Consider the following 72,089-nt stretch of genomic DNA (forward strand, 5'->3'; position numbering starts at 1 on the left):
TTGGGCCTCGGCCTGATCAACCCGTGTCTCGGATCCGAGGGGTATCACAAGAAGCCATAGACAGCCTAATTCTGCATAAATGAGTCATACAAGGTAAGCTAAATGAATGTTATGGGGTATCCATGTGTCCATGTGTCAAGATCACCATGAGTCAAATGTGTGACCATGATAAATGACCAAAATATCCCCACATCTTCACTTAACTACCAAAATGCCATTACAATCCTCAAATGGCCATTCTACCCTCATGAATAAAACGAATGACATCCAAGATAATTATTTTTCAATTAAGAAAATAACTCCAAAACCCAAAAATCCTGGCGTGGGACCCACACGAGTCGCTTGGCCCAAAAATCCAAAAACTGTCTAAATGATTCCCGAAGCACATCGATGTATCCCGGACTCAACAAAACATTCTAGATCATTGTAAAACATTTATGACACTCAATCACAAGCATGACACGTAACCCGAGGTAATGAAATAATCACTTATGCCAAAACGAGAAATGCCCGGGAAAAATTGAAAAAGTAATGGACATCACAATACTTAAATAAAAAAATACATTTTTACGCAATATATTCATTAAAAATTAAGAAATTAAATTGTTTTAAAATGTTCTACTTAAGATTTTTATTTAAAAAATTAATTAAAAAAATTAAAGAACAAGTTATGCAAATTTAATGAAAAATATGCCATCAAATTGATATGAATTTTTTATCATAATTTATTTCAATAAGAAAAATAGATTAAGTGTAATTCAATAAAAGGGCATTATGGTCATTTAATGAAATACAGTCAAGACATTAGGGGATTTTGTAACAAAATGTGATAGTTCAGAGGGTTTTATGCACAAAATATACTTCAAAAAGGTTATTTACAAGTTTTGACATAATTCAGAGTTTTTTTTTTTGCATTTTATCCTATTAATTATATTAGTTTTCAACTAATTAAAGGAGCTATTGCAAATATACATGTCCTAGAGGAAGCAGATCAAGTGCCACATTTGATAGTATATTATGTTATGTCTCATACAAATTACATATTATATTAAAGGGTTAGAGCAACTCCAATGCTCTCTTATTTGGGATCTCAAACTCAAAAAATGAGAGGTGGGTAAAAAGTGGGCTCTCCAATGGGCTCTCAAAATTTGGGATTCTCAAATCTCCTCTCAAATCTAGTAGCTGCTAATTTTTTTTGCAAGTCTCTTAATTGCTCTATACGACGTTGTTTCTTTTCTATTTCCCCCAATCCTATCAGTCTCTCCTCTACCTTTCGTTGCATTCTATCTCTATCCCTTTTGTTGCGTTGCGCTATCGTCTCTCTCTCTCTCATTCTCATTTGCAATGACTGACGATTATTGACGGCAACTGGCGCGCGCTTAAAGGCGACGAACACCGACCGGGTAAATTCTCTCTTCTCAAATCTGTATTTTCTCTTCCCCTCTCATCCTCATATATGTATATATATTGTGATGGCCCTGATTTTACAAACCTGGTGCATCCTGTGATGACCTAAAAGATGACCCGAAATGCGGAAGCAAAAGAAAGAACATGACCTCTAGAGATGTACATCATCCCTAAGACACCAAAATAACTCCCCATGAAACCATGAAACTCAAATGAGTCAAGTGTTGAAGCCAGGGTTTCAAACCTGACAAGAAATAAACCAAGGCTAAAGTGGTAATTTCAAATATAAATGGATGCTACCAAACATACCATTAGAAATACAACAAAAAATGAATGAAGTTGGACTTAAGAATCGCCTGATTCGGAGTCCGGACGGAAAAGCTGTGAAGATAGAACAAAACGGCATCCTCCGTTTAAAAGATACCACGACCCTATCTCACCAAAACTGTTATAACTCTCACTACGCTTGGAGTTTTTATGTTTGGTTGATATCATTGGAAATATGTCTTCAAGCTCTTGAATTTAGACTCAAGAATGACCTAATTTGGATAAGAAATGAGTGAGATAAAGCTGTTCAAAGTCGGTGCAACAGAATTATCTAAGAAAACAAAAAGGATGCTGAGTCAAGGAGGATCAGCCGACCGAACCTCCATCATCAGCCGATCAAAACTGAATGTTCAACTGGCCAAAATGACTTGCGTGAGAAGCAAACTCACTCGAATGCCCAGAGGAAGCTTGTCAGCCGACTGATGGTCTTCATCAGCAGACCGATACACCAGATAGTAGTAGAAAATGCTGCAAAGCATGGAAAACTTGGTTCGGTCCAAAAACAAAACTTGTACTTGTGTCCCGTACACCCCAAAATAGAAATGAAGGCATCCCAAGGTGCCAAACAACCTTGCTCAATGTAGAAAACCAATGTAAGTGTGTGTATTATATTATAGTGTACAATTTGCCCCAAATGAAGTCAAAATGAGAAAATGGCCCCGAAGCCTTGTTTTAAACATGTTTGCAAACATATTTTACATACAGAAATGTGTTACAGTGGCCTATGGCCTCATGACATGTCAAACGCTAAAAATCATATCCCAAACCTTAATTTTCAACACTTTTATAATAAAAACATGACATCAAAGTGCACAAATGTAATCTTTGAGTTACATGGCCCTTGGCCTCATTTCATATGTGACACCCCACATTTTTCACGCATAAGTTGATCAGGCTTATACACAAAAAATGAGAGATATCAAAAACAATTGTTAATATACAAGCATGGAATACAAAATGATAATAATAGAAGAACTCAGACAGGAAAAGAAAACTAAATAATAAAACATCCATCCATCCTTTATTAAATACCATACCCCTTTATACAACTTGGAAATCCTATGTCAAGGATCCCTAAATATAAACCTGAAAGTTTAACGACGGAAGTAAATAAAACTGAAATCAAAGTAATACATAAAACTTTTACCCTGAACAAGACCGTAAGAGTAGATAAGTTCGGATGGTGGTCCCACACTGCTAAGCCTTAACCTTGAAACGGGTACTAACCGTGTCCTGAGATAACAACAATGGTGGGTCAACCCCACGAGCAAGTCCTCTCAACTATGACCCAATCAGAGAATCAAATAAATTGATCATTAATAATCGGAAGTATACTATACCTATATACACCCTAATGAACTATACAATGTATAATATGACCTCAATCAGAATAGACGGTGATCACTTAGACTCACACGAGGTGGTTAAGTGTCTCCTTTCCCTACCTGGGAAATCAGCTATTAATACATGGTGCACGGTACAGACAACACAGACTATAAGTCCTACACAGTGGTAACATATCTCAAGGTACTAATGAATATACTGAGCATATCACTTAGGCAACACATGCCAATAATATTAAACCACATACCCCGACAGCCACACATCTGTCTATGGCAACAAATGCATAAGGTACAAATGAGTCTAAACTTATTAGTCAGCTTACATAATTTTATATGGCAACACATCCATATAATATAAATGCGACCTAATTTATTAAACAGTCCACTTACTACCTGAAATGCACACAGCATAATAATAATGATCTATATGTCATTAACAACATAAATAATCCTGTAATGTATAACGGAAAATTTATAGGAATCACATCATGTAATCATTTCATTTAACATTAAATAATAATACAATTTATATTCAAATATGTTATTACATTAATTACATCTGTTTTATAGCGATCCATACTGTAAATGATACAATTAATGTTTAAAAATATTAATCGGACCTAATAATAATTAACGAGTAAATAATAATAATTTAAAGTCCCGTTAATCCCGAAAATATAAACCCGAGGCCCAAAAATGCAAGTTAAAGGTTCTGGAAATTACAAATCAGTCCCTAGGGGTATTCTGGACTTTTCCAGCTGCTGCAGAGACCCCACACGCGCCCTCACGTGCCTCCCAGAGCTTCCCACACGCGCCACTACCTTCCTCACACGCGCACACGCTTACACGCACCCTCACGCGCGTCTGGCATTAGCCATGCGCGCGCAAGCGCTGCCACGCGCGCACTAATGGTTCTTGCTGACATGGCGCGTGCTGTTTGGTTGGTTGTAACAGACTCCTATGGACGCGCTGCACTGAATCAATCTACCTTATCTTCACCTAATCCAAAGGTTCTTGATCCGGGTGTACTGCAGTAACATGGACTGTGATGCATCGGATCAATCAGATTCAACTAATGGCTAGGATACGGGTTTACAGTGTGCCGCATCACACCGGATCACTCCGGTCACCTTCCTCATTGCCGGTGGCCGGAAATCTCGCCGGAAATTTCAGAAAAATCCCGGAAAATTCCAGAAAATTCTAAAAAAACCCTAAAGCATTAAATAATTATTTTTAGCTATATTTGAATTACATAGACTAATAAATAAATATCTAACACCCTAATAATTAAAATTTCATTATTTTAATAAACTAAAAATAATAATTTATTAAAATCCTAGCATGCTTTCTATGCTCCAAAATAATCTAAATAAATTAAATAATTAATTTATGGATTCAAAGGGGAAAAGTAGATAATAACTTACCTTATGGATTTGAAACAAATCCGCCGGTTGCGCGTAGTCGGATTAAATTCTCCTTCACCGGTCCAAGGCTACCTCTCTCACTCTTCTAAAATAACTCTCTGCTATTTTAATTTTTTTCTAACTTCCGTTCTCATCAACCAAAGCTAACTAATATTTATATAAACTAATATAATATAAATATTACAAATATCTAACTTTATATTAACTATCAAAACATTATTACCTAATCTAGTTGAATAAAATGCAACTTAAGTCAAGCTAAGTTTTAATGCAATACAATTTTAAGTCAATCTAGTTGACATAACATTATATAACCGTAAATGCAATCCTATCTTTCAACCTAACATCTAATGGAAGTTATATCATGTTTTCTTTATTTTATTATATATATATTTTTATATGTAATAATACACTACAATACAAATGTACTACTTTAATTAATTAATATAAAACATAACCAATAAAATATATAACCTAACATTATAATATAAAGAACATACAATTAATAGTACATGCACAAGTAAATAAAATAAATTTAATAATTTAACATACACAATTAATAGGTGAACAAATCTACACATTAAATAATTAACCCAATACAGAAATAATTTAAGTAAACTCTTTAAAAATACGGGGTATTACAACATACATGCCAAATAAGTCTCAAAAGGTGTACTTAAGTACACATTACATACCCAAGGCAAATATTACAAAATTTGACATATTAAATCAAATGAAAGCTAACATGCAAACATGTGCATGTTTTCAAAATACGTAAAATACTCCAAGCAACTAAGTAAACCTAGGAATGTTGTGCATCCCAGAATAAGGTTTCTTTACTTGCAAAATAACCCAAACAATTAGGATGAGTAAACAAGTTACTCGTAGGAAGAAGTGCATGCGTATACCCTATGGTTTCAAATATCATGCAAGCTTAATATAGATCATTACAAAGGAGCATTCCACCTAACGTCTATATTTTCAAGGTGAACTAAGGGATCATTTCAAGCTACACAAGTAATTAAAATGATAAATTACAAGGCTTACAAGTATACATGCACAAGTATACTAAACCATATTAAAACTTTAAACACCAATCACAAACTACAAGTAATCCATGATTAACAACTTAGAATTGAATGCGAAATCAAGTAGTTGGAAAGACTAGGATATGTGGTCTCAAGACCACACAAGTTGTTTCGGGCAATTACGACCCACAAGGTACTACCTAATGCGCACTAATGACATAGGAAGATTCTTATCCCCCGTATTAGAACCAAACCCTAGCCATCACATATTTCATATCCTTATAAGTCTCCAAAAATTAATAAGTTCATGACATATACCCAACAACAATGCATGAAACTACTTACCAAGTACAAGTAGGGTGAAACCACACAAATCATGTCCTAAGGTTTCATGTCTAAAATGACATACACCATGTCGAATCTTCAATGTGCGATTCGTTACACTCACAATGAACGTCAAATGTCGAATCTTCAATGTGTAATTCGTTACATGCAAGTTAATGACACTAAACATTACACTAAGCCAATTTACCATCAATGCAAGTCACAATTACTAATCCACACAATATGGTAATAGACTAACAAGGTAAATACAAGTGCAATTTATCAAGATTTTCATAATATACCCATAATGAAATCTCTAGTATTAAGCAAGTCATTAAACAATAATCTCTCTACACAATATAAATATAAATATACATGCTTTAATCACAGACTTTATGTTATGCATATAAAATCTCTATTTATATGCGAATACAAGAATTAAAAAACATGTAATTAATATATACAAAGCCTCAAATATATATAAAACCTCACGAAAATAAACATACAACCACCCCTACCTCACTAGAGAATTGAATCTCTATAATCCAAGTATAAGTAAGGAAATGAAAATTCCAAGAACAAGGTAAGCAAAAGAAAGGTGAGGGAAAGGTTTGATCTTCAAGATGGAAGACCAAACCTTCAAGGGAAAGGGCTAAAAAATGAGATGTGGAGGCTAGGGTTTCAAGAGCAACAATGGTGGTGGCTAGGGTAAGAGAGAGAGGAAGAAGAATTGTTAGTGGAGAATGGTGTATTCCTCCACTAACTAAGCACTATGTGTGCTTACACCACCTCTCACACACATACAACCCATCTTACCCTTCCACTTGTCAACCAACTAAGCCTATTCACAAGATCAGATCCTAAGCCTACACTTGTCACCATCTTAAGTCTCCTCCCAATGCTTATATAATCCAAGCCTTACACTTGCCCTCATCCAAGACCAATAAGTGTACCAACCATAGGCCAACAAGTGGGTGAATCCTCACCCTCCACATGTCATCATCTAAGGCATCTAAGTGTTGTTACCACATAATTGCCTACAAGTGGACCAATGAGAGTGTGACACTTGTCATACTTTTCAGAAATTGTAAAAAGATCATTTTCCAAAATATTTTGCAAATAAAATTACAAAATGGTATCTAAGATGGAAAATAATTACAAAAGATAATTACACAATTGCCCCAAAAAGTGAAAATATTTTCGAAAAAACTATACATCCATACCCTTTTCATGAAAAATAAACAAGTAGCATACTTTTCTACAAAAGTAAAACTACACATTTCATAGAAATCAAATGTAATGGACGCATGCAAAGCCGAGATCAAATCCTAATACAAAAAATAAGGTTACGTGAAAGGAAACGACAATTGGGAAAAAGACGAAAAAAGAAAAAAAAAATGCTAGAAAAAGAAAAGAAGGAAATGACCGGGTCATTTTATATATATATATATATATATATATATATATATATATATATATCTATGTCTCTCTTCTCAGATCTGTAATTTTGTTGAAAAAACTCAAATCTGTAATTATACATGTCATGTCTTATAGTAGCCAAACATATTACATAGCACAAACCCCTCTTCTCCTCCTTTACCACGCTTCTTCTGTGCTTCCTTTCTTTCACTTTTCTCTCTTTTTATAAAACTCTCTCTCTCTCTACCAGTTAGCATTGCCTCGTCTCTACGCCATTAATTTTGACGCACGCGGTTTCAAAACCCAGTCTCTCACTTGAGTATCAATATGTATGTCTTTTTCTAACTCTTTATACATGTATGTCTCTGTTTTTCTCTTTAGATCTTTGTGCTTATTTTCTGAACGATTGAGGAAGAAAGTTTTGATTTTGTTCAAGGAAAAAAAGAGAGAAGAGTATGGATCTCAGATAATCTCAGTGTGTTCATCTTTTGTAGATATTAGTAATTCTTGTGTTATATACGTATAGTATGGATATGTCATATGTGTGTGTACATATATAAAGATTTTTTTGTTCTTTTCTTTGCTTTTGGGTTTCTTGTTATTCTTTTTAAACTGTTGGTATATGAATATCGGAGACTAATAGTGAAAGAAACCTAATTGTTATTGACATTCGCAGAATTTTTCTCTGTTTCTACTTTAATTCTTTCTTATTTCTTTGTAAGAATGGAATTTTACTTTCAATTTGCAATGACAAGGCTTTATGCAATGTATTGAGCATATATATATATATATATATATATATATATATATATATATATATATTACGTCTTTCTAATTGCTATTTGGTGCTCCAGTTCCATTGTACCAAAAAATTACCTTTCATGGGCTGAAGTAAGAATAACCTCACAACCACTTAACTTGCCAACCATACTGAGTTTTTCGCTCTTCAAAACCCCTCAATGACCAATTCTTGAATGAGTAGCTAAGGATCCATTAAGTCCAACATTAATTCCTTTAGAAGCATCAATTGGGCACAAACACCTCTAGTGAAAACAACCGGTGTGACTTAAATAAAGCAATTTTCTCCCGTTGGCCATTGAGTTCATAGATTAGAGATAATGGGAGTAAGCTTGCATCATGGAATCAACATAATCAATTCACTAACCAACTTGTAGGTGTAGCAGAGATCATCTGAACCAACTTCTTCCTTGAATCAATAAATTTCTTGATACACCTTTGTGATAGTCAATCAGTAACTAACCCTTTTAAGTAACAATATGTATTCATTATTTTTCCAATTTTATCTAGTGTGGTTGCTATCTTCCAATTAAATTTAGGATCTTGCTATAGTAAATAGGTATCATTGAGAAGGTCTGATGGATAAACTGTAGTGAACGTGCAAGTTTTAAAAACTTTTCGAGGGATTTTGATTCATAGATCTTGATTCATTACATAGAGACAAGTTTTATGCAAAAATAAAATATGATGTATCATTCAATTAACAGATTGAATACTTACATCAAGCTTTGAGTAAACCTTAGATCTCTCCTCTAAAGTGAATGTTCTCACTTATTGTAGATCCCTTAGCAAGATGCATTCTCCTTGGATCTCCATCTTCTTGATAATTGTTTTGCCTTTAGGAATCACTCATATGCCTCCATGAATGACCTTGGAAAACTAGGCTTGTGGGAGTCTCCATTAGATGAGAACATAAACCCTAATTTTCTAGAGAGAGAAAATATATTCCTTTTTTTTCTTCTACTCAAAATCACCCCTAAAATATACATAGACCATGTATATTTATAGGTAACATAAAGGTAAAGAAAAGGAAACAACAAATCCTTCTCCATCTCTAATTCATATGTCTCAAATCTAATATAATTCCAATATCAAGTTGGGCCATGAGTGAGAATCCATTGGGCCTATTATTTTATTGGCTACAATGAATTAATAATTGGCCCGGTCCATGGACCCAATTCAATTAATTCATAAATTAATTTCTACTCCACTAAAAGAAATTAATTGAACTCCAATTAAATAATAAATAACCTCTAAGTCAATATTGCACTTTGACCCCTCTATGCATAATTAGTTATCGGATAAATAATGCCATCAATCCGACTACTTAATTAATATATTTATTTTGGTACCTTTGATTATTTCTGGCTCGATCACAATAAAACATTTGTTCGACAAAAATAATAATTTAATAAATAAATATATAATAAATCATTTTGTCTAAAATCATACGAAGGCCTTCGAATTTACTTTGTGATCAACCATAATCAATACAAAATAAATACAAGTAGCAATGATGCAAATATTGAAAATATAACCCTCTAACTATTAATTACATAACTACCCGAAGTGTCGGTCTAAGGATCCCGAAGAATCCGCCGAACAAATCAAAGTAATTATTAATTAATAAAAGAGTCTATACTTTTCTCATGCTTAAGAGTCAAATGCCATGACGGTGATAGGGAGTAATTGCATACGACAACTCTCGCAATATATCTCAACCTAACGCGGATCCAGTTCAAGTCTTAATTAATTATGAGTCCATCCATAATTACCGACTATGAACAATTTATAATTACTATTTATATATCATGCATTGATTGCCATCACATACATATATATAAATATTTCTTATAATTACATGGACACTATCAATTTCATAGTGAATCGAAACATAATACATTGAATTCACCAATTATATAAATCATAAGTATTTCAGATATGTCAGGAACATATGTCACTATAATCCAGATAGGAATTTGCTATGCCAGAGTATATAAATCCCAATATGTATTCATTATTTTTCCAATTTTATCTAGTGTGGTTGCTATCTTTCAATTAAATTTAGGATCTTACTATAGTAAATAGGTATCATTGAGAAGGTCTGATGGATAAACCTCATAGAGGGTCGTACAAGGTTTTGTTACTGGTTAAGAATATTATATCATTGAGTATCTATGGAGGAATGGAATATAACATCTAACATATAAACTTATTAATCTTGAAATTTAGGGATACTTTTATTGGAAGAGTCAAACATTGAATACCACATAATAGCAATTGTTGAAGAGTTTGGATTTCATAACTCAGTGTTTATAAGTTTAACTTCTCTTATTTAAATGATAAGGCTCCCGTCTCTTCATTAATACACATAACTAGAGTAGTAAATTGGAATACATGTTTACTCTTATCAAAACTATGCAACTCTTTATCACTTTAAATACTGTTATGCATGGATGTTCTTATCCATCTTCTTCTTGTTTTCTTTAGCTTTTCTTGTATAACACACAGAACTATATATGTGTTTTGTGGTTTTTCCTTAGTCTTGCAATGCTCGGTTGAGCATCAATGGAAGTCCCTCAACAATCAACAAAAGGCGGGGAAAGACATTCACGCCAGATCAAGATGTAGCATTTTGCAATGCTTGGTTGATCAAGATCTTTGGACCTTAGGGATGATTCACTACTACTGTTTGGTGTAATTTCATGTGAATATCCACTTATAATCATCTTAATTTGTTTATATATGTATATCATAAAGTGATAAAAAGGCATCTGAATAAATTTGTTTGCTTGTTTTAGTGTTGATTCAATTCTCTATTTGTGATCAATGGATTCATTTTTTTTTTATAATTTATATAATGTTTTTATGATCATATATATAAAGCAGAAAATAGATTATTTGTCCTTCAATTTGAAAATGGTAGTTGAAAAGGGTGGTTGTGTTAAAAAATAACATTTTGGATTAAATGCACTATTGGAGTAAAATTGCTAAAATATAACATTAGCTTCGGCATGCAACAATAGTATTTTGCATTGGCGATGCTCTTAAGTGTAAAAAACACCTCACTATACAGAAAATGTGCAAGAAACACCCTTACTATATATTTATTATGTGCATATAATTCCCTATATTTTAAACATTTGGAGCAAAATGCCCCCCAGTCAACAATTTTGACCAATTTTTTTTATGAAAATCCCAAAAATACCCTAGATGTCGTAAGCAAAAATAAATAAAAAATAAAATTCAAATATACAAATATAAAAAGTTATACACACATATATATGTATGGAAGAAAAAAAATCCACTTCCAGGTTCATCATCCCAAAACCCATAATCCATTGCTGATAATATTGGCTACCCATTGAGTCCTTCAATTTTTTTTTTTCCATCCTGTCTAAAGAGATGAAAAATATTGAAAATCTGATAAATCAAGAGGGAGTGCGAATATTTCCTCCCTTTTATTTATTTATTTTTATTATTTCGAAATATTTAACCATTCAACTACTTAATTGAACTTTTAATAGATGAATCAAATAATTAAATAGTAAGAAAAAAATGGATAAATAGTAACCATTTAACTACTTAATTGATATGTATCATGTGTATATGTACAATATCTAGTAAGAGAATGAAACACCTATCGGAGTATATTGGATATACTTCAGCTAGTAGATAATATGGCAAAAAAATAAATAATAATAAAAATTAAAAAGAAAAAATTAAAAAAACCTAACATACTAAATATATATATTTTTTACCTGTCAAATAGTAATAGAGTTAGAAGTTAATGGAGGTTAGGGAAAAGAGAATTCGAACATATGAACATAAGGTAAGAGTATTTAATTAAGATCTTACTCTTTACTACTTGAGCAATACCGCTTCATCTCCTAACATACTAATTTAGCATTCAAATTTTAATAATAAAACCTATCATGTTGATTTTTCGGAACACTTTATATGATACATAATTATATACCACTGAAACCATAGGTACCTGCATGTCCTCCTTATTTGTGATGGCAACATGGCATGATAATAGACCAACTCTATCGACGTAACATCCAAATGAAGATGAAAAAGAAGGTAAGCATTCATTCATGCATGTTCATTTAGTGGCCCTCCATTAATCATACAAATTATCTGCTGTCGTGCTACTATGTAATGCACTACCTTATCTATTATATATCAACAAATAGATGGCATATAATATTTTAATAAAAACAAATTTGAATAATGAATACAACAATTCAAGAGAGATTGATATAATCTTTTTATAAAAAAGGTATGGAAGTAACAGCTAGCACCCATCAGACCATTCCAATCACCCCCAAGACAACAGATCGAGCGTAGAAATCAAATGGCTTTCAGAGCATTATCACTTGCAATCTCTGTGCTTCTTTTGTCACTGGCTGTTAACGTTGTTGCTTCTTCTGCAAGTGGTTACGATTATAGTCCGAAACCCGAGCTTTATCATAAACCCAAGACAGAAGATAATAACCCGTTCATCCCCAAAACCATAGGCATCCAAGGGCTTGTCTATTGTAAATCGGGCGTTAAAGTCATCCCACTTCAAGGTAATCATAATTTCTACACAACTAATCATCTTTCTTTAATTTCTCTCACCAAATCCTACTTAATATCATGTACTAGTAGTACTTAATTAGTAAGATCTTTTATCAAACGAGAAGTACGTTCACTACCACCATGTGCAATAAGACCATCACATGCAAATATGCAATGTATTACTAATGGTACGTGAATGCATGCATGTGGAGGCCAGTGTCTGATCATTATGATCTGCTTGAATTTGGTGTCAAATCAAACACACACACACACATATATAGTTAATGAAATACTTAATTTAATTATGGGATAGAATTAATATTATTGTTCTTAGACGTACTGTTGATTTTTGGAACCTGAGTGTACGTAGGAGCTGTGGCTAGAATAACATGTCTTGCGGTGGACCAAAACAGATATGAATCGGCTCCTTTCTCCTTCTTGAGTGACCCTGCCGACGCAAAGGGTTACTTCTTTGGTACACTGTCTCCTTCAGAGATTGAAGATGAATGGAAGCTGATAGAGTGCAAGGCCTTCCTCGAAAACTCTCCATTACAGACTTGTAAAGTTCCAACTGATGTCAACAATGGGATTAGTGGTGCTGTTCTTTCTTCTTACACTCTCCTTAATGACAACCATATGAAGCTCTACTCTGTGGGTCCTTTTGTATACACCTCAGAATCAAACCCTGGATTCTAACAGTTACTAGCTAGTTTAATTAATTTGATCATCTATGTATAGTATCTTACGTATATATATGATCAAATAAATGATTCTTTAATTTGTGTTGAGATTTGTTTGCCATGTTAATAAGTTGAGAGCAAGCAATCAATATGCATGGCATGCCCTCTTTTTAAAATTGTTAGAAATTTGGCGTAAATGGAAATTGTTTATCAAGGAGTCTATAACTAGAGTGGTGCCATCATATCTTTTGCGATATTAATAACCCATGAATATGGTTATTGATGCAGAATGTTTCTGTAATACAGAATTTCCAAATTACAACGAATCCTTGACACATTATTCAACGTGGTTAAGGATGGGTTGGAAAGTAAGGGTAGTATGATTGAGAATCACATTGAATCATAATCATATTTGTGAGTTTTGGGTTACAGACGTTAAAGAACGTAACGTTGTTGACAGTTAAGAATCGGTTGAAGGTGACCAAACTATGAAAGGATACGTTCTTTCCAAACAAATACACCCATACTCCAAGAGGTATCCCAAACAGACATACCTATACACCAAAAGACATCTCTAAGTCTATAAATACCCCACTGGCTACCATAATTTATCGTTCAATTAAATTTATTCTCTCCCCCTCTCAAGATGAACCCAGCCCAAGTGGATGTGGGTTCAAGCCATGGTCAAGTGGTCTGAGCCACTTAGGCCCAAAACCAATTTCATTGAGCTATATTAAATTTGGTCCGAGCCATTTGGTTCGGATTGCACCCAATTCATTATTTAAATAGCATAGATGCATTTTTGAGTCAGAGAGAGTATTACACGGAGGAAGTTCGCCGTATCCACGAGTTTGTAGTGCTGCTACTGGTGGATATAAACCGTTGTATCTTGGGAGATAGACGCCACTGAGTCCGTTAGCACCATTGCGAGACGAATTTGTCTTAAGGACATAGTATCCAATACTAACCTCGGTCCAGATTCTTTATTTATTATTTATTAATTTATTACTTTATTTTGCATATTTAATTAAATACATAGTTGCATATTTAATTAATCATTTCTTAGCATATTATTAATTATCTCATATCATATTAGTATAAGGGTTGTTATATCTTAAAAGCCACATAAAGTATATATTTTATCAACAAAAATTATATTGTAACTCTTTGATCTTGAAACTGAAGTTTGTGATGACGTACCTGAATTTTTTGAAGTTGATGGTGTTAGAACTAAATAAAAAAGGTCGTTACTTAGTAATTATTCTGTATACACGAGATGTTGAAATTATTATTACTATTATTTTTGCATAAAGTGATTGCGTTCACAAAATCGAGTACAAGTCCTCATCTTTGTCTGTCCATATATATATATATATCAAGTTATAAAATGGTTAAGGCCTTAGAAATTTAAGGGCTCAATTTGGATTAAGCCAGTCTTCATCAATTTCGTGACATTTAAGCATTTTTTAATATCGGGCTTCAATTTCGTGACATTAAGCATTTTCTGATATCGGGCTTCTTGGTGTCATGAAGCCCAAGTTGCCCAACCAAATTTGAGAAAAATACGCTGGTCTTATAGTTTTAGTTAGGAGGGACTTGAACAGTTCGCAGTGTTGTCCGCCGCGATAAGATATGGAAAATCATTGCAACCGAATTGAAGAAAATGCGCGTGACAGTGATAAAAGATGAAATATATATATATATATATATATATATATATATCTTTGATTCTCAAGTGTATAGTCGTCATATCACTGATACCACAATTAAATTTTAAGTGTAATTTATGTATTTAATTTTGTTTAACCCGGCAAGCAAGGTAGGATATTTTAAATCAAAGTCAGTACATTTTAGTATCCAGTACCTCTCCACCTATCACATATATATTCTGAACAGTATTTATTTAATTAACACGTGTTAGATATATATATATGTCCAACTAGTAAGATGGACCATATGAATTCAATTGTGATATTTATCTTATTTAATGGATGAAATTGACTATTGCAATTGTCCACAAACCTCCTCTCTTAGCAATGTATATAGTATCTCCTATTATGTTTGGCTTTAAAAATACTATTCCCTTTATTCTATATTATTAGATGTTCATCACATTTAAAAAGTTAAACTAAAATAATACCTTCTTTCTATCATTACTTTTTAAATTTTTTTAAAAAATTCAACTTGATAATTATATATATATAAACTTAGAAAGACAAATAAATAATTTTTAAATAATAATATATTAATTATATGTCCCATTAAAAACTTCCAATATCAAACATGTAATTAATGTATTGGAAAATTTTAATGGGCTTCATATATATGCTTGTCCATGTTTGAAGCTCTTTTTCATATTAGATGTGTTATATAACATATTCCCTCTTTTATACAACATATTCCCTCTTTTTCATATTCCCTCTTTTATATAACATATTCCCTTTTTTCTCATATTAGATGTGAAAAAGAAAAAAGATAGATGGAGTAAAATATAAAATATTTGTAAAAAAAATTTGAATGAATCTGATGAATGGAGTAGTTGATCAACGATGCCCACCTCTCATCCAAACCCGAGTGGGTGGGGAGTGTTGGGGGACTGGCAACAGAAAAGCCAAAATTGAAAAGCGAGAGGACGCTCAAAAAGTTATGGGAGTCCACTTACGTTTGTTTTTTCCTCCACGCGTATCACGCGACTTTGATGCTTCTATTTTAAATAATATATGGGTTTTGTCAAATGAGAAGTCCGCTTCAACCTCCGAACTAAGTCATTTCTCTCTCTCTCTCTTATCGTCGTCTTCTCTCTCGTCATTTACACTTTCATGTGCAAATTAAGGTCTCTCGTGCACACACACTGAGACTACCAAGAAAACACAAAAAGCATTGATAAACACACCAAACACTCGGAAATATTGGATACTAAAATAAAATGGAGAAGCCCAAGAAGAAATGCACTATCGAGCAAGAGAGGCAGAAGATGGCGATCAAAGTAGGCGGTGGTCTTGGTGGAGTTGTTGTTTGGGGTGGAGCCTTGGCTATTGCTACTTTGGTATCTGTTTCTGCAATCAAACTAAGAAAGAGAAGCAGATCCACCAACAACACCCTCCCTCCACCTCAGCCGCCGCCGCCGCCGCCGCCACCACCACTAGTATCAACCAATCTTCATTCCCACGATTTGGAATTGAATGACAATAAAGATCAAGGAAGTGAAGGTCTTCGTGCACTTGTTCAACATCCTATACATCACCACACAAGGTTTGTCTCAAACATATTAGTCTCTCTATATCTCTGATCATCTATCTACACACATACGCCTAATTGATGGTGGGATTGTTAATTTGCACTTGCAGCAGCGATGGAGGAGCAACGGATATGGGCATAACCTAGATTGATTCTACGCCATTGATCTTCGCTGAAAGTTTGATTTTGGTAATTAATCTTTTTCTTCCGAATGTATAATTCTTCCATTCTAAACCAAATCTGAGACTCAATCAATTGCTGATATGATGTCCTAATAAAATTTTGATTCAGAATAACAGCCAAAAGGAGAATTCAACCTATGGTAGTGATCAAAGGATTTTGTATTCTTCTGATGATCCGAAACCAGAAAGCAGAGGGTTGACCATTGATCATGATGATGTCAAAATTCTAGAGTTCTCTTCATCAATCTCCTCCCACACTCTTGATTCCCTCCTCAAACCTGAAAAAGAGTATACAGAAAACATGCCTGTGGTGTCAGAGGTCATTAAAGTTACGAGTGATGAAAAGGCAATAGAAGCACCTATTGGTAATGCAGATCAGATTGAAGAAGAAGAAGACAGTCCACAACTGCAATCCATAGGAGAAGATCAGGAAAAGGAAGAGGAAGAAAAAGAATATGGTGATGGAGAAAATATGGTAGAGGAAGGTGTCAAAATCCAAACAGCTCTAGTAGATCAGATTGCAGTTGAAGAAGACCCACGAGTGCAATTGAATCACGAGGAGGAAGAAGAAGAAGATAATGAGGAAGACACAGTGGACAAAGGTATCACAGTTGAAACAGCTCCGGCGGATCAGATTGCTGTTGAAGAATACACACAAGCGCAATTGAATCAAGAAGAGGAAGATAATAATGGGGATGAAGATACAGAGGAGAAAGGTGTCGCAGTTGAAACAGCTCAGGCGGATCAGATTGCTGTTGAAGAAGACACACAAGCGCAATTGAATCAAGAAGAGGAAGATAATAATAAGGATGAAGCTACAGAGGAGAAATGTGTTGCAGTTGAAACAGCTCAGGCGGATCAGATTGCAGTTGAAGAACACCCACCAGCGCAATTGAGCGAAGAAGAAGAAGGAGAAGAAGAAGAGGAAGATAATGATGAGGATGAGAGGGAGGAGGAAGAACATATAGTGGAGAAACCTCCTACCATTGAAACAGCTCAGGTGGATCAGATTGCTGTTCAACAAGAGCCACAACCGCAATTGAATCAAGAAGGAGAAAAAGAAGATAATGAGGAAGACATAGTGGAGAAAGGTGTCACAGTTGAAACAGCATGGGCAGATCAGATTGCTGTTGAAGATGACTCACAATCACAATTGAGTGAAGAAGAAGAAAATAATGATGAAGACAGTGTTGATGATGAGGAGGAAGAAGATATAGTAAAGAGAGGTGAAGAGAGCTCGGAAGGAACAGAGGACTCGTCCATGGAATCCAATGCGGAAGCAATTTGGCCAACAGAGTCGATGAAAAAATTGTCACACGAATTCAGAAAAGTGAAGATAGATAACCACAAATTAGCAGAGAAGATTGAGGAAGAGGATACAACATTCAAAACAGAAGTTGGTTGCCTAAACAAGAATGAGATCAGTGAAATTTATGATGATAACCACGAAGAGATTGTGAAATCAACAACGGCTTCAATCAAGAGGGATCAATCAGAGATGTTGAGTCTGATTACTCAGACAACAAATTCACCCAACCTCAGAATTTGGATATGGTCAATGGTGGTGCTCCTCCTCCTACTGGGACTGGTGGCGCCGCTGCTAATTTCGCTTACCCAAATGGTGGAGCTTTTTCCCCTAAATTAATTCTAGATAATAAAATTTTCAAAAGTGCAGATGCAGATATCATACTCTTCTGGTCCTTTGTTTTTTTTAACTTATATATTATATAAATAAGAGTTTCAGAAGTTTACTGTGCTGCTCTCTCAATCTATGATTCCCCACTTTGATATAATTTCCCATAATTTTAGCCTTTGGTCAGTGTTAGATTTGCTTTTTGTTTTCTCACTAAGGAAAAAGGGATATTATGAAAAGAACTCTACAAAAAAACATAAGTGGGTTTCAATAGAATTCATGTTAAAAATTATAAACACAAGGCTAAGGGCAATGAGAATGTGTGAAAGATTTTAAAGACAAATAAAAAGTACATGTTGTTCCGACTGATAGCATCAAACTGATAATCCAGTGAAAGTGATAATCCAGTGAAAGTGATTTTTTTTTTTTTCCTTATATTTCGTGGGAAAAAAGAGGTTCCCGTTTCAGTTAATAAGACATGAAAATAACACAGATTAGACTACCTTAGTGTTGACAATACCACATTAATCCACCGCTGACCAAGTGTAATGGGTGGGTGTTTCCCAATCCGACCCAAAAGTCTAAATTATTACGTAAGGCTATACACTTAATAGTGCTCATATATACCCAATCACTTTTTCATTCGAATTCGATGTGGAATAAACTCTCTCCCTTGTTACATTCTCTCTCACCCGAACTGCCCTCCGGACCGAGCGCTTGGTGTGACACCAGATCAAGAATTGAGTCTGACTCTAATACCAACTATAATAGATGAGTGTTTCGTGAACCGACCTAAAAACCTAAACTTTTAGGTGGAACTAACCACCCAACCTATATATATCTAATTGCTCTCCCTGAGCTAACGTGAAACACGCTCCCACTTGTTACACCAAGATACAAGTACAACACATACCACCGCTTTTTTCATGTTTGTATTTAAGACACCCTTTCCTAACATATTAGGTGCCCTTTTAATACACAGAGGGAGCACATATATAACCCTGTACGTATATAAATACATAGGGAGAGAAAGTGGGCGCGTGAGGCAATGCATGGCTTGGATTGGTCAAAGATTTTAATATATAAGAGAGCATGCAATACATCGGGTTGTTTCCTATGCGGTACCCGACCAATGGACCATTCCTCTATGTGCTGCAGATACAGCGTCCAAATGCTGTTTAATGACACTCTTTTGTAGCTGTCACACAACAAATTGCATTCTGCACAATGCTAGTTACAAAATCAACAGAACAACCATTAAAGTGGGATGCAAATTATTCTAAATCACTATCCCAAACACAAGTTTCGCCACCAATAACAGTTATCATAAGAAAAAAAAAAAAAAGAAACCATTTTCGCTTTACAGAATCAAAACCTTTCAATTTATTAAAATCTTAACCAAGTTTCAGCTCTAGGTTGGATGGTTGATAAAAGACCAATTACACTCAACATGGAGAATAATAGATCGAAGTTGCCAAGGAAAAAAAAAAAACAAAAGGCATAGGAGAAGAAAACTCAACCACCCGAGTGGTATGTCGCCATAGCCACAGCTTTCTAAAGTTAATATCCAAAGCATTACCCCGAAAGGGATGAGAGAACCACCACTCTATGGAATGTTAACCAAATAGTGTAAATAGGCCAAAAAAAGACATCCATGTAGTAGAAATAGTTCTGTAAAACCTTTCTCATAAATGCTTTAATCTCATCTTCTTGCAAGTATTTTTACATGTATACTGCAGTAACTATTACTCTTCTTTCTATATACAATCCCCTGGCTATTGACTTGTTCAACTTGGCAGCTGCTGGTTTATCTTGCCACAAGCGTCCAACATATAGATGATCAACTAAGAAACTAAATACACAAAAATCTACTTTTATGACTGGGATCTCAGTTTTCCAAAGGACAAAACTGCTTACCCAATCCTCCACATCCGTCACCAGATCCACTAAAACTGATTAACATTCTAGAACCCCATGGTTATCCATTGAGCTTGGCCAGCTGCACCCCGTGGACCATCCCAAAACACCAAAGATTAGATCTACCCTCGAACAAGCAATAACCTGAAGCATAAAACAAATAGCTCTTCTATTAAAAGACAATTCAGAAACAAGATGGGGCTGGGAGATTTGTATTTGTCAAACATACCAAACTGTCTAGGTTCCCTTCAACATGAAACAAGATTACGCTCATTCCCCTCCCTCTATCAATTTCTGCCTGCTAATTGAAAATAGAGATGTTAAAAGATACTTTTTGGAAAAGGTCCTCAGTGACAAACAACACACACACACACATATTTTAGCCATCATATTTGCTTCAACCACTCACCACACAAGAACAAATTGATATGCCTGCAGCTGCCAATGCTGTTGTTATATCAGCCATCATGCCTGAAACATATTAACGTATTAAAGTATTAACTATAGTTGGTAAAAAAAAAACATCAATCTTCATGTCAACAGAGCTCTCCAGATGTAGACATGAGAGGTGGATCCATCATAAGATGAGCATCCCGCCATAACTGAAGTTTGAAATAGGATAATAGAATAATCATAAAGCAGACATTAGAGGTGGATCCATCATAAGATAAGTATCCCGCCATAATTGAAGTTTGAAATAGGATAATAGAATAATCTTACCTAACAAATTCTTATAGATGGTTAATAAAAATACTAACAAAGTTGCACTAATTACCAAGTTGAGTAAAAAGGTTCCCGACCCAAATTTCATGGCATCATTTGGTCAGCATCTTGTAAGTAGTACGTTGCTCTTTAAATTAAATTTCATTTAATGTACTCAAAAAGACCACAAATACTACTTCTCAACTGCTTACCAATTGGCACCCAAGAGATGATAACCTAACCACCCACAATTTGCATGCTACTATTACCAATGTGATAATTATCTTTTGAACATCTGAACACAGAGGGAGCGGCAATTAGATGTGTTATTACAAGTTTAGGGAGAAAAAGAAAAACCTCTTCGATCCACGCAGACAACACCAAACCATTGGATAGAGTGCCCTTCAAGGTTGTGCCAAGATGCAATCTTTCCAGCTTGCCAACTCTCTAGACCAGGCAATACTTCCTTGTATATTGGAATGTTAGCAAGTATCATCTTAGTGACACCATTTTCCTGCGATGACATCTCTCCTTTGGCATTCAAACTCACTTGCCGGATATGCTTGTTATGTTTCCCATTGACTTTGGGGGCCTGAATACTACCATTTTGGCATCCGAAAACGTCTTCCCCTCTGGTCATTGAAGATGACATTTCCACGACATTCATGAGGATTTTCTCCCATGTGTGTTTGTTCCCCTTAGAATAATCTGAGAGATCTTCCGGTTCAGTATCCTCTACAGAATCAGCAATAAAGCCATTTACTGCATCAGATGTTATTTCACTTGCCGATAATGCAGCTTGCTCTCTCAAAAACTGAACACAACATGAAGCCTTTATTAATAGAGCAGAGGTAAAGGATATATAAGCAGTATCCAAGTTCTTGGAAAAACATACTTTCATAATCTTGTGTCTGGCGCTGCGCGTTTTTGCATGTTGCAGCCATTGCTTATGTCTCTGGAAAGCAGATTTACTTGAGAGTGCCTGGTAAAAAAGAATTCATGAGCTAAAAAGGAAGCAACAAAAAAATAATGTACTCTACATTGTGCTCAACTCATCATTAATGCATATAAAACTAGGTAAGTTTATTAGAGTGGAAAGCAGTAACAAATCATACAAATGCAAGTTGCTCAAATGAACAGAATAGAGTATATGCATATTCCAGTATGGATCAATGGCAACAGACAAATTTTATGCTATAAAAAGATCTCAAATGGTAGTCATAAGTTTAAAGGTTATAACTCAGTAAGTCTGATCAGTCTGTCTCCTTCATAAAGAAGTTTTGCGTAGTGTGTTAAAACCACCTCGATGCAAACAAATTATTGTCGTACTGTGTGGATGGGTGTACTGGCATCTATTATATTTTTTTTATGGTGAAAATGTACAATTAAGTTTCCTAGTATATAAAATACAGGGCTTCCAAAATATGTCCATTGTGTTCCATCAAACCCACAGGCTCACACCTGAAGCAAAGACTTTGGACCACCTTGCATGTGGATTTTGAACAACATATTTACAGAGGTCTACAAAATTTGTGAAGTGCCACCATGATATATGCACAAAGCGAGAACAAAAAAATCTAGACTATAAAATAAACGGAGTGGCAAAATGAGAGGACTGATATGAACTAACATTATAGGTTACTATCTCCACAACTTCAGCATTTGCAAGTATATGCGAGGGAGAAACTAGATTACCATTGACCTGCAATCATAGAGAGCTCTGTGGTGTCACCAGAATTCATAAAGAAGAAGACAGCAGTTAAATATTTAAATGTCAGAAGAATACCTTTGCAGCCACCATTTTGTTGCCTATTTCTGTGTGTATTATATAAGCATAGTCGACGACAGTTGCCCCCTTAGGAAGATTTTTTATCTGCCATGCAATAAGTAATTGAGACAGGACAGCAGAATTTTCTTATATGTAAAACAATTCGATCCTCTTACCTCTCCCCTTGGCGTAAACACAAAGACACGGCTACCTAAAAGATCTCTGGTGATTGTGTCTACAAACTCCCTAGAGCTCATGTTCCCAACAAACTCCTCTTGCCACTCTCTGATTGCATTGAGCCAGCCAATCTGGAGGAAAGAAAGGACTTCTACCATATAATTAGCACTGGAGTGGTGGAATTCGAAAGCGTTTATTAGGACATCCTCCAACAGAGACTGTTAAACACCAAAATCTTGCAAAGATAATAGAAAATTACCCTGAGGGCGATGTTAGCATTGTTCAGACAGACTGTTTTCCCTCTTGAATTTCTACCATTAGGCATTGCGTATCCAACTAAGCCAGTAACAAGACCTTTCCCACTATAATGAGCAGCAATGCCTCTTTCAGCTATCAGATCCATTTCTTCAGTTCTTATCTGCAAACCATAGATAAACCAGACTTAGAACTAAGTTTCATGCAAGTAATTCAAACCATGTATTTCAGAATAACAAAATGATTACTCTTAGTGAAATGAGTGGGTCAAAAGAAATTTCTAAATTGAAAAGAATGAACATCCAAGAAGTGACCTGAACTTCCAGCCGAAACATGCTCTCATAAAGAAATGGAATTACAGTGGTGTGAAGACTCTGATAGCCATTAGGTTTTGGGGTTGCTATATAATCCTTCATCTTTAACAAAAAGAAAACCAATATGCCTAGAGATATCAATAATTAATAAAAATACCCCAAATATGAATTTGAAATAAAAGAAAGCAAAGCATGATACGCACAGCTCGAGGAATAGGGGTCCAAATTCCATGTACCAACCCAAGAACATGGTAACAGATCTGCAAAAGACACGTTCAATAGAGAAAACTTTATCGTATAAAATTATATATTTTTACGTGTGTGTACAAGTGAGATATAGAAGAAAAAAGCAATTATTTGAGCGTGGCTACCTGCTGTGCACTACATAGAGGCCCAACTCCGATGCATGGCTTTGGTTTTATAATGATTCGAAGCTAATAATTCAAGCCAAAAAAAAAAGTATGTCAAGCCACAAATAAGAAACATAAATTGTCAAAAGTTCCAAGGTCAATTCAATAGCATAACAAACCTGTGCAATTTGGTTGACTTCATTTATTGAACCTTTAGATTTGAGTACAGCTTTATAAATACTGCAATAAACAACAAAAATTAACATAAAGCATCTAGTCAAGAAAGTCTTCATGAAAGTAGTTGTACTTGCCATGTGACATATTGACTAAGCTAAAGAACAGACATGTCACAAGATGACAATTCCCAAAACAAGACTATAAACAAGAATCTTTGCATGAAACGACACCTAAATATCATCTATATACAAGTCAAAGGTAAACTTCGTAGAATTCTAAGCACCCTGATAAAACTAAGTGAGGCATGTCTCATAGATATGTTTTATATTATATCTGTGGATCTCATGTGTTACCAAGGAATGCACAAGCATCAAGCAGAGAGTTAATTTGAGTGTTCAGCCCAACTCAGAATCTCAGTTTACAAGGACAGAATGCTTTTTAAAGTCATGTCCATGATCATCTTTAAATAATTTGGAACTCTTCCAAGTGGTCAGGTATGAACCTCACATGGAGAAAACCTCGAACTAGCAAGACATTGCGTGAAAATTACAAACAAGAAAATCTTCCAAATCAAGTCAACAAACTATTTATTTGTTATCAACATGGAAATGACTAGAAATTTTGGTGTTCCTTTAAAGTTTTATTCAAAATATTTCTTTTAACCTGAAAATGACTAGCATGCTACAATAAAGTCACATTAGCTTTAATAACTAAGTTTTAGAGGTTTTATTTGCATATTTTTGTTTTGGGTTAAATACAATGACCTCCCTGGAGGTTTGCCCTAATTACACTTGGATGAAACATTTTCAAAATCTTGCACTCACCTCCCCTCTAATGAAATCAAACTTATGGAAGTTAACTTTTTGGGTAACTTTACCTTTATACCCTGAATGTTTTAATATTAAAAATGCCAAAATATCATCTATTGTGAAATGACCATTTTGTCCACCCCCATCTTCCTCCCTCTTTCATTCTCTCTCTCTCCACCGCCATCACCCACCCCCTTGCTCTCTCTCCACACACAGGCATATAAATAATAAACCAACATATATTATACACATATCTCTCAAGATTTATAGACCCACAATACACACACACACATACACACAAACATATCTCAATTTATTCTCTCATTTTACATAATTGTTATTACTTATTTCGGTACATAAACAGATTTGAGAACAAGATTGTTGCCAACGAAAAGAATGACGGACAATTAGGCTTTGGTAGTGGAGAGTTAGACAGCGAGGTGTGCGAATTGGCACAGTTTGATGGCCTGCCCATCTTGTAAACCAGATTCAAAGTAAGCTAGTATCACAAAATGGTATGATGTCCACCAATTTTATTTTGCAAGCAATGTACATAATTTAGTGTATTTATGGACCATTTCGAGCACACATAGAATAACTGCAAACAATCTTTTCACCACCAGTCTCATGTTTGCAATCATACTCTCATGACATGACATGTTCCAAGCTCACAGATCACTCTAACATAGCTAGAGTCTTGGAAGTGAAAGTTGTCTTACTTCATGTACATTTGTTTGTGTTAAGGAAAGAAGAAAAAGGAGAAAGCAGAACATCAATTAGGAGCAACATATGATATATGAAAAAGAAAACCAACTTCTCCAAATTTGTGACTAAATATGATGGTAATGTCTATAGGTTCAGTTCCATATTAGGAGCTATATTTTGAGAGAGAGAGAGAGAGTTTTACCTATAAGGCTCCTTACACGAAGATTTAACTTCAGTTTTCACAGTCATAAGGTCTAAGAACTGATCATCCTCAATTTTCTTCATCAAAATTTTATTTGCCTAATACAAGGAGATGAGATTGATAAGCAGAAGAACACACTCAAAAGTGACTAGTAACTGTCAACTTCAAAACTCGATGTTACATCAAAAACTTTTTTTAATATCACTCATCATTATGCCAAAGCCATTGTAGCACATTGGAAAATGGGCTGGCATTGAGTCCAAAAGGGAGGGGGTGGGGTCAAATGTTCACCTCTTATTGTTGCATATGATGTCTACATACCTCTATGAGTTCCTTTTCATGTTCTTTATAGAGTTCTTCAACTCTTCTCTTCGCTTTCGCAAAGTCTTGGGCATTCGTGTACATGAAGGATAGATTTTCAAGTTCAGACTGCAAGTAGGTATTCATAAATTAGTAAAACATACATGGTTCCAGATGCACAGTTGCATAAAATATGATAACATGACTCATGATATAGTAGGCACATCATTCTACAATGGGACATGGTCTAATGTCAATAAAGCATTTACCTATCCTAATTTTTTAAAAAAAATGTCAATAAAGCATTTCAGAGCAAAAGAGGTTTTGGATTCTGAAGGCCTTTTCTTGCTCCTGGAGGACAGGATTAAAATGTTATACTACTCTAGGTGAACCATGGACAAAAGATAGCTGACTACTTGGCAGTTGCCACATCAGACAAGTATCACAATTAAAATACTACAACTAGTTTCAGAAAAATATCATGCACCATTAAAAAAAGAGCTGGCCATTTGGCAGCTGGGCATATCAGAAAATTCACTTTATCAAGGTTTTAAATCTAGAAAAACAGACGAAAACAATAACGCATCACCAAAACTTGTTCATCTATGGGAATCTGACATACAAGGAAGTGCATTACAATGGGCCAAGATACAACATCATATCTCAATAAAATAAATACCGATCCTGTGGAACACATAAGAAACAAAAACAGGTTGGGATGTTTAGTTTTGGGAGTAGACAACAAAAGTGATTTACAACTTCAACTCAAGGTTACCTTGGTAAAATTGGAATAATTAAGTTGTGAAATCTTACCTATAAATCAAAATTAAATGTATACGTTCCAAGATCAAGTTAAACTTCAAAGTTCAAACACGTGAGACAGAATTCAACATTGATGATATATATTATGACCACCTTGGTTCAATGTCTATACTTGATTTTTAGACAGAACGGAAACCAAATGGTTCTCATTCATGGCAATAGGACCTAAGTATCATAATGAAAATGAAGCAGAAGGGTATACCTTAATTTGGTACATTCCCAGCAGTTTTGCTAAAGGAGCAAAGACCTGCAACGTCTCCATTGCTATGCTAGCCTGTACCAAACAAATAATGTTAAGAATAGAGAGAAATAAATAACCATAAACCATTTAAACAATCTATCAAAGATTCAAAATTATGACACCTGCTTATGTGGAGGCATATGTGACAGGGTCCGCATGTTATGTAATCTGTCAGCTAACTTGACAATGATAACACGGACCTGAAACAAAATCTTTTTTAGTCACCGTGTGGAAGTCAACATGGATAAACATGGGCGTAAACAAAATACAGAATGATAGGATCACCTCCTCAGTCATAGCTAGAAACATCTGCCGAAGATCATCTGCTTTCACATCTTGCGTTGAATGGTTTTCATTCTTACACTTGATTTTTCCTAATTTGGATACCTAAATTATCGAAGACAGAACCCAAAATCAGTCCAACTTTAGAGCTACAGAAGAAAAGAAGGGAATGCCGTCTTCACAAACATGAATAGAATTGTTTTTCACAGTTTTTCAATTTTTTTTAATTATTATTTTTTACTTTTTATCGTTATCCTTGGAGCCTCGAAGGAAGACATGTTCCAGTAGTATTTATTTAATAATAATAAAGCACCTTGGTCTCTCCTTCTACAATGTGGCGCACAGTAGCACCAAATTCCTTTTCTATTCTTTCAAAAGTAACAACATTTGTATCCTCAACAGTGTCATGTAATAAACCAGCAGCAATAGACTCCCAATCCAATTCCTAAAAAGAACAGTTAGTGGTCAATGAAAATTGGTGATTCATTGTAATAACAAAGGTAAACATCAATTTCCTAACCAAACAAAACCCTTCCTGAAAGTAATGCATGTTTCAGAAATTTGCAGAACTTACAAGCTCTCCTAGGATTCGAGCAACTGCCACAGGATGAATGATAAAGGGCTCTCCACTACGTCTTTTTTGACCATCATGTGCCTCAAAAGCTAGCTGTACAATCCATAAAAAGAAAAAAGCGAATATTAACATATAAACACCACCCAAAAAAATTACCCTGTAAAGACTAGGCATACCCAGCTCTCTCTCTCTCTCTTTATATATATATATATATATATATATATATAACAAAATAAGAATGAGGGGATTAAAATAGAAAGTATAGTGCAGATGGAGAATAAAGCAGAAGCTTACACTGAGAGCAATACGAACCAATTCCAACTCTTTAGGTGGAAGGTATGAAATGGTAGGCTTAAGATCCTGAGGCAAACAATACCAAATTTACATTAGTATATCATCCATTCCACTTCCATCACTAGTAGACAATCTCCATTGCCTGGTTTATTTCTTTCAAACAAACACTATAGAACAACTAGCCCACACACATGAAGTCTAAATTACATCTCCACTGATGCCCCAGAAAATTAAAATACCTAATAAAATATGTTAATATTCCAAATAAAAACAACAGTTCCCAACACTTCCAAATCAGGATAACTTCTATAGAGTACGACTCAACATTTGACTTCTCCCTGAAAATTGCTAAAAAATAAAAAAGTTTTCCTTGATGTTATCAGCATGATGAACATAAGGTGACAACACACGCTCTCATTTGATTTGCTTTGGCCAATGAATATTTTTAGTCAATAGTTTATCCCTGCATTTAGATCATCTTTTTTCCCAACAGATGCCCCAATGGAACCATCCTAGCCCAAGATCTAGTAAAAACTTGCTGCTAATCGGATTAAAGCTAAAGATGAGTGCAAGCAACGAGATGACTATCTCTGAGATATATTTAGCAAGTTTGAACTGGAAATATCCACAAGTCAGAAATAAAAATATACATTTTGTTGTCTTCCAATTCAACAGCCATAAATGGACTGTTTTTCTACATCTCAAACTTCTCTACCATGGTCCAAATAGTTTATAGTTGTCATGTTTTATATGAAGAATGCTATAAGCCTATAACACACTGCCATCAGCTATTAGCTTGAGCACGATCTCCTGCCACCCCCAGTACGGGACACAACTGAATTCAAAACAAATCCATAATAGTTTGATACCTTACATTACAAAATGGGCAGATCTTTTGTATTGGCAACTTTAGAAGCAATAACAATAATAAATAAAATTGCAGAACCGTAAAGTCATGAGCCACACAAGAGAAGATGTGCTTGTCTGAAAAATGATAACAATCATAATGACAGAAATACCACTCTAGAACCAATACCTCCCACAACTTTTCAGGAGAAGCCTCATAACAGGAATCAGAAGAGAATGATGAAGAACAGTACAACTGCCACTTTTTACAAGCCACATGAAGCAAACTTGATTTTAATATTCTTCCTGGAAGTTCAAAGTCAGATGCTTCAGTGCAGTACCATCCCCCAACATCAACTGCTTCACATCTCTGATACAAGTAGAAGAATAGCACACCATTAGTGATAGATCCATATAAGCATATTTCTGGAAAGAAACTAATAAAAATATCACAGACTGATACATAATAAATATAGCTTCCTAAAGGATTTAGAGAGAGTTACTCCCTCAGTCCAAAAATAAGTGCCCAATTTTTTTTTTTTTTTTTGGAATGTCCCCAAAAAATATTGTCAACCTTCCTTTTTGGGATGTTCCAAAATTGAACTTTCCCAAATTGTCCTTATGTTTTGAAAAAAAAATTAAATCAATAAAGTAAATGTTAAATATATATATATATATATTTTTAAAGGGGACAACACATTAAATAAATGTTGCCTAAAAAAGTTGGGAGTCCCAAAGTGCAACACATATTAAGTTAATATGGAACGGAGAGACTACTTGAGTACTCGATGTTATAATTTTGGGAGGGTGTCTTAACATGAAACATTGGGAGAGATAATTAACTTCTGTTTTGTAGAGAGGTACAAATTTGAAAAGGAGGGATAACATCCGATAAAATTACATCCAAAATTAACCATTCCTTCACAGGGATGACTAAAATCCGTACTTTCTCCCCAGAAAGCAAATTTTTAAAAATTACATGAAAATGTTCGTATCCACACAATGGTTGTGTTTGGAGATGCGTCCCACACATCAAGGAAATTTTAAAAAGTTGACTCTAAAATTTGGCATGGCCTAAACCAGTATGGTTCTTTCTTTTTCATGGAAGTGTATGCAAATTTTAATTAATTATTGTTAATATACAAACTTATACATATGAAAGGGAATAACAAGAACAAAGAAAGAAAAAACTTTAACTATAAGAATTTTGACCAAAAGAGAAATGGGTAATATGAAAATGCTGCCCAAAGATAGTCAAGAAGCTGGACTATCTAAAATCATCCCAAGGATCTTGATCAAGATCATGATTGTATCCACAGTCCATTCCATTTCCTCAAATATAAGCACAAATGTATGACAGCTTCTAGAGGATGGAATAAAACAATATACCTCTACCTACTAGGGCAATGTTAGGTCATCATAACATTAATTCCAAGGAAGTGCCCGAGATATTTCCAACTTAGTTATGTTTCAAGCTTTAAGATGAGATTCCAACAACAATTTCCAACGTAAAGCTTGAATTTACGAACACAATCTAATAGAAAAAATTCTTCCCATCTAATATCAAGAAGAATAGTTCAAGCCATACCGTCTCAAGAACTAGCAAGGTCCTCCAAATCCAGGAGTTAGCAAGATTTTTCAATCTTGGAGTTAATATAACAGTCAAGAAACATCATCTAAACATAGGAAATTGAAATAAAAAGTAACTGAAGGGCAAGTGAATCCACTTACACATCTGACGCGACTTCTTCTTCCACTCCGTCCATTTCGCGGTGTCGAACACTGAGGCGGATGTGCAGTGCTTGCAAGAAATCCAGTGAGTGCCCTGGGAGCCTTCCACGCGCAAGAGAGAACACTACAGTCGTATCTTCCACTACCATCCCCTTTAAACAACTTACATATGTTTACGCATTCCACGGGAACTGCGAATTTCAAATAAAACACATCTATTGAAAGACCACCAAAGACTCAAAAAGATTTGAGACAGAGAACAGAATCAAAGACGCAACTGAGGCGCACCTGAAGTTCAGGTAAGACACATACATCCAGAGAAAGATCAAGAACTCGAAAAGATTGAAACAAATCAAAGTAAGAAAACTAAAGATTACCTGATACAGAAGGAACAGAAGCCATTCCTATTGGGGAGCATCGGGACAGAGCAATCTCATTGAATCGAACAAGAATTGAAAAACAACAAGCAAACGCATATATAGAGCTCAAAAAGAATTAAAGAAAACGAAATCGAAGAGCATCAATACGAACCGAATGGATATATATGTAAATATATACACACAGGAATAGAGGGGTTGTAGAGAGAGAGACTACAATTGCAGCGGAGAATCAGAAAATTCGCATTCGTCTTAATTCAAGAAGCGTTGTGTTAGTTTCTGAAACTTCAAAATTTGGACAAATTAGGGTATGTTGAGGATATGCGGAGGGTAGGCGAGTGATGGATTGAATGAAGATGGTGAAGAGATAATCTAGAGAGAGAAAGCAGAGAGAGAGAGAGAGAGAGAGGGGGGAGGAACGGAAGGAGGGAGGGGCGGGGAGATATAGAGCTTAGCGAAGGCCACACAAATGCCGTATGATAAAGATATTTTTCTACTCGGGTTTTGTAGGTGAAATTTTTGTGACGAGGATTCAAATGGACCAAGTTACGGTAGACTTGTTAGTGAATGCAACTGTGCGCTACCAATATAATGACACGTTAACAAAAGAATAAAGATTCTATAACGGTGACCCTTAAGTTCATGTGAAACACAGTGGTTATATAAAGATTCATCTAATTAAAAATAAATATATTTTTAATATTTTTTAAAAAATTTAAGTGGTAAGTGATATTCTTACAGTTTATATCATTTTAAGTGTTATTTATTTTTAGTGACATTAATTTGCGTTGTCAAATATATTTAATTGAATAAGTGATTAATAAAAAAATTAAATTTTAATTGAGTTATCAAAAATATTTATTTTTAAAATACAATTTAGTTTAATGGTATAGTCATTTCATTTTAAAAGAAGAGTGTGTGGAGGTGCCCTCAAAGAGGTTTAAAAAAAATAAAGAAATACAATTCATTTATTTTAAAACAACATCTATTACATTATCAAACTAAAAGTGTTGCAAAATATATATATATATATATATATATATATATATATATATATTTCTTGACAAAAAATTTACACATCCAATTATAAAAATTAGTGAAGTAAAAGACTAAAAACTTTAATTGGAGAGACTTTTATTTACCATCAAAACCTGTGGCATAGTAGTTTTTTCCCCTTTTCAAAGTGAAAAGTAAAAGAGCTGGCCTCTCCAACTCTCCTTGCACTGTTAGGACCAAAAAAAAAAAAAAACTAAAATTATAATAATTCAATTTTGATCGATCTTTAAATTCTGGAATACATTTGTGTTGAACTCAAGGCCTTGTCCAACTAAACAAATTGATTTTAACTTAAATCATAATACACTACACATTTAAAATAAAAAATATTAGTTTTTAATTCTAATGCATAATAGTTATGAGGCGGTTGTTGAAGCCAAACATTTCAACTTGAAGTTCAATCTTTTGTTTTTTTTATAAAATTAAGTACATATTGAAATTTGTGTTGGGTTGATTAAGAACAGTTAAAATTTTCTTATCTTCAATTAAGTTAACCTCTTAATAATACGTAGGAGTTGCACGCTACCTAACATAAAATAAACTTTAGTTGATGGGGCTCTTAAAGGCATGACCTAGGAAAGACAAAATAAGGTCAATTGTTGCCAATAAAGAATATATTTCCACAAGCTAAACTATGAAGAAATTTACAGTGTAAATGATGTCCAATTTACTTTGTTGTGTTATCATTTACAGAGAGTTGGATTTTTCAACAAAAGAACAAATTAACAAGTGTATACTGCAAAATGGTAAAACCCATTTTAGTAAGCTAAGGACAATATAATTGAAAATTTAGAAAAGAAGCTCTTGTAAACCAGATTATACTTTCTTTTAGACTGAATTAGATTTACATTTTCAATTCCAAACCATTTCGTAAGCTGGGTTTGGGTTTCACTTCGAAACTACTATTGAGGCTACAAAAGTACTGAACCATTGTAATATATATATGTTGGTCTTCAGGTAATAGGACTAGGTTTTTTTATATTGCTTAAATCAAATCACTATCCTCAAATTTATAGTTACACTCTCACACTAAATACCAATATTTAAGAGCACCACCAATAGAACCAATAATTCTAAGTTATATTTAAATGGATTTGTGCTAATCCTAAATATCATATCAAATCACTTGTCAAGATAACATACCAAATGAGCTTATCTCCTAATCCCTTCCTAAAGGCCTCTGTGCTAATCCTCACCAATCACCACCATGCAGAATAAAGTAGAAATCAAATATTTCTGCACACGGCTTGAGATTGAGCCAGCACTAGTCTATATATAAAAAAATATATATAAATATAGCCACGTTACAACTTATGTATAACTCTGGGATGTCCTAAGAGGCCAACACCGACATAGAAAAAATAAATAAATAAATAACTCCTAAACAGGGCAAGAAGAGAGTGCAGTAACAGTAAAGAAAGGTAAAAGCTAGGTGCGTAGAAATCGTGGCATTTCCACTTATCTTAATTTCCACATGAATGAATGCAAACTTTAAAATAAAATTGGCCCCAGTGTGGCTTAAAGAAAGGATGTTGAAGATTCCACCTTAGAAAAAGAACATGGCTCGATGTCCTCTTTTAATAGTGTGTCATATTTGGAACCTATAGTAAGAATATACCTCTCTTCATAGAAAGTATCTTTGTTGTGTACAAGAAATTTAATTTGTTACCTCCAAATTATTACTTTTTGTTAAATTTGCAACGATTTGTCTGGAGTGTACTGCATAAACTGGTGAATTCACCGAGATAAAGAATCTGTAACACTTGAGAATTTGCTTCTTCTTGTAAAACATATTTTTTTCAGATTAAGTTCTCGCTCTTCTTTCTATGTATGTAGATATATTGTGGTTGATTTTCTTTACTGCTGCTTCTGTTATCAGAAGAAATCTTATTGGATTTGTCAAATGGAAATATGTCATGTTCACAAAGAAAGAATCATCCCATATGTGGTTTAGGGGAACCAAATGAGTTGTCACGGCACCAAAGTCTTATCATTCATTCACCAAAAGAACTGGGAATTCAAGGCATGTTTGACTGGAAATAGTGGGAAGCACTCAGCTTAAACTTTGACTATTGCAGCAAAAATAGCACAGAGCGAGCAATAGAAGACTGTCTAAGAAATAATAAAGCAATGTTTATGGAAAAAGCAGATAAAGTAGCTACTACACTTTGCCTTTTTACTTTGCTATGTTACTGGAAGTGTTGGCCTCAAGCTGGTCAATTAAACAATATTTCTCTACTAACACTGCCATGTGTTCTAGGGCATAATTGGGCTGCTCTCTGAAGATGACGTTGATTGCACAGCACAAGAACTTTCTCCTTTAAGAATGGAAATCACCTAGAAAAGTAAAAGTAAATATGGTGAGTAGGTGATGACCTTGTGGTTAAATTTCAAAACAGGAGGGAGCTTAATTCATATAATAAGTCAGCTATGTCTTCACCTCGCTCATACAAGGTCGCGAAACTGGCCTAGTCTTTGTGCATTGAATTGCAGCACACACCACCTTCAAAATTCCATGCATGTCCAAATACTCCGTGTCCTCATCCAATAATTCATGGTAAGCTCTTTGCCGCAACAATGGCTGAGCCTGCAATTCAGAGGTTTTCTATGAGCCCACTTAGACCCAAACTGTTACACTTAATTAGTTGAAACAAGTTATAAATGTGCAAGCAAAAACCGTAAGAAAAAAAAAAAAAATGACCACTAACCCACTCAATTAGTTTCTTTCCATCTTTCGGGGCAGATTTTCTACAGAACAGCCTTAAGAGCAGAATTCCAAAAGAAAGGATGTCTGATTTTACCAAAGTCAATGATTCAACATCCAAAGGATCTTTGTGCGAGCCCCCTCTAGCGTACAAAACTAACATCTTTAAGTGAAAGTCCATCAATATAGTTACAGCAACCAACACTATATTTAATTGTGCTTGATTGATCTGTTTACCGAGAGCAAATAAATTTTCACATATGTATATATATTTTTTCTTTCCCGAATGATATCTCATTTAAATTTTCAAACATTTAATTTAACAATGTAGTTATAAACTTGGTAGCATGAATTTATGAGCGACTTTGTCTGACATGTAAATGCAAACCTGTTACTACTAATAGGTGATGTTTGCTGTCCTAGCTGCAGCCACTTAGCTCGCCCAAAGCCAGTGATCTATTAGAACCAATCACAATTAAAAAGGGGAAGAAAAAGAAAAGAAAGAAACCACAAAATTAGAGAGCCAAAACACGCACACACATATTATGAGATTTCTTTGGTTCTGGGATTCTCACCAGTGGCTTAAAGTCGCTGGTCAAAAAAATGTTACATGGCTGCAAGTCACCATGAACAATGGGGCCTCGAGGACACTCTTCATGCATGTATCGAACACCTTTACCAGTTCCTGTTGCTATCTTCATTTTATCTTGAAATGTCAGAAATTCCTTCCATGTTCCTCTGGAGTCTGCACCAATAGCAGCTGGTTAACAAAGAATATTTCAGCCCATTATAGAGTACAAATGAATGGTAACATACTATTTGATTCGGAAAAAAAAAAAAAAAAAAAACTGATTTCTCAGAACCAACAATGCAGGTTCCATTGCATGATTTTAAGTATATCCGCGAACCTTAATTTGGAATATCTAGCTAACTTTTTTTTTTATAATTAATGATCTGGGAGATAGAGAAACAACAAACTCACCATGAAGATATCTGTCCAGTGTCCCTCTTGCTGGATGGGGAAAGACCAGAATTGTGTCATTTTCACTCTTGTGGTAACCAATCAACCCCATTATATTGTTATGATGCATAGACAAAGCTGCTCTTTTTTCTGTTTCGAGAATCCCACTAAAATCTCCACTGAATCTTTTTACCATAACATTCGTGCAACAATCAGTTATATATCCTCTATAGGTCCCAACATAATCATTCTGGTCAATGCAAATTGTAGATCCAAACCCGCCTGTTATCTCAGAAATCACTTCCCAGCTTAGTTGCAATGGCATTTTTGACATAAGCTTCACTTTAGAAACTTCATTGGAGGAGATATTGTCATGTAATGCGATCCCCTCACTTTCCAGCTCCACCTTTTCTAAGTTCTCTCTTTCATCTAATGAGTCACAAATTGCCAGAATTTCGAGTCCTCTGCTTGTACTTGCAAAATCAGATGGAGAAACGTGTTGATATTTGCCTTGAAAGTTTGGCAAGGTACAATGAGCATGTGTTTCATCTTGTGATGATGATGATGACGATCTCTTATTTAGGTTTGAAAACTTTGGATTGGGGTTTCGTTCCTTCTTTTCCAATCCACCAGGTGAATAATTGTACATTATAGTGTCCTCATCCTCGCGCACCGAAGATATATTGCAATTTGTTCCACTCAGTATGAAGCTTTGGTCCATAGAAAATAACCTGCGATAAAGGAAAAATATTTCTTCTTATGAATTCGGCCATCTAAAAGAACCTAATCTTATGAGCAAGTAATTAAAGCTGTCCCTAGGTTCTGGCAGTCATTCCAAGAATCCTTTTAATTGGTGATGTCGCTTCTTGATTTTTTTGGAACTTCTTGCACATATACTTCATTGTATTACTCACCGAGTTGATGGAAGGTTCTATTCTTATGTTATATATAATGATCAGACAATATATTACAAGAAACACATGGGAAAGAAAAAGACAGGCAGAGACCTGTCCATAACAATCCAAGTAGCTTTGACATTGTTCGCCTCCCCCACTAATATGTCCGGTTGGAAGCTGGCAGCAATCTTCACGTGAAATTTCACCTGTCGCAGAAGCAAGTGGCCAGAAAAGCTCAAAATTACAAGGTACAAACTAAATGAGATCTAATGAAACATGGCAACTCATCAGTTATGGATGGAGGAGAGAAAGCTGAACGATAAAAATTAATACATTTCTATCTGTAGACACTAAATTCCTAGCAAATATATATAAGTGGGTGTTACACAAAGTGTTTAGAGAATATCCCTCCAAAAATTATTACAAAAATTTCTGCCCTCAGAATGGAGAAACTTACTCCACTGCTTCTGCATCTATCATAGTACGGTGCAAAGATCTTCTCGTAAGCTTCCATTTTCGGACTGATCTCTTCGTGGAGGAACTTAATGTCCCGGTCTCCTTCACCTGGATGATTACTTTTCATCTCTCCCAGACAACAAAAACTTGCAGTCGGTGATGGTGTGTTTGCCTCTGAATTGAGAATTGTTATAACCAAAATCTCATCCTCTGGGCCTACCAGGTCACGCAGAGCACACCGGAGTGGTGCAACACCAGTCTTCTCTGTAGAAGCCCTGATCCAGTCCAACACAACAATCACACTCTCTCTGCAGTGTTTCTCTTTCTTTATCATCATTGTCCTAATTAATGTTTATTAGCTCTTATTGATTGGTTGGTCAATGGATAAATAATTGTTCTTGATTGGGGCTCCTCATCCTAGCAGCAAGTGCTTCTATAGATGTATATCCAAATATACACATTTCTCTTGTACTCATCTTGAAATGACGGGCTTATGGCTTAGTGTCTAACGATTTTACTTCGGGAAAAACGTACTTTTTTCTGTTTCTTCTTGCAACCATTTTCCGCATTACAGAACAACATTGACCCCAGATAGTAATACTTAATAGTTCAATTTTATCATTTCCTTTGTTTTTTTCAAGGGCGTTCAAATCATAGAATTCTGTGGCATCCAAAGGAAATGAGTGGATGCTCTTCAAAACTTTGGCACGGATACTACAAGCAAGATATTCATTGAACCTATACGTCAATGTAACCAAGAACAATGAATAGAAACCAGTACATATTTCAGTGAGTTGGCTCATATAGGTAACCATGTAGAATAATTTACAATCTAGGGACCAACAAGTCAGTTGCCTAGCGGTATTAGGCTCCTACTTTCCATGTGTATGTGAGTACCAACTAAGAAAAAAAAATTACAATCTAGGGATTTTCTAGTTGGATTCTTATGATAGTAGTCATCATGGTTCGACATTATCCTCAGACCCCAACTATTGCTCTGCAATGATCAATTTTGCTGGTTCAATTTTGTACTTTCAATATTGTTCAGCTCATCCATTCATTGCTAGCTGTTAAACCAGCATATATTTATGCTGTTGTTTATACTTTCATTGTTGTTGTTGTGCTTGGTTACCAATCAGAGTTAGATATTTTAGATGACAAATGTGACAGGTAGCAATTCTTCAATGATAAAAAAAATTGATGTACAAGTACGGTTCAGTCAAGATATACTCCGTAATTTAACTTTATTTTTCCTTTTTGTTCGTTGGCCGGCCAAGGAATTTAACTGTCCCTTCTGCCTGTATTTAAGAACTGTCCATATGTATCATAAAATGGGATGAATCCACACGTTTAATAGGGATATTTCTTTTACAATGTATTTACCATTTATATCAGTAGTGTTACATTGGGACTAAGTACCTTGTACTTAACTCCTAGAGACACAAATGGCGCTCACTCAAAAGCACATATTGAGCAGTGGTAAGCAACAAGATATACTAGTATAAAATCTTGTGGAGAAGAAGAAACTACGTGCAAGCCGAGGGGTTTTGTTTACCACTGAAGGTTGCTTTAGCATTAGAACATAAACCTGAAATAGTCGACTGGCTTTCGATTTTTTCAGAAATGCCGCTAGATTTGAGATCAATGTCGACCAGTTCAACGCCTTCACAAGGTACTGCTTCACTGCAATTAAGTGCCACTGCAACATTCGAAACCGTGGTACCCCTTATGTTCTTGTAGTGAACATTACTGATCTTCACATTGGATGGCTGACCAGAAATTAAAATTGAACCGAGTTAGTAGTGGGATCTAGTGAAATTAAGTTAGATAAAGAATGAATGGAAATTCCTACTCATCCTATCATGCAAGATGGGAGGGAAGAGTTGGGATGGCTTACCCCTTTGTTCTTATTCTTGCACATGTAATGCTGATCGATGATAATTGGATTTCGGACATTATTCATGACTATATCCTCAAAAACAATGTTGGAAGCTTGGGTTTTTGGTGATTCTTCGAAGGTTTTGATCCTCGCACCATTTTCAGTGTTTGATAACGTACAATTAGTCACAACAATTCCTTTCACATCCTTCTCAGTCTTGACTTTGCCAAGACTGCCAATGCTGCATGGCACAGAAGTGATCAAAAGAAGAATTAAACGAAAAAAGGACAGAGAGAGCAGAAAAGACTAGGTACTTGAACTTTCCTGCGTCAATAGGCCTTAAGGTTATTCAAATGCACGATCAAAGATTAATTGTTGGAATTTACGTACCTAATGCCATGTCCAGGTCCACAAGTAATACCAGAGATTGAAATGTTGGTGGAGCCTTCCCCAATGGAAATGCAGTCATCACCGGTTCCAATGACAGTGTTAGAGATTTTGACAAGATCAGAACGGCTAATATGGATGCCATCCGTGTTTGGGCTATCATCAGGTGCAGTTATGTTGAGGCCTTGGACTGTAACATTGTTGCAGCTAGTGACTTTCATGTGAAATCCTTTACTATTGATCAATTTGATCCCCTGAACAAGGGTATTGTTTGTGTGGTCGATTTTGATAGACTGCACCATAGTTAACAAAGAAATTAGTCAGCTTAATTTCTATGAAAAATATCACAACTTTAAGTCCGGATCATTTCCGCTAGTATATATTTCTCCTCGCATTCACTGGGTAGGAAACAGTAACATAGAATATATATTAGATTGACTTACAATTGGGAGAAGTTTCGGGGATCCAGAGTTGAACTTCCACGCAGTCTCACCTTGTCCATTAAAACTTCCTTGGCCTGTAAGTAGGAGACCAGTAACATGTCGGAACAAGAACCATTGTCCACTAGGATAAGCACTGAGATCAGTCTTGGCCAACAGCGTTCCCTGAACTTCAATAGTTATGGGATTTGAGCATTTGCACGGTCCTTGGAAGATGACCTCCCCTACCAAGAATGTCCCGTTGGGGATAAGAAGCTTGGCCATCCCACTTGATTGGCATGCTGCATTCCATGTGTTTATGAATATCTGTATTATACAATACTTCAGGTTATTAAAATAAATAAGGTTGGTTCGGACTAAATTAGAGGAAGCCGACGCTTACGTAGTCTCAGTAAAAACCAAAAATTGACACTATCATGGCAAATGTTGATGGTAGAGACCTCAGTCTAAAAAAAAAAAGAAAATGACTGTCTAACAAGGTTGGTTTATTGGATTTTTGGAATCGCTCCATCTTCATGACCAAAAAGGCATGAAAAATCCCCAATTCTATTAATCATATTTTCATGTTTAATTCATTCTCAATCTCTATTCAATGGTCCTGTCATAGGTCAACACAGTGCTACAGCCTACAGCCATGATTTATCACTAGCAATCTTATTTTTTAAAAAAAAAAAAAAAAGAAAAAGAAAAAACTAATTAATATGATTTATCCAATATGATTGATCTCATTTCCATATTTTGAACATCCTCCCTTCCTCTGTCCTTATAATTACAAGGACCAAACTGAATGAAAAGCATAGCTACTAAACCAAACCATTTTAAGAGAAATTAACTACGAATAATTATGCAGACACATCCATTTCTTTAAACTCACCCTAGAATTATCAGTCTTACAATCTGCCTGGGCACCATATTGTGTAACATCAAAAATTGTAGGATCAGTGCCTGCAAGGCCACGGCGAGCACCTTGAACGCCATATGAAAGCAAAGCTAAACCTAATAGAAAAACAGCTTTAAACTCACATCCTCTTGCAAGTGTCATTGTGGCCTTGAATTGTGAACTACAATTTTTTTATTAGTGAGGGAAAAACAAGGATCAAAAGCCAGAAGCTTGTGAAATTCTATGATCGGCCAAACATATTTTATACTTTGTGTAAGTAACAACTTCTGTAGCTACTCAACCTTACCTATGGTTGAAAAAAAGATTGTGAAACTATATTAGTATTTAGTTGGTGTCTATATTTAGCTAATACATCTCCCAGTTTAGTGCTATAACACATACTCCAAATTTTGGTGATTCTCAATACAGATATGCTTCTCCTTGCCGGAAAATTCTAACAAATCTCACCTCATGTTGACTTGATGGTTATTACAAGTTCAGTATTTGCCGGAAAATACACTTCGCTTGCTTGAAGTTAGGTGAAACTACAAACTAAAAGCCTTCATAACCATATTTGCATTCCATATTACATCAATTAGTATCCTCTATTTCGTAAAAATAGAATTATCTTAATTAAAAAAAAAAAAAACTACAGTGTATATATATATATTGCAGAAATTAGACCAACTTTTTCATGAGTTTACAACTGGAAAACGATAGGTAGAAGCTTCTCATTCATATGCTTTCTAGAATTGAACTGCAGTTCTTGGAACAGATTGGTCGTTTAATAATTGAATTGATGGATCCATGTTGAGTTTGTGAAATTTTAATTTATTTTGGCAATTATCGTAGACATAACAAGTCCAAGTTGAGTTATAGTTTAAATTACTTGTTCTACAAGTCATCAAGTTCGACAGGGACTACAAAACTGGGAAAGAGTTCAAACTTACCATACTTGAAGAATTTGTGAAGAAAAAAGGTAAGAACACTACTTTAGGAAGGAATATGAACAAGGTTGGACATTCTACACTTACCATGTTAGTCTGAAATTCCCGTATAATGAAACAAGGCTGAAAGAATTCGAAAATTCAGGTCTGCCAACCATGAACCGAGTCAGCTTCCTTGAACCGGTTCAAGATGCTCAAGTTTGAGTCACTGTCAAACTTGAACCAGTTCAGCTTCCTTGAACCGGTTCAAGATGTCCTGTTTGCTATCCAACTTCAGTTTTCTTTTTCTAAATTGTTTCCTAGTTGGTCTAAAATTGTACCTAATCTCAGAAAATCAAAGTTGATTTTTCTGTTGTCTTCTTAGAACACACACATATTTACCTAGTAAGTTTAGAGTTATGGTGTTTGAATCATGATCGTGATCATACAGTCGTATTAACATCGATCAGACAAAGCAGATCTACTTCTACATCATTCAGAAGTTTGAAGAACAGAAGTAAACGCAGTCACACTTTGGAAGGGTTGGAGCATTCGCGGAGTGCTGTCCGATCTACCTGCTACTCTTTTACAAATATCAAGTGTAAGCCTGTGGTCAAGTTGTTGTTGGACGGGGAATCACAAAGCTAGAGAATCATCAGCAGTTGGTGTGGTGTAGAACGATAGGGTGTGAGTCAGAGTCAAAGTTTGGTATACTTTGTTCCAAGCATAGTGGATTGGTTTACTTTGGACTGCACAAGTCCATGAGGTTTTTCCCACAACAGTTGATGTATTTTATCAACTGGGGTTTTCTCGCTAAAATCCTGGTGTCATCTTTAACTTTATACTTTGCTTTATTTTATCTGCATATGATTAACTGTTTAATTGCTAAAATAAGTAAAGTTGGTAACGACACAGATTTGTTTTACAAAACCTAAAACTTTCCTGTATACATTCCGCTGCGTACGACTTACAATTTGGTATCAAAGTCAATCTCTATACATTGAGTTGATCCTTGTTGGAAAGTTTAATTTTGTTGTATTTTTCAAAAATTGTTTTCAAAATCATGTCTTATGCGTTGAAAGAAGTTGGTTCTAATCAACGTAGTCCTTTATTTGAAGGAGATAATTATAATTTTTGGAAATCAAAGGTGAGAGCCTATTTGCCAAATTTTGGTGGTAAAACTTGGGCGATAGTTAAATCTGGCTATACACCTCCTACAGTAGATACAACTGTGGATGGTAAAATAGTCAAAGAGTTAAAAGATACTTTTTATTTTACTGCTATTGAAACTAAGCGTAATGATGCTAATGGCAAAGCTTTATATTCAATTATTAATTCTGTTGTTCCATCTAAATATGTTAGAATTTCTTATCGTAAAACTGCTAAAGAAGTTTGGGATATTTTGCAGGTTACTCATGAAGAAACTTCGAAAGTGAAGTTGTCCAAAATTCAGTTGCTTTCTTATAAATTTGGCAACATTGTGATGAAAGAAGACGAATTCTTTTCTGATTTTTATTCTAGTCTACTTGAAATAATTTCTGAACTGCGTCACTAAAGGAAAAAAGTTAATGATAAAAAAATACGTGAAAAAATCTTAAGGTCTTTACCTAAAAGATTACAGATTAGGGTTAAAACCATCTCTGAACATTGGGATTTGACTACCTATCGGGTTGATGAGATGGTAGGTTCATTAAAAACTTTTGAGATGCAGAATTTTGATTTAAATCAGAAGGAGAAAAATCTTGCTTTAAAATTTACACAGGTTGAGAATTCTGTGAATGATGACTCTGATGATGATATTGCATTCTTGTCAAGGCAATTCAGTCAAGTTTTGCAAAGGCAATAGAGGAGAAGTAATAGCAACATGGTTAATCCTCAAAATTTTGACAAGACGTCAAAATTTAGGATTAATGAAAAGAAAGTGCAAGAATCAAAAGAAACTGAATTTACTTGCTGGAATTATGGTGGCAAAGGTCACGCATCCAATGTTTATCCTAGTCCTAGGAAATAACAAAAGGATAGGAATAAAGGAAAAGGAATGAAAGTTTCTATGGTTGAAAATTCTACTTTAAGTGATAATGATTCTCCTCAGGATGATACTAATGATTTTTCTTATGTCGTTTTTCTTGATAGGGGTCCTCATGTTGTTCATTTATCTGACTTTGATAATCAGATAATGAAGATAATGAAGTTCATAATGAATAGATTGAAGAGGCTGAAAAGAGCAACGAAAGACTGAAGAAGATGGTTAAAGAAACCATTGAGACCAAACAGACAATCAATAAACTTGCAAAGGAGCTTATCCAAGCAAAATGAGAGAATGAAGATCTAAATAAACAGATTGATGAAGGCAAAAAGAAGGTTGTTGAAAGAGAGTCTGTCATCACTGAGCTTGAGAAACAGATCATCATTCTTGCGGATAAGGTAAGTGTTGCTAACTTATTAAAGGAATGTCTTGCTTTGAAAAATGATTATCTTGAAATTGAATTGAAATCTGTAACGACCCTAAAATGATACTAATTAAAAATAAAAATAAAAAAAAAATAAATAAATAAAATTTGACATGATCTCTGCTAAAAAGGGGCCTACAACAACTTACTTAGATGCATGAAAAAAAAAAAAAAAAAAAAAAAAAATATGCAATAGCCTCACTCGGGCCTTCTAGACTTATCTAACTTGTCCCAACACACAATGCAAAATATTATATTCCAGCATCCTTTTCCTCCATTCATTATGCCTTAACTTAGTTCATCCCATGGTGGAACAATCACATACCATTTCATCCAATTATCATAATTACAGTCCTAAAATACAAGGTTAAGATCAAATATCCATACTTTACAACATTTAGGCAACTTATATAAAAGTTACAGCCCATAGATATAATTACAATAATAAGAGTCCACAAGTCTTTGTACAAAATATATTATGTTAAGTTTTACAAAAAATAGTGAGACTTAGATATAAAAATAACAAAATGATCATCTAATCCATGCTAGACCTGTGGTGGAACGTCATCTGCCACTTCTTTTCCGTGTCCTAAAAAATATTAAATAATAGGGTGTGATACCTTCGGATTTCCGAATGCGGGTTGGCCAGACCCACGCCCGAATATCCGAGGATATCAAAAACAAAATCGGCGGCAATAAATGAACAAAGAGTACAAAAGAATAAATAATATGCTGAAAGAAAACTAAAAGAAAAATCTAATAATAAAACCTCTTAATAAATTTTCATTAATAATAAAATCATTTTGATACAATAAATCCTCCATTAATACAACTTGGGAATCCATACTATATGGACCCCTAAAAACCAATTTGAACAAGTGACAGCAATAACTGTCTACAACTGAAGAACGAAGCATAAAAGAATCTCCTATGTAGAATTGGAAAAATGAAGTAGACTGATCCCCGCTCAGCATGAACAACCTCTACTCCTAACGAACACTTGAAAAATAATGGTGGGTCAGGTCTATAAATAAGTTCTACTCTACTACAGTCCAAGCAGAGATCCGATACACGTATACATCCTAGTCAATCCAATAGTAACTAGTAGTCCGTATATATATATATACACACACTAAAAGAACCTCACTAGACTATAGGGTTGTCTCAACCTGAATAGTAGGCAACATACAAAACGCACATATAGGGGCATGAGTACCTAAACCTACCAGGGTACACAACTACACTATATTTAGCTACACATCCCTAGCGATATATGCGCCCCTAACCACTGATCCTGAGACTCAAGCTCATATCATGGCACTATACTTATATATATATAATCTAGTAACCATCCTATCCAATATAAATTAACCCTCCATAAGTCATTCACCTTGTTTAGTTGACCTGACTTAAATATAAGTAGGACTTAACATTTTAGTTAATCCATTCCCTTATATAATAAATTAATCCTCCATAAGCCATTCAATTTGTTCAGCTGACCTAACTTGAATATAAGTATAACTTAACATTTTAGTTAATCCATTCCCTTATATAAAATAGGTTGGACTTAACTGATAAGTTAATCCGTCCCCAGAATGCCACCGTCCCATACCGGTACATTAAACCACACAATCCAACAATTGATGTAACGATTAAGGAAATATATCAAACAATCCAGAAATAACTATGATAATATGATATCAACTTATCACAAAATAGGAATGACTTATTATTTATTTAAGCTTCCTATATCATATGTCCTACACAAATTGAATCTTATACATGATGATATTTTATTATACCGTCAAATAAACATTCTTCATATCCAATTCATCCTCCACATTTAATCTCAATTGCTAAAACATTTTAAAAGATTAAATCTATTCGTTTGTTTAAAACATTCAAATAACATCATTATGATTGAGTCTATTTAAATTTATTTAAACCCAAACCTAGTCCCTATTTAATGTTCAGGAATCCTAGGTATGTTTCTATGTTCCATCATTCTACAGATATGAAAAATACATAATTTAAACATGTAAAAATTCACACTATAAATCAAATCAAAATCATGTATTTATCAATTCATGATAACACAAGAACATAACAGATATGAACTAATTTCATAAACCTATGTTCTAATCCAATTAAACATGCATAATTATTTAATTTTATGTGTTTAATAAATCTTGAAATTTCCTAGGCATGTACAGAAATATGAATCAAAAGGAAAAAGATAGAAGAAGAACTTGCCTTAAACTTTCAGATCGAGAGTTAAATTTCTTCTTCCTTGATCTTCTCTGTACAGGGTTTTTCTCCTTCTTCCTTCCTTTTCCTCCTTCATTCTCTAACTCTCTCTCTAGAATATATCACGTGAATATTTTTAACCCCCTTTTACAACCTATAACTATATATTTATAAGCTAAATAAAATAACCCTAACCCTTTTTCCAATCCAAGTTTACTTAATATATATATATATATATATATATTAAAAAGGTAAGTAAAATATGTTACGTATATAATTTATGTATATCTTTATTAAATAAATAAATTATACACATCCCATTATTTATTAATGGATTATCCAATAATACCTAAGTTATCATAATATTATAAAGTAACTTAAAACATAACACGTATCAAATCTATATAAATTTTTATTATTTAAATATAATTTATATACATCAGATTAAATATTACTACCTAAGTTACCATAAAGTAATTAATAAATTATCCATTATTTATTAATGCATTATCCAATAATACTTAAGTTACCATAATATTATAAAGTAACTTAAAACATAACACGTATCAAATCTATGTATATTTTTATTATTTAAATATAAAACATATACATCAGATTAAATATTACTACCCAAGTTACCATAAAAGTAATTAATAAATTACCCATTATTTATTAATGTATTATCCAATAATACTTAAGTTACCATAATATTATAAAGTAACTTAAAACATAACACGTATCAAATCTATGTATATTTTTATTATTTAAATATAAAACATATACGTAAGATTAAATATTACTACCCAAGTTATCATAAAAGTAATTAATAAATTACTTTTCCTTTTATATATGTATATAATATATATATATATACACACACAACTATCCATGGGTAATAATCCGTACCCATCCAACCTCCTATCCAATTAGTCCATGGGACCCAATTGGTTGGCCCATTATACTAACCATAACCATAAAAGAAAAATAAAATAAAACAATAAAATAAAATAAAACATTTAATTTACAATTAATCAAAACACCAGTTAAGCACATAATCTAATTAAACAATTAACACATAGACAAATACAAATAACACATCGACACATAATCAAATACTCAAGTAACACTTAATTCAATTAAACCCATAAGCAATTAGTCAAATAATCAATTAAATAATTAAAAATACAATTAAAACAAATTAATAAATACCGAGACTATCCTTTTAAAATTAGCGTTATTACATTCTTCCTCCCTACCAAAAGGAATTACGTCCCCTAAATTCGCCCTTACTTTATTCCATTATGTTTGGAAATTGTGAGCGAAAAACATCCTCCTATTTCCAAATAGACGCAACCTTACTATGAGGGCTTCACTTAACTCCAATATACCAAATGTGGTATACAGAGATCCTCCAAGTGCCATAGAATATACGCACAAACTCCTATGCACCCAGCGCCAATAATTTAGTAATGCTAATCCAAAGGCGACTGCCTCAATTACGAAACACAATTTTTTAAAAGTCAATGTAATAAGTAAAATTGAAGATATAACGAGCAAACTTCTCCCTGATAGAAAAATCTAGTATACGAGGTCGACTATTTACAACATCACACTGCTGCTTCCAAATTGTGCGCAATCCATTACAAAGGTGTTTGGTCATCAATTTATCAATAGTCAACTATGACTTTAACTCAACATAAGTCAACAAACTATGATTTTTCCATACATACCATGCACCTCATCTCTATATAGGTGTTTGGTCTCACCATCTTGTCTTTGACACACCCTGCTTCTTTAAGACAAGTTAATGTCAATCCGACTTCTTTGTCTAACTTCAAATAATATGAAATCTTTCCATCTTTCACATAAGTCATCAATTTCCTAGCAACAGCTAATTGTTGCAAATTGTGACTAAAAAATAATTCCATATTATTTATGGAAATGAAGAGACTTAATTTCATCCTCCATGTGCAACACCGGCAAATTCCTCCTAATGACACACCCTCGTGAATAAATTCTCGATTAAGAATTTACTGATGAATATTTATTCAGTCTCCTATCCTCCCTTGGTGTCATTCCAATAAGTACTTAATCCAGTACTAAATCCTCCTTCCGACTTGGTAACAACTTCTGAAATTTTTAAGAAGATGTTCAGCAAATCCAGCACCTCTAATAAATCATCATGGCGTTATAGTGATCTTTATTTACCACTACTTTACGCATACCGAAACATTAACAACCATCAATATCATGGCGTTGTAATATGATACAAATCCATACCTAACATAAAGTATATCAAACTAATCGTTCTAGATAGTTTGACTCGTAATAATGGTTTAACTATCTCATCCCAAAACACACCAAAATGACACATGTCCAGGTCCAATAGATTGCCTAGATTTATATGTATCTATCAAATTATACGATCGTACGCTCACAAATCTAGCGTAAATAGCACTATTACTCCATGTTATTAAAACAATAGTTGACTGATCATACACTTGTGTCCCCAACTAAATCACATACCAAATCCCGAGTAATTAACAAAAAATAAAACACGTATGATAAACACAATAAAACAAAATATACTCTTACTTAGGACATCGTTCTTTCTATAAAAGAAAGTGTCCTTTGAAATCAACCTTACTAGATTGTTTCAAAATTTTATTTTATAATTTCGTAAATAATCATCCAACCTCGAAACATATTCTTTAAAATATCGCTTAAAAACACAAATATTTGCCTAAGCAAATACCAAGGGCTTAACCCTCATCCTTCTTATATGCGGAATGTAAACTATCTAACTTAGCTTTATAAAGCAAATTAGAACGTCACAACATAATACCAATGCCCTCTTGTATGTAATTTAAAAATTATGTATTTCGTTCTGATAAGAACACATCCGATCCCCAAACTCCTGAATAATACTTCTTATATACCTCTTTTAGAGATGATAAGAAAGCTTAATTATTTGTAGATTGATCAACCCCAATTCTACTAATAACATTCGCTATACTACTAGCAATTCAGATCACCTCGCGCGGTCATCCATCTTCAAGATTTAGTACCCTCTCTATTGGATACACATAAATCTCCTCCATTAGGATCTTTTTCGGCTCCTACTTTTCGCTTGTGTCTTTTTTTAGATCAACTGAAGTCGTGTTGGCCCCGATATGTGGTGAAATATCACGTACACCTAAATCCTTCATTGGCTTATACTTTTAAAGTAACGCCAAACGAACCTAAACCATCGATCCCTAACTCCGCCATCTGGCAACGAAATCGATAACGTACTCCTTTACTCCTTTAGGGACTTTATCGCTTTCGCCCTGAACCCATCCTTTTCCTAGTGCTAACCATTCTATGACTACAGAATATAATTGACATCAGCTCCTCCTAATAAACTGTAAATAGGGTACAATGAATCCTAATACGGGCTCTAAGTTTTAAGAGACGCAACGCGGAAGTCACATAACGAAAGACACTCCTAAGGACACTTGAACCTGGAGTGCTCTGATACCAACTGTAATACCCCTGGATTTTCGAATGCGGGTTGGCCAAACTCACGCCCGAATACCCGAGGATATCAAAAACAAAATCGGTAATAAACGAACACAGAGTACAAAAGAATAAATAGGAATAAATAATTTGCTGAAAGAAAACTAAAAGAAAAATCCAATAATAAAACCTCTTAATAAATTTTAATTAATAATAAAATCATTTTGATACAATAAATCCTCCATTAATACAACTTGGGAATCCATACTATGTGGACCCCGAAAAACCAATCTGAACAAGTGACAGTAATAACTGTCTACAACTGAAGAACGAAGCATAAAAGAATCTCCCATGTAAAATTGGAAGAATGAAGTAGAATGATCCCTGCTCAGCACGAACAACCTCTACTTCTAACGAACACCTAAAAAATAATGGTGGGTCAAGCCCATAAATAAGTTCTACTCTACTATAGTCCAAACAGAGTTCCGATACACGTATACATCCTAGTCAATCTAATAGTAACTAATAGTCCGTATATATATATATATACACACACTAAAGAAACCTCACTGGACTATAGGGTTGACTTAACCTGAATAGTAGGCAACATGCAAAACGCACATATAGTGAGCATGAGTACCTAAACCTACCAGGATACACAACTACATTATATCTAGCTACATATCCCTGGCGATATACGCATCCTAACCACTGATCCTTAGATTTAAGCTCATATCATGGAACCATACTTATATATATAAAATCTAGTAACCATCATATCCGGTATAAATTAACCCTCCATAAGTTATTCAACTTGTTCAGCTGACCTGACTTAAATATAAGTAAGACTTAACATTTTAGTTAATCCATTCCCTTATATAATAAATTAATCCTCCACAAGTCATTCAACTTGTTCAGCTGACCTGACTTGAATATAAGTATGACTTAACATCTTAGTTAATTCATTCCCTTATATAAAATAGGTAGGATTTAACTGATAAGTTAATCCGTCCCCAGAATTCCACCGTCCCATACCGGTGCATTAAACCACACAATCCAACAATTGATGTAACGATTAAGGAAATACATCAAATGATCCAGAAATAACTATGATAATATGATATCAAGTTATCACAAAATAGGAATGACTTATTATTTATTTAAGCTTCCTATATCATATGTCCTATATAAACTGAATCTTATACATGATGATATTTTATTATACCGTCAAATAAGCATTATACATATTCAATTCATCCTACACATTTAATCTCAATTGCTAAAACATTTTAAAAGATTAAATTCATTCGTTTGTTTAAAACATTCAAATAACATCATTATGATTGAGTCTATTTAAATTTATTTAAACCCAAACCTAGTCCCTATTTAATGTTCAGGAATCCTAAGCATGTTTCTACGTTCCATCATTCTACAGATATGCAAATTACATAATTTAAACATGTAAAAATTCACACCAGAAATCAAATCAAAATAATGCATTTATCAATTCATAACACAATGACAGAACAGATATGAACCAATTTCATAAACCTATGTTCTAATCCAATTAAACATGCATAATTATTTAATTTTATGTGTTTAATAAATCATGGAATTTCCTAGGCTTGTACAGAAACATGAATCAAAGGGAAAGAGATAGAATAAGAACTTGTCTTAAACTTTCGGATCAAAAGTTAAATTTTTTCTTCCTTGATCTTCTCTTTACAGGGTTTTTCTCCTCCTTCCTTCCTTCTCTAACTCTCTCTTTCTAAAATATATCACGTAAATATTTCTAACCCCCTTTTACAACCTATAGCTATATATTTATAGGCTAAATAAAATAACCCTGACCATTTTTCCAATCCAAGTCAACTTAAAAAAATATATATATATATATTAAAATATTAAAAAGGTAAGTGAAATATGTTACGTATATAATTTATGTATATCTTTATTAAATAAATAAATTATACATATCCCATTATTTATTAATGGATTATCCTATAATACCTAAGTTATCATAATATAATAAAGTAGCTTAAAACATAACGCGTATCAAATCTATTTATATTTTTATTATTTAAATATAATTTATATATATCAGATTAAATATTACTACCCAAGTTACCATAAAAATAATTAATAAATTATCCATTATTTATTAATGCATTATCCAATAATACTTAAGTTACCGTAATATTATAAAGTAACTTAAAACATAACACGTATCAAATCTATATATATATTTATTATTTAAATATAAAATATATACATCAGATTAAATATTACTACCCAGTTACCATAAAAGTAATTAATAAATTACCCATTATTTATTAATGCATTATCCAATAATACTTAAGTTACCATAATATTATAAAGTAACTTAAAATATAACACGTATCAAATCTATGTATATTTTTATTATTTAAATATAAAACATATACATCAGATTAAATATTACTACCCAAGTTATCATAAAAGTAATTAATAAATTACCCATTATTTATTAATAGATTATCCAATAATACTTAAATTACCACAATATTATAAAGTAACTTAAAATATAACACGTATCAAATTTATGTATATTTTTATTATTTAAATATAAAATATATACATCAGATTAAATATTACTACCCAAGTTATCATAAAAGTAATTAATAAATTACTTTCCCTTTTATATATGTATATAATATATATATCTCTATATATACACACAACAATCCATGGGTAATAATCTATGATGGAGAGCCGGCTCTGGAAGCCTAAGAGCCGGCTCCCATGATGGGGGAGCCGGCTATTTTTGATAATTTTCTGATTCTAGGTGCTTAAATGGAATTTTTAAAAATTTATAGGAGGTTTTAAATGTTTAAAATTAACCTGTTAAACCCTTAAAACATTTAGTATAGGATGGTGTGCTAATTGTAGGAGACATCATGAAATACAAACATTTAATGGGCATGCTGTCAGGGAAGGAGGAATGTTTAATTGGCTAGTTTGTTTTAGCAACTTAAACGGACTGGTAAGAAATTATTTATAGGATGTTGTATCAATGATATATACAATTTAATGAAGGCCAGAAGGGTTGGTTTAGGATATGGTTATAGACATCATGAGTTTTAGATATTAAGTTACATGCTGTCAGGAGTTGAGAAGATTTTACTTGCTAGTTGTGTTTTTAACCAATTTAAATGGATTAGTATAAAATACCATTAGGGTTTTATATACTGTGCAGTTTGGACTTCTGTGTGTCATTATATCATGCACATGTTTTAATATTGAGGATTAAATGGACGTCATGTGATGTAAATATTAATTTACATGCCTTCAAGAATTGAGGAGGATTTAATTACTAGTCGTTGTTTTAGTAATTTAAATGAACTGGTATGAAAGTATCGTTTGGGAATTCTAATATAATGTACTCATTTTATAATTCTGATAATCATTATATCATGCTATGGATGTGAATTGATGAATTGTTATAATTTCTGTTTTGTCCATTGGATGGATGTGGATGGTTTAAATTGTTTATCAATACTTTAGCAATTTAAATGGAAGTTCTATGATTATAATCATATACTGGATGCATGATAGGATCCTATTTATATCTGATTCCTATTATGTTGGTTTCTAGATGTTCTTGATGTTCATTTGAGTGTGCATCATTTATGGATCATATGTATTATATGTACTGGCATGGGACAGTTGCATATCGGGGATGGATTATATCAAAACGCTAAATCCTACATCTTCATACATACGGAATGGATTAACTAAAACATTTAAATTCTACATGGATGTATGTCCTGTCAACTAAAATAGTTGAATGGCATAACGGATGGTTGTTTTTTTTTATTGTTTTGTATTGGGAATGATTTATATATATACTTATGGTACCATGATATAAGCTTGAGTTTCCTGATCACAGTTAGGGTGCGTATATCGCCTCGGATGGATAACTGAACCTAATGATGTTCCCTGGTAGGTCTAGGTGTGCATGACTACGCTATATGCGTTTTGCGTGTTACCTTATACTCAGGTGTGATAACTATAGGCTAGTGAGCATCCTATAGTGTGTATCTATACCTAAATGGACTATTTTAAATATTGCCGAGTTATTTAGGATGTATCTGCATATCGGGTTTATGTACGGATTGTAATAGGATGGAACTTGCATGTGAGCCTGACCTACTCTTATTTTTCAGGTATTCGTCAGTACCGGGCTTAGAGCTTGATAGTGATGAAGTAGATACAGTCACTCACTCTTCCGACTACCTAAGACTTCCTGTCATATTTTAGTTTTGGATTTTGTTTTTGTAATTTATTTTCATTTGGAATTATTAGGGGTCCATTGGATGGATTCCCGAGTTGTACGGATTGGAAAGATTATATTATATGAATCTATTATTTTTGGAGAATTTTTATATTTAGATTTCTTTTTAGCGTATTATTTTATTCTTAATTCTTTTGTACTCTTACTTGTTTACATATTAATTGTTTGGTATCCCTCGGATCTGTACTCGAACTTAATTATTCGTGGCTCTAGAATCGAGGGGTATCACAGTCCCTGACCCTTGGTAACCCCGCGGCGTCATTTCGGTAGCCCCTTGGCGTCCGGGTTTTTCACCAAAATCCTTTTCTCAAATAGGTTTCCCAAAACCCCTTTTAATTATTCATTTCAAAACATTTCCCTTCCTTCATTGCCCAATGACATGCATGTATGTCTTATGCCTACAACATTATAGAATAAAAGATTTTCATATAATATAACAAAACATTCTTTATCATAATTTCAAGGATGATCATACATGTTTGCATACATCACTTCTAGCAATTTAACAACACAATAAATATAGGAAATCAATACTTAGACATACTTTTCATACAAATCAACATTTACACATAATAATGAAATTTATATACCACCATAAAATCATTATAGGGTAATTAACATCAATTAATCATGCTAATAATATTAATTAATCATGCTAATAACAATTAACAGAAATTAACACAAAAAGGAACAAAAAAAATGCGAATTAAAGACCCCTACCTCAATCTATGCCAAAAGCCTCAATTTTCATCTCAAACCCTAGGATTTTGAGATCCTTCAAATGATGGTCAAATGGAGATTGGCCTCAATCAACTTGTAGACCTCGTCGCGAGCTTCAATTTGCCATAAACATCATTTAAAAATACCAAGAATTGAGAGAGGAGTCAAAGATTGAAATGGTAAAAAATAAGAAATGAAGAAAGCAAGGAGAAAGAGAGAGAGAGCTCTGTCCCGAGTCTGAAGAGGGAAATGGCCACAAAAAATGATGTATGGTGATATAAAATGCGTTTAGTGCTTTGTGGGGCCCGCTCAAAAAACAAATATCACTTTTATACTTTTGCAAAATTAATAAACATTACAAAATTTGAAAAAGATAAACTGAAAGGGTTCAATATGAGTCAAAACAGTTTGAATAAGATAATCAACATGGGTAAGGATGTGAACGATAAAACAGGGTTAGGGTTTGTGAAAGGGTCTTCTAGTAATCAAGGTAAAACAATTTTTGTTAGAACTGCTATTATGCCTAAACCATGTTTGCCTGATGCATCACATTTTGATATGTCTTCTGTGCCTAAATTGTTGCATTGCACTTTTTGTGGAAAAAATAGACATAAGTATAACTCATACTTTCACAGGAAAAGAAAGATGTTTCTAAAATTGAGTCTCAAAATTCTCATGCTAAGAACAAGGTGCGTTCTAAAGGGAAAAAGAAATTGACACCTAAGATTTCTAGAACTGAAATTTTGCCTAAGAAAGAGATAAAGAGTGAAAAAGAATTTCAGAAAGTGAGAGTGAGAACTGTCTGGATCAAAAAGTCTAATTTGATCAATTATGTGCCTGTTGAGTTCTTAGAACAAGTTTCCAAGAGGACTTCACCCTTAAACTGAGTTCTACAAAATTCAGTAATCATGGCTTGTTTTTTTTAAAAAAAAAAAAAAAAAAAGAAGAAAATTTTGTTGCCATTGGATCACTTGTTAGAGTTTGGTTAGTTTTTTTTTTAAATTTCTGATCATAATCTTCTTGATATGCATGTGAAAATTCTTTTGAAGAATATATGATTTATCTTTGAATGCAAATTGAGACGCATGATAATTTGAATAAAAACAGATTCTTGGTCTGTAATCTATACATTGAAAGATGATTTGCATTGTTTAGGGGATTTTTAGATTTGAATCTTTTAAGTTCATAGATTTTTGTGCACTAGTCCATCTTTGACAAATTTGGTTGAAAATCTTTTGATATGTTGACAAGGGTTTGTTGTTCACAAAAGTTATAAAGGTTATTGTTTAAAAAATATGAGCTAAAAACAAAATAAAAAGATTGAAAAAAAATATTCAGCTTGAAAAGAAAAGAAGAAAAAAAATGTTGAATTAGTTGCTAAGGAAAAGGCTACTTATTGAGATTTGATCGAAAGCTCCCATTAAACTGTGAATTGAAACTAAAAGTGGAGATAAGTTGAGTTGGGGAATTGCTGATTACTCTTTATAGTGAAAGCCGCCTTGCTTAAAAAAAAAATTTGTTCAAAATAATTTTATCTTGATACTTTTCAATTAATAAGGTTTAGACAATGATCTGTTGAAATTCAACTGAAGAAGGATTAGATTGGATTTCACACGCACACATAAACTTGCTAGATTAATTTTTAAATTTTTCAGTAAAATTTGTAAGTTTGATTTCATGTTGTGATTACTTTCTGAGATTTGAAATTATTTGAAACGTCTGTGGAGTCAAATATTTGATCACCGAGATAGTTTTGAAATTCTCTGAAAGGGTTTTGAATCATGTGTCGACTGGATGATTTTAATGATTGGTGATTATGTTTTTAGTTTTAATAATAAAAAAAATTGAAAAATTTGGAAAATTCAAAAAGATTTTGATTTAAAGGTTTAGTTTATTTTCTATTTTTTTATCACCGATGTGTTAAAATATTCTGAAAATTCATTGGAAAAGTTTTTTTTCAAAAATAGACTGTAGTTTCAAGACTAGAGGTCTTGAACTGGTTCAATGAGAGATGAGCCGGTTCAAGCATGTCATTTGGCCAAGTTTTGAGTGACTGTCTATCTTGAACCGGTCTATTTGAACCGGTCCAAGATAATAGAGCCGGTTCAAGGTTTTGTGCATATTGCACATTGTCCTTCTTGAACTTGTACAAGAAGGCTGAACCGGTTCAAGAACACGGGTTTTGGGATTTAAATTGCTTCGGGCCTCATTTGTTTGCAACACCTTTCAATCTCTCTTGCACACTCTCACTCCTTTATACATTCATATATATACACATCATATATCCTTCATCTTTGTCATTATTTCATGCTATAACTTTGATCATTACATGCTAATTAGAGATTGATAACAAAGATTGAAGAAGTTATGAAAAGATTTGAAGAAGTAAAAAATGGGTTTCAATGAGTTTCATGAAGTTTTGGTTTAAATCTTAGAGGATTGATTAAGTTATTGGTTGGTCAAAGAGATTGAAGCTTCTTAGTTGTTTGTTGGGTTTACACAGCATTATTTGTTGATTTTGGGGAGGATTGAAGATCAAAACAAGCTTTTCTATAATCACTTTTGGGATTGCACACCAAGTGTTTAATAAAATTCCTAAAAGAGTTACAAGCTTCAAAGTGAAAAAGTTTTTAAAGGACATGGCTCCTAAATTGACTAGGGAAGCTAAAGGGAAAGGAATTACTAATCCTAGACCACCAAAAAGATCTCGAACAGGCATCTCCATTCAAGAACCTAAAAGTGGTTCACAAGCACCTAGTATGGCTCCAATGAGATATCCTTCAGTTTCTAGCATTGGAAGGATTGAATTTACAGAGTCACATTTTTACAATGAAGAAGCTTGGAAGGTGTATATATCTGTTTACAAGAATGGGCCGATAAAAATAAAGAGAAATGTTAATTTTCAAAAACTTCAAGACACTGCAGGACAAGTACTAGTGAACTACATCAAATCTCATAATTGGCTTTTCTTCACTAGGCTTAACAAAGGCATTTATTGTCCGGATATGATTAGTTATTTCTATGCTAATATCCGTGAGGTTCATAACTCATATTTCATTGTATCATTGTTTAGAGCTGATTATACAATTGATGAACAAGTTATTGCGTCTATTCTTGGATTTTCGAAAAATCGTCAATTATCGGGACATACTCTGCCTTTGACAGTTACAGGCCCTGAATTTTCCTGGATTGTTCCAAAGATTTGTGTGCCTAACTTCTCTATGAACCAAGATACTATTCCAGCTCGATTTCTGATAGATGAAGCTGTCTATTTCAACTTGTTTGCTATGGCAAATCTAGGCTACTTCGGGAAAAATGATGAATTATCTCTGGAGCGAGCACAAATACTTTATTTTCTTGCCAACAATAAGAATATTTTTCTTGACCACTCTATTGTGTAACTTATAATCGCTCATTACAAGAGAAATTCTCGCAAGTATTCTTCTCCATTTCCAATGATCATCATAGAAATTCTCAAAAAGAAAAATATGCCGATTCCTCCAAGAGCTAATCGTAAACCGATCATGACTGAATTATAATTCATTGTTTGAGAAGATAATGGTTGAGATCCGAGATCTCAAACTACAGATGACTCAGCTAAGAGGACAGCCATCTGGGGTTTCGGATGAGGATGTCTACAGGCCTGCACCTCCAGATCCATCTCTGCAAGCTGATAATGAGGAAGATGATGACAATGGGGATGAATATATAGATGAGGATGAGGAGGATGAGGATGAGGAGAAGAGTGGTGAAGACTAGGGATGATATGTCTTATCTCAGAGTGGTTGAGGAGACATGATGCTGCTTTTAATGTTAATTTCTCATGCATCATGACATTATTTTTTGTTTAATTATTGCACAACTTGTCTATGTTTTTGGATATTCCTGAAATATGCTTTCAAAGACTTCAATATGCTTATTTGGATTGTGCTTTACTTAGGTAGACTTATCTGTTCTTTTATTATTTTTCTCTCTGCTTTGTTAATTTGTTACAAAAAAGGGGAGATAATTGGTATATCACATCTAATGTTAAGGGGGAGATGGTGAAATTTTAGGAATTTTTGGATATTTACTTAAGGGGGAGTTTTAATAAATTTTTATTTCTTAAACTTCACTGGTAGTTGTTGCTTGATAGTGTGCAGGAAACAGGTCACGAATCCAAGAAGAATAGTGTTTCTATTATATTCCAAATTTAATGTAATTTACTTTTCTGTTTTGGGTAGATTGCAAAATTGTGTTAGGGTTTTGTTACGAAATTGCCAAAGGGGGAGATTGTGAAATATTAATTTATTTTGGCAATTATCGTAGACATAACAAGTCCAAATTGAGTTGTAATTTAAATTACTTGTTTTACAAGTTATCAAGTTCGACATGGACTACAGAACTGGGAAGGAGTTCAAACTTACCATACTTGAAGAGTTTGTGAAGAAAAAGGGTAAGAACACTACTTTAGGAAGGAATATGAATTTGGACATTTTACATTTACCATGTTAGTCTGAAATTCCCATAGAATGAAACAAGGCTGAAAGAATTTAAATATTTAGGTCTGCCAACCTTGAACTGGTTCAACAACCTTGAACCAGTTCAAGATGCTCAAGTTTGAGTTACTGCCAAACTTGAACCGGTTCAGCTTCGTTGAACTGGTTCAAGATATCCTGTTTGCTATCCAACTTCAGTTTCCTTTTTCTGAATTGTTTCTTAGTTGGTCTAGAATTGTACCAAATCCTTTACACGAATTTTCCTTATTTTCAGAGGGATTAGGTCATTCTATACTCTATATAAACCATGTCATATACATTGGTTTATTCACGACTTTTAATCATTATTCATATATCATACAAAGCCTTAGGAAATTTATCCTTCTCAGAAAATCAAAGTTGATTTTTCTGTTGTCTTCCTAAAATAGACACATATTCACCTAGTAGGTTAAGAGTTGTGGTGTTCGAATCCTGATCGTGATCATACAGTCGTATTAACATCAATCAGACAAAGCAGATCTATTTCTACATCATTCAGAAGTTTGAAGAACAGAAGTAAACGCAGTCACACTTTGGAAGGGTTGGAGCATTCGTGGAGTGCTGTCTGATCTACTTGCTACTCTTCTACAAATATCAAGTGTAAGCCTGAGGTCAAGTTGCTGTTGGACGAGGAGTCGCAAAGCCAGAGGATCGTCAACGATTGGTGTGGTGTAGAGCGACAGGGTATGAGCCAGAGTCAAAATTCAGTATACTTTGTTTCAAGCATAGTGAATTGGTTTACTTTGGACTGCACAAGTCCACGAGGTTTTTCCCATAGCAGTTGACGTATTTTATCAACTGGAGTTTCCTCGCTAAAATTCTGGTGTCATATCTAATTTTATACTTTATTTTATCTGCATGTGATTAACTATTTAATTGCTAAAATAAGTAAAGTTGGTAACGACATAGATCTGTTTTACAAAACCTAAAACTTTCCTGTATACATTTCGCTGCGTACGACTCACAGAGTTGAGCAGTCATATCATAATGGTGGAGTAGTAATTAAAACTCTTATTGAAGTCAAACATCTAAGTATTTGTTAATTAGCTTGTGAAAATACTTGCAATCTTTTTGTTCATAATGTGTCATGTTGCATGCTTAATTGGTTTTTGAGAGAGAACATAGACACGTACACACACATACATATAAGGAGAGAGATTTAAAAAAGATAAAAATCTTTTACATATATATATATACTAATTAATACGTTATACTAATACAGAAGGAACTGGAAGGACTTACACAAATTAAGAGAACCTAATATACTACTAATAGAGCTTACTAGTTACTGATGTGTTTTTGTTACGGTATTCCATAATCAAGACGCCACCATGAAACCGGGCAGCCTGATAGCAATCAATGGCTTCAGCTGCGCCATAAGGAAGTTGAGGTACGGGGTGAAGCTGGTGATGAGGAGTTTGATGAAGAAGAGGTGGAGTAGGCCTCCCTGCTTTTTGCCTCATCAAGCACTCCTCCAACACTGCAAACCCTTCCATCCCAACTCTCCTCAGCTCATGAGTACTCGAAGGTGCCATTTCTGCTCTCTAGCCTCTCTACTCACTGTAAATTCAATTAAACAACTAAGCTTTGTTTAATTGCTGCTATACAAATACTACAAACAGCTTAGCCCTTTTTATAGCATGAATCTCCCTTCTTCATTGGCAACATGGCTATCAACCTTCTGGATCACTTGTACTCTCCAAATAGATACACAAAAGGCTAAAGATGGTGATTTTATTTGCTTTCGGTTGCCACTCCCATGTGGATGCAAATGCGTGTTCATATATACTTTAATCACTTGGTGAATATTCTAGCCAAATAGGATCCGGAAGGAACATGTCTCTTCCTATCCCAATTATGTGGATTTCGGTGGCCACCGCCATGATGTGGATTTTTTTTTTTTTTTTGAGAATAAAAAATTTAAGGATAGGGCATTCAACTCCAAGTTGTTGTTTTTTTTTTAAATAATAATGATAATGATAATAATTTTAGTATTTGTTACTGGACAAGAATAGATATTGTTATCTTTCATGCTTTCCTCTCACGTATATTTTATATACTCATTTAATTTCATTAAAATTAATTACCACTCTAGGAAGTTTGATATAATAGTTTGTGACTTCTGTCAATTAGTAGAGACCTAACTCAATTTTTTTGTTGATTTGTGTTGGCAGAAGTGAAAGAGCTTCTAATACAAGAACAACTCAAAAATAAAAATCTAGTGGAAAAAAATTTGAGACAAAATTCCTAACAGCATGGACGGATAAATTGATTGGTATGTCTAATGAATCTGCTAAGAACTTTACTCCCTTCCGTAGAAAAATATATATTTATTTATAGTTTAGATACTTGGTGCATGCAATAGTAAGGTTGCTTTATTGTGACAATAAGGGAGCCTCATGGATTAAGTTTGCTTTTTATATTTGAATTTTATCAAAAACTCATATTAAAATTAGCTTGCTAAAACATGTTCAAGTTTCATGATACACATGCTGTCATACCTGAACATTGTTCCATATAAGACATTTACTTGAAAAAAAAAGCGGGAGGATCATCTATTGCTGCATCCCGTCCTTGCAGGATATAAACACTCAAGTAGTGGTAAAAGTATAAAAGAACATTTTATCAATGTCAAATGTTGGGCCTTGGGGTATGGAATCTATCAGGCTCCACACTACCCATCAAGATCTACGGCAGTATATATGAAAATTAATTACAGACCGAAAACATTATGACGGAATTATTTCATGTATACAGAGTTAAGGTCAATTGTAAGTTGTAAGGAATACTGAGGGAACAAGTGCGTTACAGAATTTAAGTGTTAATATTTGAATAGATATTTTTTTCACTTAAATTTTATGAAAGTCATTATTTTGCTTTCTTTGGTTCTTTTGGAAGATTAAATGAGGATTAAGGTTCTTGGCATGGATACTCTCTCTATCTCTCTGTAGTAAATAAGTAAGTAATACATCTTGTAAGCTTAATTCAGTTCTAAGCTGTAGGAGCCTTGAAATTTTTTTGCACAATTTGGTTAAGGGTGGATGCAGTGCTGAATTTATGAATGAAAATCTAATACATCTGACAGCTTTCTGTTCCCCTGTTTCTTCTCTGTGTTCTGCAGAATTTTGAGTTATATTCTCTTAATTTGCTTTAAACTGACTCAATTTTTTTTTTTTTTTTAAATTTATTTGGAGCTGAAAATAAAGGAGAAACAACAGCAAACACAGAGACTAGAAACAAGTGAAGGAAATCAAAATAAAATGAGAAGCAAATGGGAAGACAGAAAATTAGCATAATTTATACATGTGTAATTGTGCAAATATACATTTCACATATTATGACTGCACTATATCATGCCAAAGCTGGTTCTAGCTACAACCAACAAGGTGGTGAATATGTACACATGATATACGTACATACATGCATATGTATATGCATTTATATATATCTCTGTGTCATTTAAACCCTCAAGGTCTTTGAAGTACGAAAATCTGCAACCAGCAACCCTCCAAAGTGCTTGGCTACATCGCAATCTGTAATTTCTTTGAGAAAGGAGGCTCCTTGTGGCCAGTGATTTCCACTGATAAACTGAGGTGTACTCTGTTTTTTGTTTTGTAAAAGTTGTTCAAGGTCTTCGAACCCTTGTTTACCTATTTTCTCAATATTAGGTTGAGGTGCCATATATAGTATAGTATAGGAATAGGATTATAGGATTATAGGATAGTGTTGAATGATTCAAGTCAAGGGCTTTGATTATCTGGTTTTGGTTGCAAGTACAAGGGAATGATAGTATATATAGTGCAGTCTTGGGGCACCTAAAATATTCTTCCATCAAAGTTACTTTAAGCTTCTGTAGGTTCGTATACATCCATATTCCATCCAAATGGGCGCGAATCCTCTTTAAGTTACTTTGCCATGATGTCCTGGTGGACACTACTTAGTACGTAGTATATATTTGGCCGCTTTCATAATTGTTAAGTGCTATTGAGATCCTGTTTAGATACGATAAGAATACAAAGTAACTTATTCTCTCATTATTACCTTCACCTTTAAAATAAGGTATTCAATGTCATACATAAATCTAGTACAAAAAATTAGAGATACACGTCTAAGGACCAGACGTCTATCGAAAGTTCCCAACCGGTCAACGTGTAGCCAATTCACGTCGAAAGCCTCCAACAGGTCAATGTGTAGCCACTTCACGTAAATTGAGTCCTGTATACATGAAGGGTCGACGTGTAGCCACTTCACGTCGATTGAGTCCTGTAAAAAAAAAAAAAAATTTCACCACCTTCACTATCAAAAGAATGTATTCACATAATGCTTAATAACTAATGTCACATATAAAATCTAGCCCAAATAATTAGATATACCAATTGACGCCTAAGAACCACTTGACCGAAAGCCCTCAACCGATCGACGTGTAACCACTTCACGTCGACCGAGTCCTGCATACATGGAAAAAAAAAATACCTATGACTATTTTTCATTATTTTGCTAAACATTAACTATTTTGTATATGTTGTCTAAACTTTAATCTTGGAATGAAACTCTTTAAATTAACATAAAAAAAAATACTTTTTTTGGTTGCTATAATTTTTTTAAGTAAAATTTAACTTTAAATAACTGTTAGACTGATGTGTGACATTAGTTGCTGAGCATTATGTAAATTTTTATTTATTTGTTTATTTATTTTTATTTTTTTTGAGGAGGAATGGAATAGCAAATAAGTTGACATTCTTCACTTTTGTAATTGCCCCATTCAAACAAACGCGATCTCAAACAGTACAAAGCAAAGGCCAAGTAATCAAATGTTACCCAAGTAAAATAAACATCAGAGAACTTCGTGATAGCTGCACACCAGAGGATTCCCCTTGGAAATTCCCACGGCAATGTGGATGCCGAAAGTAGAACAGAATATATGGATTAAACACATGGATAGAGAGAGTATATGGATATGAAACGTGGCTCAATCACTAGTCACTAATTGCAACTTTTTTGTTTTCATCCAATACCAACTTCCACTTTATGCATTAATCCTGCCGGCCACTACGTTATTTCTGATCCTAGCATATCCTATATATACATACATATATATATATATATATTCCTTGTCGTCCACAATTTCACATGTACTAGTGGTCAAAAAGTAGGAACGTTTTTTGTCAACCTTATCTTATTATCGTTTACAAGATAGGTTAGATAGAGAGAGATGAAATTGTCTCCAGCTCCACACAACCAAAATTGGTGCACAATCCTTTTGGTTTTAAACTTTTAATTTCATATGAAGTAGAAGCCCTGCTATGATTAATTTCAAAATTAAGATATATATCAAGGGAAAAATGAGAAAAATTATTTGGATAATTCATAATTGTAATAAACCTGGCTTTCATCACTTAGTTTTTATTTTCACTCATTCACTAACCAAAAAATACAAAAAAAAGATGGTAGGAAAAGGAATTTCTTTTATTACTTTCTTCACCAGAAGTTTATATTTCCACTCCCAAGTCTCAATTTAATAGTTCATCTTTTTTTTTTTTAGTTGTTCCAAAATAATTTTTCAATTTAAAAATTCTGAGATAAACTAAATGCATATTTCCACTAATATCCTCTATATTTTTTTAAAAAATTCAAACTTGATACTTTATATTTTCAAACTTTAAATGACAACTTTGTCCTTTAAAAAGTTATAAAATCCAAATAATATTATTTAAATGAGACATATGAAGTAGGATACGGATATTTAAATGAGACATATGAAGTAGGATATGGATACGACACGATACAAGAACACAGTAATAACGTAAATTTTTAAAAAATAAGACATTAATATGATAAGAATACGATAATAAAATAAGACATTAATATGATAAGAATACGATAATAAAATAATATTAATTTTTTTATTATATATACAAATTTAATTTTTGCTCAATTTTTAATTTATATTAATAAACATAACCATTATAAATTAGACTCTCCAAACTTTCTTTGGAAAAAGAAAAAACAGAGCCCAAATTTCATTACCACATAATAAAAGATGCAATTTTATAATCCTGGTAACAAACTTGGTAGAAACAATATGAGTCCCTCCTCAATTAGATCCTCATCCTCTTATCTCAACCTTATACATCTATTTGAATCGATACATTCACACACACACACACATATATATTTATATATCATCGGCATGACGACGGCATCGTCAGCCCAACTCCCACCAGCCGTCTCCGGCGACATATCCCAAAGTGTCCGGCGGCATATCCGATCCAAAAAATAAAATAAAATCAAATCAAATAAAGGGACACTTCTCCGACACGAATGCCGTGCTTCATAGAATGGGACAGATGGAGTAGTTAAATGCAAGCTTGTTGTTTTTATTTTTTATTTTTTATTTTTTATTTTTTTTTGGGCGAAGACAAACAAAACACTCCAAAAAAACCTACAACAAAGAGCACCCGGAAGGAGGAAGAGACGACAACACATGATCTGCCCGAAGCCCAGGCCTTAAAAGAGAAGCTAAAGCATGAGCCACCATATTACCCTGACGACAAACATGATTCAAAGAGGTAGACGAAAATCGCCGAAGATTCAAATTAATATCAAAGCAAATAGGAAGTAATTTTCCGATGGACAAGTCTCTCCGCTCAACACTCCATGCACAATAACTTTGGCATCCGATTCAAACCATAAGCTAGAAAAACCTAGCTCCAAAGCAAAAAGAATAGCAACTGACACACCATAGATTCCGCCTGCAGAGAAGAAGACGTAGAAAAGGAACGGAAAATAACCGCCTTAAGCACAACACCACAAGAATCCCGAAAAATCGCTCCACCGCAAGGACTACTAAGAAAATGAAGTATCAAAATTACACTGAATAATACCAGAAAGAGGAGGACGCCACGAATCCACCAAAGTGTTACCCTGCACCAGAGTTAAGGAAAAACAGAGGGACCGAGCATCTGAAAACTCCCAAAAATGGGCAACTGCTTTTTGAACAACAAACTCAGGCTGCCATAAAAACCCATCGAAGATCAAACGATTTCTCGCCTTCCAAATACCCCAAAGATAAAAAGAAATCAAACTAAGGACATCGTCAAATTTCGAGGATATCAAAGCCCGTTGCACCATAAATCGCCATCTATCCCGAAAAGAAGAAAATGAAGAATGCGAAAAATTAAAACACAACGGAGATACCTTCCACACTTGAACTGAATGGGGACAGGAAAAGATAAGATGCATAATAGATTCCTCATACAGACCACAACAAGGACATAAAGGCGACACATCACAACTGCGAGCTGGGATACCCCTCGGATCCGAGACACGGGTTGATCAAGCCGAGGCCCAGGCCCAGACTCGAGGGAATATCAAACAATTAATATTTTAAAAACGAATACAGATGACAAAATGAAATAAGAATAAATATAAAAACTGAAAGAAACTAAAATAAAATCATTTAAAGATAAATACTTAAATCCCAATAATCTAACACCTTCAATAGTTTAAACAACTCGTGAATCCATCTTTAGTGGATCCCTAATAAAAATTCAAACTGAAATGAAACAACTGAAAGAACATCCTGATATAAACTATGGAGAGAAGCCCTACGTTGTTGGTAAAGTGAGTAGAAACCTCTGCTCAGCACAAATACGTCTAAGTTTGGAACTGTCGTGTACCTGAAAAATAGAAGTGGGTTAGGCCCACGCGCAGGTTCTATCCTACTACAATCCAAGCAGAGACTCGATACGCATGTACATACTAAATAGTTCAATAATAGCTAATAATCCGTACATAAATATATCCACACTATTGGACTCTCACTAGACTATGAAGAGGGTCTCAACCTGAATAGAAGGCATCGCGTAAAGCACACCTGAGTGGGCATGAGTACCTAAGCCTAAATAGGGTATACCTCAACCCTCACAGCAAGCTACGCATCCTACCGCATATACGCACCCTAACCGTCGACTCTGAGACTTAAGCTCATATCGCAGTATTATAACAATATATCTAAAATTCGTTCCTAACCATCCACAAAAAATTCAGTAAGTCGTTTAGCATATTCAACCGCACCGACTCGTATACATAAGGAAGATTCTATTTAATAACTCGTACCCTTATTCCAAAATAGGTAGGACTTAGCAATTTGAGCTAAACCAAACCTAGTATGACACCGTCCCATACTGGTGCATACAATCCCATCCATCCAATAGTTGATAAAGCACTGACAATATAAATATCAATATCAACTATTCCATACTAAGCATATTAGAGTATATTAACAAACATGCTGAAATAAAACCATCAGTTGATAAAGCATTAACAATATAAATATCAATATCAACTACTCCATACTAAGCATATTAGAGTATATTAACAAAGATGCTTAAATAAAACCACTACACAGAAGCCATCACTTGCCCAAGCAAACAGTATCTATCCATATCAATTTACTCCCAGTATCTATATAATGGACAAAGCCTAAATAGATATTATATCACTTAATTACATGGCATGCATAACAAATATAAGCAATTTATCATACTTTTAATTACCTGTCCAACAACTGATGCACTAAATGCTAAAAATTTAATCATCAATTAATCTTTAGCAAAGTATAGATTTCTAGCATGTTTTTTTATACCACGATTATGTAATTAGCAGTGGACAAGCCCTCACAGAAATTTCCAACATAAATAAGAAATTAAAATATCCAAATCCATACAATCTGCGAGATACATAAATTTCCACATTGTTTTAACGATTAACACTCCGTGTCTAATCTACATTATTCTATCCTTTGAGACTTTAATCTTACTCTGGACAACCTCTAAACATCCATTACAGTACTTATTCTCCTCATAAAAACATAGAAGTTCAATCACCATGAAGCTTCCTCACTGAAAACTGGAAAACAAGCAAACAAAACGGAAAAACCTGAGGGAAACAACATGGAACCGGCTCCCTAAGCATTGGAGCCGCCTCTAATGGCCTTGGAGCCACCTCCAATGGCCTTGAAGCCGGCTCCAAAGGTTTTGGAGCCACCTCCAATCCAAGAGGAGCCGGCTCCCTCCAAGGGAGAACCGGCTCTCTTCTTCCTCTACCTCGTGTTCTCTTTTTTCGGCGTCGTTTACACCTTCGGCATTTCACTGCTTAGGTTCCCAGAATTTGTAACTTAATCTCAGTAGATTCCAACCATTGTTTAAGTCTTTATTACGTTACTAACATGGATTTAAAATAGAGAACTATGCAAGAAAGTTTCAAGTTTATACAATTTAACAAGTATAGAACACATACTATTGCGATGAAAGTTTTAATCATGAAACAGATAATGTTTTTTTCTTTTTAAAACATGTAATTCATCCTGGAACCACTTAAGTATGCAAAAAACACGAAGTCTAAGTGTAACACCCCCACATTTTCCACGCATAAGTTGATCAGGCTTATACACGAAAAACGAGGGATATCAAAAACAATTGGCAATATACAAGTATGGAATACAAAATGATGATAATAAAAGAATTTAGACAAGAAAGGAACACTAAATAATACAACATCCATTCATCCTTTATTTAATACAGTACTTCATTACAACTTGGAAATCCTATGTCAATGATCCCTAAATATAACCCTGAGAGTTCAACGTCAAAAGTAAATAAAAACTGAAACTGAAGTAATACATAAAACTTCTACCCTGAACTGGATCGTAAGAGTAGATGAGTTTGGATGGTGGTCCCACACTGCTAACCTCAACCTTGGAACGGGTACTGACCGTATCCTGAAATAACAACAATGGTGGGTCAACCCCATGAGCAAGTTCTCTCTACTATGACCCAAATCAGAGAATCAAATAAATTAATCATTTATATCCGGATGAGTACTATATCTGTATACATCCTAAGGGAACCATCCAATGTATAACATGACCTCAACCAGAATAGACGGTGATCACTTAGACTCACACTAGGTGGTTAAGTGTCGCCTTTCCCCACCCGGGAAATCAGCTATTATACATGGTGCACGGTACTGACAACACAGACTATAACGAACTACACAGTGATAACATCTCGCAAAGTACTAATGAATATACTGAGCATATAAGTTAGGCAACACATGCCAATAATATTACTAAATATACTGAGCATGTCCATTAGGTAACACATGCCAATAATATTAAACCACATACCCCGACAGCCACACATCTGTCTATCGCAACGAATGCATAGGGTATAAATGAGTCTAAACTTATTAGCCAGCTCACATGGTTCTATATGGCAACTCATCCATATAATATAAATGTGACATAATTAAACAGTCCATTTATTTCCTGAAATGCACGCAGCATAATAATCATGGTTTGTATATCATTAACAACATAAATAATCCTGCAATGTATAACGGACAATTTATTTGAATTAAAACCATGTAATCATTTAATTTTAACATTAATGATTTAATACTGTTTAATAAAATAATAACACAATTAATGATTAACAATGTCATTAAATTAACTACATCCGTTTAATGGTGATCTGTATTGAAAACGATACAATTAATATTTAAAAATATTAATCGGTCATAATAATAACTAACGGTTAATAAAATAATAATTTAATGTCCCGTTAAACCCGTAAGTACCAACCATAGGCCCAAAAGTGCAAGTTTAAGGTTCTGGAAATTACAAAACAGTCCCTAAGGTATTCTGGACTTTTCCAGTAGCTGTAGAGGCCCCACACGCGCCCTCACGCGCCTCCCAGAGCTTCCCACACGCGCCGCCACTTTTCTCACACGCGCACGCGCTTACACGCACCTTCAAGCGCGTCTAGAACCTCCCACGCGCGCGCACGCGCTGCCACGCGCGCACTAATGCATCCTGATGACGCGGCGTGTGCTGGTTGGTCGGTTGTACCGTTTCTATGTGGGCGCGCTACACTGGATTGATCCACCTACCTTCCCTCCATCCAACGCTCACGGATCCGGGTGTACCGCGGTAACATGGACCGCGATGCACCGGATCAGTCAGACTCTACTAATGGCCAAGATGCACGCGCGCACTAACCTACCATGCGCCGCATCACACCGGATCACTCCGGTCATCTTCTTCACTGCCGGTGGCCGGAATCCTTGCCGGAGGCTCGCCGGAAATTGCAGAAAAGCCCCGAAAAAATCTAGAAAATTCTAGAAAAATCCCTAAAGACTTATTTAATTATTTTCAGCTATATTTTAATTACATAGGCTAATAAATAAATAACTAACCTCTTTAATAATTAAAACACATTATTTTAATAAACTAAAAATAATTTATTGAAACTCCTAGCATGGTTTCTAGTCTCTAAAAACCCGAAATAAATTAAATGAATAATTTATGGATTCAAAGGGGAAAAGTAGATACTAACTTGCCTTTAGGATTTAAAATAAATCCGCCGGTCTGCGCGTAGTCGGGTAAATTGCCTACGCCGGTCCAAGTTCCCTTCTTTCTCTCTCTTCCTTTCACTCTTATCAAGTAACTCACAATTACTTATTTCTCTTCTTCCTCCGTGAATCCTCAACCCATAGATAACTAACTTCTATATATAACTAATTTATATAATTTAAATATTACAAATATCTACTTATCATTACTTCCTTAACCTCCCCATCCTCTCACCTATATTCCATTAAGCCTAATGCCCCTAAGTCCTCTATTTCACATAAATGAAAGTTTCATTTCAAACATACATCATGACTTTGGCTTAATAATATTATTATTATTATTTCCACTATATTATTATATTCTAATTATTGTTATACTATTATTATTCTTATATTCTAATTTTTATAAAACATAATCCATAAAATATAAATACTAACCTTAGGATAGGTAGAGCACGTAATATACAAAGCACGATATAATATTATTTTATTATTTATTATTCTTACTTTATATTATTATAAAACACAAATAAATAAAATATAAAAATTAGCATTATAATACGTAGTGCACATAATCAACATTTCACGCACAAATAATTAATTTAATAATCTAACATTAAAAGATGAATAAACCTACACATTATAACATTAATTTAAATAATCACTTCCAAAAAATACGGGGTATTACACTAAGGAAGAGAGTTAAGGATAAAACTTGCCTTACACCGACGTCCATCTCAATTCTCCGGTGAATCCTTTGTTTATTCTCTATTTACTTCCCAGCCATCTCCAAAACCTCTCTCAACCTTACTACGTCGTAATTTTATTCTACAACCCTAAGCAGACAACTTAGGTGAATATTTATATGCCACACTAATCCTAGGTTCTCTTAAACCCTAACTGGATTTACTCGGCCCATAGAGAAATCGCGGTTAACATCAATGTCAGCTGAAAACCGAATGTAAAACTATATAACAGTCACGTTGAAAACATAATTAAATGTAACTAAATCAATTCAATTTAAACAATTAAATTAAAACAATTAAACCATTAAATTTAAGTAAATTAATTCAATTAAAACAACTAGCGTAAAACACTTAAACAATTAAATTC

The 72,089-nt window shown here is 34.0% G+C and overlaps 5 protein-coding genes across 6 annotated transcripts; 2 read left to right on the forward strand and 3 right to left on the reverse strand.

Moving 5' to 3' along the window:
- Positions 1 to 12,430: 12,430 nt before the first annotated feature.
- LOC132268506 (protein SEED AND ROOT HAIR PROTECTIVE PROTEIN-like) lies at positions 12,431 to 13,332 on the forward strand. Its single transcript, XM_059769344.1, has 2 exons — positions 12,431 to 12,647; positions 13,007 to 13,332. The coding sequence occupies exons 1-2, from the start codon at positions 12,431 to 12,433 to the stop codon at positions 13,330 to 13,332; spliced, it is 543 nt and encodes a 180-aa protein (XP_059625327.1).
- A 2,723-nt stretch (positions 13,333 to 16,055) lies between these two features.
- On the forward strand, positions 16,056 to 18,496 carry LOC132268808 (uncharacterized). Of its 2 annotated transcripts, none has more exons than XM_059769653.1 (3): positions 16,056 to 16,568; positions 16,664 to 16,742; positions 16,845 to 18,496. In XM_059769653.1, exon 3 carries the CDS (start codon positions 17,037 to 17,039, stop codon positions 18,378 to 18,380), a length of 1,344 nt encoding a protein of 447 aa, XP_059625636.1. In that variant the 5' UTR covers positions 16,056 to 16,568; positions 16,664 to 16,742; positions 16,845 to 17,036; the 3' UTR covers positions 18,381 to 18,496. The 2 variants fall into 2 exon arrangements, with proteins under 2 accessions (XP_059625636.1, XP_059625637.1); XM_059769654.1 differs by having other exon boundaries at positions 16,667 to 16,742.
- Positions 18,497 to 20,025: 1,529 nt separating this feature from the next.
- LOC132268809 (putative GTP diphosphokinase RSH1, chloroplastic) lies at positions 20,026 to 31,649 on the reverse strand. Its single transcript, XM_059769656.1, has 24 exons — positions 31,212 to 31,649; positions 30,835 to 31,025; positions 29,294 to 29,473; positions 28,258 to 28,323; positions 27,964 to 28,056; positions 27,703 to 27,834; positions 27,393 to 27,494; positions 27,230 to 27,307; positions 27,069 to 27,140; positions 26,066 to 26,173; positions 25,745 to 25,842; positions 24,031 to 24,091; positions 23,873 to 23,935; positions 23,705 to 23,761; positions 23,502 to 23,603; positions 23,192 to 23,350; positions 22,932 to 23,063; positions 22,774 to 22,860; positions 22,618 to 22,689; positions 21,883 to 21,969; positions 21,345 to 21,801; positions 20,695 to 20,756; positions 20,515 to 20,583; positions 20,026 to 20,429 (listed from the first exon to the last, which is right to left on the reverse strand). Exons 1-24 carry the CDS (start codon positions 31,234 to 31,236, stop codon positions 20,325 to 20,327), a joined length of 2,658 nt encoding a protein of 885 aa, XP_059625639.1. The 5' UTR covers positions 31,237 to 31,649; the 3' UTR covers positions 20,026 to 20,324.
- A 2,676-nt stretch (positions 31,650 to 34,325) lies between these two features.
- Positions 34,326 to 37,621, reverse strand: LOC132268507 (G-type lectin S-receptor-like serine/threonine-protein kinase At1g34300). The gene is made up of 9 exons (XM_059769345.1): positions 37,286 to 37,621; positions 36,940 to 37,034; positions 35,954 to 36,663; positions 35,547 to 35,731; positions 35,360 to 35,427; positions 34,976 to 35,114; positions 34,708 to 34,854; positions 34,511 to 34,585; positions 34,326 to 34,379 (listed from the first exon to the last, which is right to left on the reverse strand). Exons 1-9 carry the CDS (start codon positions 37,619 to 37,621, stop codon positions 34,326 to 34,328), a joined length of 1,809 nt encoding a protein of 602 aa, XP_059625328.1.
- Positions 37,622 to 38,810: 1,189 nt separating this feature from the next.
- LOC132268508 (exopolygalacturonase clone GBGE184-like) lies at positions 38,811 to 41,032 on the reverse strand. The gene is made up of 5 exons (XM_059769346.1): positions 40,865 to 41,032; positions 39,994 to 40,296; positions 39,554 to 39,843; positions 39,182 to 39,404; positions 38,811 to 39,053 (listed from the first exon to the last, which is right to left on the reverse strand). The coding sequence occupies exons 1-5, from the start codon at positions 41,030 to 41,032 to the stop codon at positions 38,811 to 38,813; spliced, it is 1,227 nt and encodes a 408-aa protein (XP_059625329.1).
- Positions 41,033 to 72,089: the final 31,057 nt, after the last annotated feature.

Source organism: Cornus florida, unplaced genomic scaffold (assembly GCF_030987335.1).
Source record: "Cornus florida cultivar Cherokee Brave unplaced genomic scaffold, ASM3098733v1 CherokeeBrave_3.0.0_Hap2_Chr08, whole genome shotgun sequence".
NCBI classification, from domain to species: Eukaryota; Viridiplantae; Streptophyta; class Magnoliopsida; order Cornales; family Cornaceae; genus Cornus; species Cornus florida.

Bases quoted from the DNA above. Each gene is read 5' to 3' on its own strand.
- LOC132268808 (XM_059769653.1), top strand. From the start codon at position 17,037: ATGCCTGTGGTGTCAGAGGTCATTAAAGTTACGAGTGATGAAAAGGCA.
- LOC132268506 (XM_059769344.1), top strand. From the start codon at position 12,431: ATGGCTTTCAGAGCATTATCACTTGCAATCTCTGTGCTTCTTTTGTCA. The intron at 12,648-13,006 runs GTAATCATAATT...GAGTGTACGTAG, and splicing joins TAAAGTCATCCCACTTCAAG to GAGCTGTGGCTAGAATAACA.
- LOC132268809 (XM_059769656.1), bottom strand. From the start codon at position 31,236: ATGGCTTCTGTTCCTTCTGTATCAG. The intron at 29,474-30,834 runs GTAAGTGGATTC...TACTTGTATCAG, and splicing joins GAAGAAGTCGCGTCAGATGT to AGATGTGAAGCAGTTGATGT. The intron at 23,351-23,501 runs GTCACTTCTTGG...TATGGTTTGCAG, and splicing joins TGTTTCGGCTGGAAGTTCAG to ATAAGAACTGAAGAAATGGA.
- LOC132268507 (XM_059769345.1), bottom strand. From the start codon at position 37,621: ATGATGATAAAGAAAGAGAAACACTGCAGAGAGAGTGTGATTGTTGTG. The intron at 35,732-35,953 runs GTGAGTTTGTTG...TTTGTTAACCAG, and splicing joins ACTGGACAGATATCTTCATG to CTGCTATTGGTGCAGACTCC. The intron at 35,115-35,359 runs GTTTGCATTTAC...TTTGTACGCTAG, and splicing joins TCACCTATTAGTAGTAACAG to AGGGGGCTCGCACAAAGATC.
- LOC132268508 (XM_059769346.1), bottom strand. From the start codon at position 41,032: ATGACACTTGCAAGAGGATGTGAGTTTAAAGCTGTTTTTCTATTAGGT. The intron at 39,844-39,993 runs GTAAGTCAATCT...ACTATGGTGCAG, and splicing joins CCCCGAAACTTCTCCCAATT to TCTATCAAAATCGACCACAC. The intron at 39,405-39,553 runs GTACGTAAATTC...TGTGCCATGCAG, and splicing joins GGACCTGGACATGGCATTAG to CATTGGCAGTCTTGGCAAAG.